Here is a 72,089-nt window from a genome sequence, read left to right on the forward strand (position 1 = left end):
GTCAGAAACCATACTTATCCAGTGACCCAAAAGGGCACAAGACGACGCACATTTCTGTCTGTCCTGCAGTGCTGACATACATACACTGAACCTTTACGAAGTGACTTTGGGTAAATGCCCCCAGAAAAAGCTTCAACTTATTTATATTCAAACTTATATTTTTGTGAGAATCACGCCTAGCCCTAGATGCAGGAGTGAAATGCTACCAATTCGGACCGGTTCGCCTGAACCGGTAGTAAAAAAAGTGCTACCGGTTCAGGCGAACCGGAATTTCCGACAATCAGCTGTGACACGTGATTTAAATTAGCTAGAATCGTCGGATTTCCTGCTTTCTAGCTAATCTAAATCATGTGGCACAGCGGATTCCACCCCTCCCCTTGCTGTTCTATTTACCTTTTCAGACTCGGAAGGCTTCAAAATGTTCCTTTTTTAGCACTGCACGGGTGCGCCTCAGGCATGCATGCATGCAAAGTGCACATGCATGCTCACTCACTGAACCGATAGCAGACTTCAGAGGATTTCTCTGCTGCCTAGATGTTAGTCTTTTCTGGTTTGATAATCAGGGAGTAAAATACGAAACTTTTTTCTGGTTCCTGAGAAAATCTCCTATTGATTCCCTTCCTCTCCACTTATAAAGAATCAAACAAAAAAGTAATGAGAAAGTGGAGATAAAAAGCTTAGATAACTATGGATGAATTACTATATTGTCAGGCTAAGAAGATATAGATATTTATGTAACATTTCATATTGATTGACCAATTATATATACAAGCTACCAACCAACCTGCCCCTCCCCCCCAAATAATGAGGCCTGCTTTTGAATACACACATATGACTACAGTGTTAAAGATTTTCGATATTGCTTGGTAAATTTGTCAGGGTGGCTGAGAAAATGAAATCAATTTACTTTACTGATAAGGTACCTATTATACCATAGTAGATGTCCTTAATTGCTTCTGAGAAATCATTGTCCTTATTATGGCCCATTTGGTTTTTTAGAAATGTTTGTTAATATTTCTTTGGTGTTAAAAGTTCCCTTCCTAAGAGTCTTTGAGAACTAACATTTCTGAATAGATTGATGGCAATGATGACTGCTGGTTATCTCTAGATCATGGGTGTCAAACTCGCATTGTCATGGCGGTGTCATATGACGTATCGGAACTTTCACCCTCCTGCGCTAAACCGGGTATGGGCATGGCCAATGCATGACACATCTGGCCCGTGGGCTGGGAGTTTGACAGCCCTGCTCTAGATTATACACACAGATGACCCCAAAGGCATAGTGCAGGACATTGGCTGCTATTTTAGAGATCCACACTTACAACTATGGAGTTTGTCATTCCTAACATGGTTTGAAGCTAACCAGGTTCAACTTGGAGACCTTCAGAAGTATTAGATTTAAGTACTCATCCTCACTGACATGAATACTAATTTTATTTGTTAGAAATAAAGTAAGTTGAGTTCAGGACATCTGGGGGATGTCAGGTTGAGGAAAAGTGCCCAAATCCACCATGTATTACAATGTGACTATTTTAAAATAATAAGAGGAAGATTTAGAATACGCTGCCTTCATGATAGCGTAAGGCAGACAGAGGCAGATGAGCACAATGCAGTAAAGCATTAGGTAGAAAAGAGGTTGTTACAATATCTCCAAAGCAGTGGTGGGTTTCAAAAAATTTTAGAACCTCTTCTGTAGGTGTAGCCTGCTTTGTGGGAGTGGCTTGCCAGCCATGTGAGTGGGTGGGAGTGGCTTGCCAGCCATGTGACTGGGTGGGCATGGCCAACTTGTAGAATGTGATGAAACTCACCTAAGAACGCTCTTGCTTAGCAACCCAAATGTTGACTCAGAAACTCTGGCATTTGACGCACGCAAGTCTTAAAGCTGTCAAGTTACAAGACCCTTGCACCCCTAACCCTTTAGAAAAAAACCCCAGGGGTGTTCAAACTTAACAGCTTTAAGACATGTGGACTTCAACTCCTAGAATTCCTCCTCCAGTCATGTTGGCTCAGGAACTCTGACACTGAAGTGTGCAAGTCTTAAAGCTGTCAAGTTACATGACCCTTGCACCTCTAACCCTTTAGGAAAAAAAACCCAGGGGTGTTCAAACTTGACAGCTTTAAGATTTGTGGACTTCAACTCCCAGAATTCCTCTTCTCGCTCTTCATCTTAATGATATGTGGACGGGCAGGGGGAAGGAACTGGAATTGGTTCTAAACGGCACTGTAGATTTGTGGAACCTCTTCTATAGAGGAACCCACCCCTGGTCCAAAGGGCAGAGGCAAATAGTTTGAGAAAGAAGTATGTCTCTTAATTCAGAGATACTATCATTAATAAAGGAAAGGAATCCCTGAATGGGCTGTGGGATATAAACTCTAATGCAGGTAGTCCTCGACTTAATTGAGGCCCACATTTATGCTGTTAAGTGAGAATAGGTTGAGTGTTGTCTCATTCTATGACCTTTCTTGCCACAGTTCTTAAGTGAATCACTTAAATTAAATTGTTAAATTAGTAACCTGGTTGTTAAGTGAATCTGACTTCCCCATTGATTTTGCTTGACAAAAGACTACAAAAAGTAATCACATGACCCTGGAACGCTGCAACAGTCACAAGTATGAACCAGTTGCCAAGCATCTGAATTTTGATGACGTGGCCGCAGGGATGCTGCAACAGCCGTAACTCTGAAAAATGATCATGTCACTTTTTTCAGTGCCGTTGTAACTTTGAACAGTCACTAAATGAACTGTTGTACATTGAGGACTACCTGTATAGACTCCATAGATAATGACTAACCTAAAAGACAAAACTTTAGTGGAGATGTGAGACGTAAAACTAATCAAGGATGTGATTCTCTCCAACAGACATGGGAAACATAAGGCTAGTCCAGCAATTCAGTAGTCCAGTATAGTAGAGCCAAGTTTGATGTGGTGATTAAGATGCTGGATTAAGAATGGAGAAACCACGTTCTAGTTCAGCCTTAGGTATGAAGGTCAGATGGGTGATCTTGGGCCAATCATTCTTTCTCAGCCGTAGGAAGAAGACAAGGCTGAACCCAGGGGTGGGCTGCTACGGGTTCGCCCGGATTTGGGAGAACCCGTAGCTAACAATATGGCCGGTTTGGAGAACCTCCAAATCCTACCCCGGCTGTCCCCACCTGCCCTGCCTCTTCCACCCCACCCTGCCCCACCCAGGAGTCTCCACGCGGCCCAGTTTGGATGTGAGGTAAGTGCAGGGCCCAAATGGAGGCTCAGGGAGGGGGGGAAACGGGCCTCCCAGAAGTTCCAGAAAGGCCAGAAATGGGCCGTTTCCAGCATCTGGAGAGCCTCTAGAGCCTGCAGGAAGCAGTTTTTGCCCTTCCAGAGGCTCGAGGAAAGCCTCTGGAGCCTGGTGAAGGCGAAACACCACCACCACCAACCCCGTTGTGGTGCAGGAAGCCAACTAGGCCATGCCCACCATAGCCACGCCCACCCCTGGGTGAACCCCTTCTGCTGCCTAGATACCCACATGGACATGTCCGGACAGTTGCCAGAAGTCAAGGCCGACTGAAGTGGTTTTTTGTTTTTAAAAAAAGCTACACCAAAAGTTAATAATATGAGTAAATGATGATCCTGAAGTCCCTTACTAGGAGGGAGCCTTAATGAACTTATGGGTTGAGACAGACAAGCTTGAACTGTCTGCTTGTCAGCATATTGCTATATTGTGTTATTTGTTACAGGGCTCCATGAGAAGGCTGCTACTTTAAGTACTAAAGAATGTCAGGGGGAAGAAAATGTCTCATCCAAATTTTGGGATGAAAGCACCGATATCCCTACAGAAGCAGAGGAGGAGCAAAGAAAGGTACAGTTGAACGAGACCAGCGACCAAATTAAAGAAGAAACACTCTTAAAAGACAGCGAGAGCCTAACAGAAGAAGACTGGGAAGGTGAAGATGATGAATTTCAACAGGAAACCAGCACGGCTTTTCATAAAAAAGGGCAAGAAAACCATAATACCCAAGGCCTTCCTACCAGTCCCAGCTGTGCCTCTCAGACTGAGAAATATGATGACCAGCCAGGGGCCCTGAAAAAAAATGATATCTCTCGGCACAGTTATTCTCGTTATAACACAATATCCTATCGGAAGATCCGGAGGGGAAACACTAAACAGAGAATCGATGAATTTGAGTCCATGATGCATTCATAAACTGAGGCAGAGAATCAAATAGGCTTGCTAGGACCCTTCCATCTATCTCCACTCTAGATGTTCCTCCATCTACAATATCAAGTTATTGTAAAGTCTTTGGTGGCTTCAATCCAACTAAATGTAGTAGTCCTGACTAATCGTGTAACAAGATGCTCCCTTGCCACTTGGGAGTTAGCCACATTGACCACATGAAGGTTTACTTCTAAAGATATACATAAGATCAGGATGCATGATTGCAATTCTATACACACTTAACTGGAAGAAGTCCCCCTCAATGTAATGTAACTTACGATGGCAAGTACCTACCTACATATCCTGCAACAAGCTTACGTTCTGACTTCAGGCTTACTGATTTCAGTGGACTTAGATGCAACTGATGGTAGCTGGATCGGGGCCCAGTATGTATTGTTTGATTATAGGCTTAAACAGTGTAACTACTTCTATTTTAAAATGACAGTTTTAGAGTTTAAGTCATAGTGTGATCAATTTACCCTAATTAGATTTTAAAGATACATTTCAAACAAAATGTTTCTGTCCATTTTTGGTACATCATTGACACTTTGTTCTGTTTTAACAAGATTGGGAGTTTTTTTTGCCAGTTTTTCTATAGCGCTACCTTGCATAAATTCACTCTAGCATTTCATGTCAGAATAAATTACTAATTCAGCCTAGGAGCATCTTTGTAAGTGAACGATCCACATCACTCTTATTTGGCAGCCAGAGTATTGAAAAATGGGCTGCTTTGAAAATAGGACTCATCGGAGTTCTATCAACTCCAGATCTATACACACGTACCATCAAGTACAATGGTTTTGAGGGCAGGACAAGAAGCAATGGATGGGGACTAATCAAGGAAGGAAACAACCATGAATTATCTTTGGAGAACTCGGGGCACCTTATATGGTTTCCCCAAAAATACAGATGACCACGAAATGGCTTTTCTAAGATAACCAAGCAAGTAGACAGTTTTATGTCTCTATTCCAACCATCTGAGAAATGAAGGGAAATTATGAATGCTAGTTTTCACGTCTATCTTCTGAAGGTATTCAACAGATTGACTAAGTTAACTGATCATAAGACACCATACGGTTAGTTTTTGATTTAGCAAAACGGATGTATCTCTCATTCAATACCCCAGGATTAAAATATCATGATTTAATGTGATCTGTGAACTGATTTCTTAACATTTGCAGTCATGGTGGGAGGAATGGGGAAGGGATTGCGTAGTTATTTTGTTGATTGTTTTATAAAGTTTTTGACAGGACATGTTACTTTAGTGACTCTTTATAAATTGGTGGATGAAATTGTGGAAGCAATCAGGGGAAGCAATCATTTATCTTCCCTACCAATTCTCAAATGTGAGCATACATGTGCATACACACATGCTTGCTTCACTCGAGCACCCCCCCCCATTCACTTTCTTTGCCCCCATTGTCTGCAATGTCTCTGATTGTCTGAGTTGTGGCTTCTGTTTTGATGCTGTGGAGGGCACCACTGCTCAGCAGCTGCCCCTGCCCAGTGGGGTCCTTATCATTTTTATTAAATTTCTTTTGCACTTGACTTAACTGAACATCAAGGATAATAAAAATAAACCAACAAAAGCGAAATGGTGCGGGGATGGAGCCGTTACAGCGCCATTGAAGTTTAGAAATGAAATAATGCTTTGGGTTTATTTTTCACATTTTGGAATTTCTTTTTGTTCATCATATAAATCACTTCTTCATTGTTTAAATGAATAAAATGACAGTATTGTACAAACTAAACACTAGCCTCATTGTACCAAGGCAAGTTGTTTATTCGCCCCATTAGTCTGTATGACCCCAGAGGATAGATTTGCAAATAGGCAGCTTCTGTTTATGATCCTTGTCTCCAGACAAATGCTAAGAATTCAATCAACATTTCATCTTCATTCTGAGAACACACACTTATTACTTTGTGTGAAATAAAAATGTTCATGCGCGTTCACAGATTTATTGAAATTAATATTTGGGAAGAAGTAAACTGAACGAAGAGTCTACTTTGCTCTCCAAACTAGTGAATTAAACATCTTCCTCTTTATATCCCAACTATATTCAACAGGTATACTTTCTATTTGTTGCCTAATGAAATAGCTGAATATATATATATGCAGTAATATACACACAACCCCCATTCGCACATACATAGATATAGCAGTAGCACATAGCAAGATTCTTAAAATCTGAATTTTGTTGAAGAGAGTTTCCTTCCAAGAAAGAATACCTTTCAAAATGGTCAAGATTGGTACAAATACTTCTTCTTCTGAAGTCTGGCAAGTAGTCCCCATCCTCCATGCCTGCAATCAAATTCTAATAAATTAAGCTTAGAGTAGCAGTCTTCTTGGTTACTTTCCATATATTCTAGTGCAGATATTTCAGTCTCAAATAAGCCTATAGACTTCAGCAGCTTTGGTGTGCTTTGACTTCAATAAATGGCCTTCGGAAATGTCTCATTATCAAGGCACGATTTTTTTTTTGGGGGGGGGGAGTGTTGTAAATTTGTGTGCAACAAAAACTTCGTTGAATGAATTAATAATCTGGATGACAACACCTCTAAGCTGCTTCAGTAGCTGTCCATGTGGATTCCACACACAAGGTTGGTAGTGTTACAGAACCAGATCCAAAAGAAGGGTCATTTGCTTTATATACAATTATTGGTCATTATTTTAATATGGGTTTTGTATTTCACTAAAGAAGAAAGCAGAAAAGAGACAAGGAACCAAGTGCACTGGTACTGAACAGGTAAACACCTGGCTCAACAGCAGTAACTGTTTGAGGGATATAGGAGTCTTACTGGACCCCCACTTAAGTATGAGCCAGCAGTGTTGCTTCAAATAACATGCAAACTATTTTAATTCCTCTTTTGCCCAAAACTTTTAGGGAACCAAACATTGCAAAGGTGTATAGCAGAGGTGGGTTGCTAATTCTTTTACTACCGGTTCAAGAGTGCTCCCTTGTGCATTCACGCGATGCTTCTGCACATGTCCAGGCCAAATTGGCAGCAATCCACCTCTGATGTATAGTATTCAAGAAAACCTCTTTGACCCAGCAGTTTCAAACTCTCTGTCATGCAATCACTGATGAGAAAAATACTACAGTTCAGATGCTGAGTTACAACTGAAAAACAACTAAATATCCATGGTGCTGCAAAATTAACAGATGGGGACACAGTAAGAACTTATTAAAACACAAAAACCATTTTTATATAGCAACAATTTTGGTATTTAATACAAGATTTCAAAATTAAAACTTCATGTCAAACATTATCAACAAACACCATCAAGGAAGGAACGTCTTATATAAATTATATGTGCTCAAATTTGAAAATGTAATCTTTTATAGTTATATATTCCGCACCTATTTCTAGTGGTGGGGGGTTAATGAAATTTATTCCAATGTAAGTCATAAGGGACTGCAGATTAAGGCACATCTTGTTAGTTCATATATATAAATCACTGATTGATTTACAAGGATTTACAAATCCTATTTGTAGATTTGAATAAATCTACCTAAGCATGAATAAGAATCAAATCCAGCAATGAAGCTATGATGGGAGGAGCCTAGCAGAATAGCTGTATCCATCAACACACCATTCAAAACTACTGCAGAGGATGTCTTGAATGGAATTTAAGGCACACCCAGTGATGAAAAGTCCCATTGCACCAGCCATAGTTATGTATACAAATTTGTATCCAAATCATTCCAATAATATATACTTAAATTCACCAAAGAAAAGAAAAGCTCTTCTCTGGATGCTAATTCAGCTAAAGCAAAACAAAACAGAACAAAACCAGGAACAGTTATTAACTGAAACAATTTTAACACTAGGAGCATAATATACAACCAGAACAAATTATATTTCATACAAAAATAATGACAAGAGTTCATACATTGATCCCATACATTGATCCCATACATTGATCCCTATAGCTTTTTGCTTTTCAGACACAGATCTGTTAAACAAAGCACAGAAGTCTGCTAAAAACATGAAGAAGTCACAATTGCTAGGTTCATACAGACATACATATGAAGATGAAACAAACAATATATTATTCAGATTAGTGTGAGGCATGAAGCCAACATATTAACATTTAAGGCTCCCTGAAATAGTTATTAGGATTCATTTTGAGTTCCTCAGATCAGAAAAAGAGAACAGTTGCATCAGTATCAGCACCTTCATTATCATGAGTAATAAACTTTAACAGAATGGTCCATATTTTCATTAAATGATCTTTTGATCTGAGTAATACATTAAAATGCAGTAATGCAACATGCTTTCTTATTACATAGATACTGTTCGTGTATCGATAACAGAAAACTAATTTTCCATGTACCACAAGGAATTTTTTTGGTGTTCTTAAGTAAAACCAAGATTAGCAAATAGCTATTGCTATTGCTAAAACCAAGATTGTGCTTTTAAGTACACAGATAGTCTTCAATGTAGACCATAACTGAGCCAATTTTTTTATTGCTCAGTGAGAAATTTGTTAAATGGGTTTTGTCTCGTTTTACGAATTTTCTCACCACATTTATTAAGTGAATCACTGCATTCTTAAATTAGTAACACGGTTGTTAAGTGAATCTGGTTTCCCCATTGATTTTGCTTGTTAGTAGGTTGCAAAAGGGGATCATAAGACTCTTGGACACTGCAACCGTCATAAAGGTGAGTCACTTATTAGGCGTCCAAATGTAAATCACATGACCATGGGGATGCTGCCACAATCATAACAATGGTCATAAGTCACTTTTCTCAGTGCTGTCGTAACTTTGAACAGTCACTAAATGAACTGTTGTAAATCGAGCACTACCTGTAGATTAAAAAAAATCTTTTAATGAACCTGTAATCCCTTACAGGGCGGAGTCAGGGCAACTGAATGGAGCTAAGTGTTTACTGGCTGGATGCTTTTCCTTTCCCAATGCAGAATTCGCAGCTGATTATGTAAATAATCATTGTGCCAGAGAGAGAGATATCTGCCTCTATCTACTACTTGTAGATAGCAAGGGAAATGAACTGCAGAGAATTTGCAATCATTTCAGTGAAGCTCAATTTAAGTTTTGGTTTATAGGTGCAATTTGAGATTATTCCTATTTCAGAGTTGACACCCACCTTGGAGAGTTAATAGCAATAGCACTAGACTTATATACCGCTTCACAGTGCTTTACAGCCCCCTCTAAGCAGTTAAAAGAGTCAGCCTACTGGCCCAACAATCTGGGTCCTCATTTTATCCACCTTGGATGGAAGGCTGAGTCAACCTTGAGCCTGTTGCAGAGGTTCTATTCTGCTGGTTTGCCATAGTTCAGGCGAACCGGTAGTGGCGGCGGCGACAGGCTCCGCCCACCTGCCCAGACGTCATCACGGATGCTGAACCAGTAGCAAAGGTAAGAGGATTTCATTCCTGGCATGGTGTGATTTGAATTGCCAAACTGCAGCTAGCAATCAGCTAAAGTAGCCTGCAGTACCTCACTTTAACCACTGAGCCACCTCGGCTCTTAAACATGTCCATGTTTGTCACGTGTTGTACAGATCAATATGGAAAAATCAGTTTTTCACCTGGGCTTGCTGCTGTTATGTTCTATCAATGCTGGGCCATATGCAGGGGTTATCCATGCAGACTGGATGGGCACCTAAGTCTTTTTCTGCTGTCAGTTTTCTGTCCTTATTGGGCATTTCATTCATAAATGCAAAAATCACCACAAGCACACAGTTCAGTTTCATTGGGCTTTGAAAGAAAGGGAAAAGGGATGGCAGGCTGCATTCACAGTGTATTAACATTATTAAACAAATTAACATAATTAACATGGCATCTATAGATATTTTTAGATGTTCGGTGCCAGGATTTTACATTACAGTGTACACGAGGCAATTTGCCATGCTATATGGATGGCTGGATCCCAGAGTCGGATATTTGTTCATTGAATTATTTTGTGCAAGGGAGAAAAAAAATAAGAAACATCAAAATTGCATCATATGCATTTTTTTAAAGAGCCAAGAAATGGATTGGATAAATTCAAGAATATATTCAATTTCATTGACACAAGTATCATCAGAGCAGTATTCAAATCTTTTTGCACAAAGCAGGTAGATTCACTTAGAAGCGTGGGCTGAGCCAAATCCTAAAGAACATCTATATCTTGGCTTGATTCTGAAAACAATTACACAAAGTGCTGCAGAACACAGAATCCAAAGAGGCAAAGTAAATGCTCAAGTAAGGATGAGGGGCTTATTTGTCTTTTATTAAGAATTCAGGAATCAGTGTTGGAGAATGAGGAAGATTCTTTCTGCCTTCTTCTACACTGGTTGGCAGGGACACCTGCTGGATTTGGCATCCTTTCCAAAAGCATGGCATCAAATTTCTAAGCCCGATTCGTTTTTGGAATGCATTTTGGTAAATCTTCACCAAAAAAAGACAACATATGTTTGCAAAATGTAGGGAAATATGTTAACACGACTGCTTGTTAAAGAACGAAAATAAGAAATCGTGATTGATTGCAAAGGGATATTTGTGCCATATTTTAAAAACTTGTGAATATTAATTTTATTAGATATTCTGCTTCGGAGTGAAGGAAATGTCACAGGTGCTCATGTTTAAATCCTGGGCTTCAAATTTTTATTCGGATATTGAGCCCAAGATATCTGTTTCTTGCAAGAAAAAATGGATATAGCATTGCACTTTTTATTGCTGCTATGTTCCCCACACTACAAAGAGAATACCCAATGATTTTTAAAGCCTAAACAGAACCATTAATGAAACAGACATTTTGGAAAATGAAGAGTCAAAATGCATTGGGACTGATGTGAAATACAATGTGACTGTTACATATGGCCTCTCTATGTTGGCCTAAATGAAGAATGATAGCATATCAGCACACAAAATGTAATGAAATTAATGTTTTTGATAAATCATGAGATCACAGACAACATCTGTGTAATTTTTTTGATAGCGCCCGCAGGGTAGCAATACTAAATGATATGCAAAGGAAATCAGAAAGACAGTTGGGAATGAAACTGTGATGTCTCTTAGGCAAATCAATATTTTGGCAACTTCGCTTTGCCAAGCGTTGTCAGCATTATGTGATATTATATACAAAGACCCTCTTAGACACCAAAGAATCTCATAACTGGCTGTAAATATGTTGGCTGATGAAAGCCTGGCTGCCTTCTAAGATACAATAATGTCAGCATGATGTTCTGAGACGCAAGATGTGAATTTCAAGTCTTTTGCTCCAGAGTAATTCACAATCATAAGAATTCTTATGCTGATGAGCTGTTTCAGCAAATTAATTCCAGAATTACCAGTGTTCGTTGCTCTTCAATAAATACCTTGAAGATTATTGTTAAATATTTTGGTCCTGTCAAACAGCTTTATTTAACAATGGGCACCACTCTCAAGCCACAACCAAGAACAATAGCACTAGCAACAGCACTTAGACTTCTATACTGCTTCATAGTGCTTTTACAGCTCTTTCTAAGTGGTTTACAGAGTCAGCCTATTGCCCCCAACAATCTGGCTCCTCATTTTACCCACCTCAGAAGGATGGAAACCTTGAGCCCGTGACATCTGAACTGCTAAATTGCAGCCAGCAGTCAGCTGAAGTAGCCTGCAGTACTGCACACTAACCTCCGTGCCACCTCAACATTTCCCTGCAAGAGAATGTAGGGAAGCAGGACCAGAATTCCCCAGGATCCCCCAATCCCTGAGAAACACACATTCTCGATAATAATGTGCTGTAAAGTCAGGCATCCATCTCTTGGGAAAGCCCATATTTTATTTATTTGTATCCCACCTTTTATTATTTTTACAAACAACTTAAGGTGGTGAGCACATCCAATACATCATCTTCTTCCTATTTCCCCTACAACAACATTGTGAGGTGAGTTGGGCTGAGAGTGAGTGACTGGCCCAAATTGCCCAGCTGGCTTTCATAGCTAAGGTGGGACTTGAACTCACGTTCTCCTGCTTTCTAACTTCGTACCTTAACCGCTAAACCAAACTAGCTCTAGGTCCTTCATTAGGAGTTTCTTTTCACATACAACTATCTAGAGATAGGGTGGTTGCAAGTCATGGCATAGTCCCCTTGTGCTATGCATAGGTGTGCTAAATACCTGGAAATATATGTTTATAGTGTACAATTGCATAGTGTACAAATAATTTCATTACACTCCGGGCAATGTGACTTCAGATAATGGGTGGATAACTCAATAGTGTTTCTCCCAACATCAAAAAAATATAAGTTCACATATTAGCAAAGTATGAAAAACACAAGTATTTGTTATTTTAGAAGATGACAAACTATTTCAAGATAGTGTGGGTATGTGGGAAATTTGACTTTGCTTTTGGAAACATTCAAGATTATTTTTTTCTTAAGTGCTAATCTGTTTTAGGGGAAACTGAGCTGAAAATGGTGAGGTCCATTCTTAAGTAGTATCTTATTTTTTTAGAGATGCTCATTCTGAATGTTACATCAGGAACATCCCACCCCTATGTTCTTGTAGATTGTAAAAATACACTAAAATCTAATAGAATATTAACTAATGAGGTGGCCAGTTCCAAAGTACAAACCAATCTTCTGAAACTGTTTCTGTGACCCAAAAACTTGCATGCATGTGGCAATGCTTGAAATCTATGTTTGGAGACTACACGCACCGGGCTCTTCATGCTGTCAGAATCATTACATGTAAGTTCCAAATTGGCAAGCAAGAGGTAAATGCCTCTATCCTGGAGTGCCTTATGATAGCAGTACGAACTGCTGGATGAACTACCCAATGTGAGTTTACATGGTTCTTTTAATTTCTCTTGCCTAGTGAGATGATGAATCACATCAATGACATATATGATGCTGCTGCTTTACATTCTGAAGAAATGCTGTTTCAATGAATACTATGTAAGTTCTACTTCATCAGTTCTATCATTTGCCCTCTCCTCCTGCCGAATACATGCTTGTCATCCTTCTGAAGGGATCACATCTTTATGTCGAGTTTCTAAAACAAGAAATGTGAATTCTTGTCAAAAGAGGGGAACAGACACAGAATATCCAGCCAAAGTTGTAAGTTATCTAAAAAGAAACTTCAAAGCAAAATCAAAATTTTTAAGGCTTGCGATCCTGTTTTCAATATATCTATTAGAGAGTCTCTTCTTTTTCCTTCCCATCTTGGATGATCTGACAGGTGTTGAAGTGGCTGTAATTCTAAGAGAAAGAGTCATCAAAAAAGTTACTTCTGATCTCTACAGCCAAGTGATTTCAGCCTGAGATTCTACCACATTTTCTTGGAGATGTCAGAAAGAAGACTTTTTCTGCTAGAATTGGAAGATATTCTCCACCTTTTGTACATGCTTTTGAAATGAAGGTTTTAGATATTTAAGACTATAAGATTTGCCAAATAGTTTTCTGATTGAGAGAGGAGGGGAGGAGAGAACACTAATGAAATGAAATATTCATAACGGGTCCCATTATAACATAGCATAATATTGTGTTGTTTACTTTTTGTCATGGAAAAAGATACTCAAAATATTTCCTTTTTGTTGAACTTTTTTTTCCCACCCGGCCAGATTTCTGCCCAGTCTCCTTTGAGGTAACAGGCCTGGTTGGAATGACACCAGTTAAACCAGCTGTGCTCTTTCTCCATCTGTTGATTTCCCTATACACTGCTTTTAAATTGTGGTTTTGAGAAACCGTGCTGATTTTTTACTTCCCATTTCTAGAGCTGTCATTCTTGAACTTATCAGCATACTAAGCAGCTCCTACATGTAGCTTGCTTGGCTTCTGTTTCACTCGGCATAATAATTTCCAAATTGCCACTTCTGATGATTATTGCTTGAAAAACAAATATTAGCCCTCAGGATTTTCTGCGACTGGTCTATTTCCAAACACGTGGCCCTTGAAAGATGTTCTAAAACAATGTGATCCATCTACAGAGAAGAGAGAAGATGGTGACAATGGGTTATAGGCACAAAGCTGAAAAGTAAGCCAATGCTTTTGTACTAGAAAAAATCTTGGCAAAGTAACTCTTGCCGTTTCCCAACATATTTCATTTAGAAGCAGAACAGGAAATATACCACATGTCTTTTGGACAAGAACAACAGGTCTATCTGTTCTTGGACTGGACTAGACTAGAGTCTCGATGTGGAACAGCTTGCTAATTCTATGAAAGTTCAAAGACAATTCCTCCCATCTAAATAGTAATTGTTATGCAAAGGAAGTTATACCATGCCTTTGCAATAATGGGTAATTTAATGGCAGGTGATTCTGCCCTTCAGATTGCAATATTACTCAGCTGATGAAATAGGGGACATATCACAACAAAAAGAGGGTTGGATAATTGGTTAATTGTCCAAATCAAATTATAAATTCCTGAAAAGTTTTGAATGAGTAAGAATCATATTCGCAGGTGCAACTAACTCTAGGTAGGTTTCCTAATAAGTAACGTAACTATTCTCAAAGAGCTTATTTAAGAAATGAGTTTGAAGAATCTTTGATAGAAATAGATATTTAAAAGCTGTAAAAGGTAAGGAAATGAAAAAACTGCATTGCCACAAATATTCAAAATCTAGAGATTCACAATGCAAGTAAATACCGATCATCATAATGAAGGGATTTTCAGCATTTAAGGTACAGCACTGGCAATAAAAACAAAGATCATTAGCATTTCACTCATTTCTTACTATTTGTAGGTAGTCCTCAACTTATGACCAAAATTGAGCCCAGAATTTCTGTTGCTAGGTGAAACATTTGCTAAGTGAATTTTGCCCCATTTTACAATTTTTCTTGCCAGAGTTATTCAGCAAATCACTGCAGTTGGTAAATTAGTAACATTGTTGTTAAGTGAAACCAGCTTTCCCATTGACTTTGCTTGTCAGAAGGTCGCAAAAGTGGAACACATCACCCTAGGACACTGCAACTCTCATACATATGAATCAGTTGCCAAGGGTCTGAATTTTGATCATGTGAGTCTGGAGATGCTGTGATGGTCGTAAGTATGAAAATGGTCATAAGTCACTTTTTTCAGTGATGTTGTAACTTTGAATGGTCACTATGTAAATTGTTGTAAGTCGAGGACTACCTGCACACTAAATCTGTGAAGGCATTGAAATAAACCACCCAGAGTTAACCCAAGGTAAGATAGGTGGCCAATACATTTTACAAATAAATTTAAAAATATCTTTTTAGCATTCCACTTCAGTGTCTCTGCAATCAGATTCGTATCTTGGATTTGATGTCTGGCAAAGTGTTCCTATCTGTGTCAAGTTGCATGTGTGTACATAGATGTAGGCACAATATTGATACTACCCTGTTTCCCTGAAAATAAGACCTCCCCAGATAATAAGTCCAATTGGGCTTTTGAGCGCATGTGTTAAAATAACCCCTCCCCCGAAAATAATCCCTCCCCAAAAATATTGCAACACAGCAGCCACCAAGAGATGACCACGCTCGCTGCTTCCTACACCTCAAAAATAATAAGACCACCCCAAAAATAAGGCCAAGTGCATATTTCAGGGGTTAAAAGAAAATAAGACCCCGTCTTATTTTCGGGGAAACATGGTAGAGGTTGTTCTTGACTTACAACCATTTGTTTAGTGACCGTGTGAAGTTACAACGGCATTGGCTTATAACTTGTTTTCACACTCATGATCATTGTAGCGTTCACATGATCAAAATTCAGATGCTGAGCAAACTGGCATGTATTTATGACAGTTTCAGTGTCCCAGGGTCATGTGAACACCATTTGTAACCTTCCTATCCGGCTTCTGACAAGCAAAGTCAATGGAAGAAACCAGATTCATGTAATAACTGTGGCAAAAAAGTCATAAAATGGGGCACAACTCATTCAACAACTGGAAACGTTCACCTCAATTATGTTTCTAAGTCAAAGACTCCCTCTACTATATCCAGAAAGATGGAAATAGGTATCTTTCAATATCTGGAAGCTGCCTACTGACTTATCTTTGGCAAAATGGGCAGCAGGCACATTTGATAAACAAATTCTTCCTCTTTGCCCTTCCATAAAAGGAAAAAATATGAAGAAAAAGTTTGTCATGACTACCCCCAAAGAACAGGCTGCTCTGCTGATTTTTCTTTATTTTTAAGAGAAACAGCCATAAAAGGCCCTTTGTAAATAACAGCTACCGTTCCCCCCGAAAATAAAGACAGGGTTTTATTTTCTTTTGACCCCTTAAATAAGTGCTTGGACTTATTTTGGGGGAGGTCTTATTATTTTTGAGGTGCAGGAGGCAGTGAACGTAGTCACCTCATGACTGCTGCTGTGTTGCAGTATTTTCGGGGAGGGCTTATTTTCAGGGGAGGGCTTATTTAAGCACATGCGCCCAAAAGCCCAATTGGACTTATTATCCAGGGAGGTCTTATTTTCAGGGAAGCAAGGTATTACTTTTGTATAAAAGAAATCCATAATTTGGTTTCCTGTGATAGAGATATCTTTAGGCTGCATTTGTCCCATAAGCATTACATTCTGTTGCTTTAACATCCAAAATTCCCATAAAAACTAATGTGATATTTTACCACAGCAGATAAAATTTGTGTAGGCTTCAGTTTGATGTTAATTCAATATTGAATGGGTGAAATAATATGTGTCCAATTGTGTTTAATTAATTTTTAGGTCTAGCTAGCTACTAAACACATAAATTAACAGAAATACTCATCCAAGTATCCATCTTCCATATAAAGGCAACTTAAATCAGGGATCCCCAAACGTGGCCACTTTAAGACTTGTGGACTTCAACTCCCAGAAGCTGGCTGGAGAATTCTTGGGCGTTGCAGTCCACAAGTCTTAAAGTGGCCACGTTTGAAGACCTCTGACTTAAATGGATATAAAATTTTCTTACGTTGTTAGGAAGCTTTTAGCTCAAGACAATACCTTTTCTTTCTATATGATGGAAGAATAAATGAAAGGCATCTCTATAACCAAGACTGGGTACATGATTACTGATGAGATATTCTAATTGCTGTAATTGACCTTCCACACAAAAATCAAAAGACTCTACCGGCATATTCTATCCCCATTCCAATTTTAGATGCAGAAAAATCATTCTAATTTACTTTGGCATTTTCTCAGCATTAAGATCAATTTCTAGGTCCTATAGCTATGGAGGGTAAAATAGAATTTATTTGTTCTTTTTTCTAAATACATTCATTAGATGATATTTTTTTCGGATCAGAACAGCTTGGTAAAAACTATTTTTGGATCTGAAGTCAGCAGTTTATGCTGTCATCTAAGGTAAATAAATCTTAATGGTTAAATCTATAGCTTTGACAAGTTTGTATCAAAGCAACAGAAAATCAAATGAGATTATTTTTCAATAACATCAATGACTCTTTAAAAGACTTTCTAGCACAGTCTAATACAAAATTAGATGCATATATTCCAACTGGAACAAGTAAGTTATTCACGGCTGTTGTTTTATATTCCACCCCCCTTATTTGCATTTATATTCTGCTTTTCCTATTAATAGCTAAAAGCAGATTATATGAGGTTCTCCCTAATCTTTCTCCGACAACACCAATCCTTTGAGGTAGAATGGACTGACAACATGTGATTGGTCTAACCCAGCCAGCTGGCTGAAGAATTCTGGGAGTTGAAGTCCACCAGGCTTAAAATCGCCAAGGTTGGAGAGCCCTGGTCTTCCATGATCAAGTGGGGGAAGGAGCACCTGGCTCTCCTTGTTCAACTCATTACTTCAACATACTGACATTTATCTCTATAATATAAGGAGCAATTTTTGCATTTCATCTAACCAATGTGGTTTTATCATGATGGGGAGAGTTACTCCATCTTGTCGAGAGGCATTTTCTTACAGCATGAGATTTTTCTTTTTTAAACTACAAGTACTGAATCTGGAACATATCCAACACAACAAATATTGTTTCACATTAAGACTGCTCTTTTGGCGCCCTATGTATCCATTGATATTTTGGATATGTATAGACATTATTTAGTGGGGTTTCTTCTTCCTGCTTCACTGTTTTTCACCACACTTTTGTGTCATTTGTTTAAAGTAACAGAGTAATGTATAGCAAATCCTAGCCAAATTTGTCCGATGTTAAAAAAACATCCATGCAGGTAGGGGTGAAATTCAGCAGGTTCTGGCAGGTTCTAGAGAACCGGTAGCGGAAATTTTGAGTAGTTCAGAGAACTGGCAAATGCCATCTCTGGCTGGCCCCAGAGTGGGGAGGGAATGGGGATTTTGCAGTCTCCTTCCCCTGGAGTGAGGAGGGAATGGGGATTTTGTAGTCTCCTTCCCCTGGAGTGAGGAGGGAATGGGGATTTTGCAGTCTCCTTCCCCTGGAATGAGGAGGGAATGGAGATTTTGCAGTCTCCTTCCCCTGGAGTGAGGAGGGAATGGGGATTTTGCAGTCTCTTTCCCCGGGAGTGGGGAGGGAATGGGGATTTTGCAGTCTCCTTCCCTTGGAGTGGGAAGGAAATGGGGATTTTGCAGTCTCCTTCCCCTGGAGTGAGGAGGGAATGGGGATTTTGCAGTCTCCTTCCCCTGGAGTGGGAAGGGAATGGGGATTTTGCAGTCTCTTTCCCCTGGAGTGAGGAGGGAATGGGGATTTTGCAGTCTCCTTCCCCTGGAGTGGGAAGGAAATGGGGATTTTGCAGTCTCCTTCCCCTGGAGTGAGGAGGGAATGGGGATTTTGCAGTCTCCTGCCCCTGGAGTGGGAAGGGAATGGGGAATTTGCAGTCTCTTTCCCCTGGAGTGGGGAGGGAATGGAGATTTTGCAGTATCCTTCCCCTACCACGCCCACCAACCCACGCCCACAGAACTGGTAGTAAAAAAAATTGAATTTCACCCCTGCATGCAGGGTTACTGACGAAATTACAGGGAACTTGGGAGAGGTGCCCACCGTTCAAGTGCTTTCATTAGAAGGGATGAATCATTCAGAATGATGAAAGCAGTGATTGCTCCACAAAAACACAAGCTGCATCCCTTTTGTACATGCCTACAACTTCGTAACTTATATGGAAAAAAAAGGTAGAGCTTGTTATCACCCACACACTCCCCTACCTAGGTTTGGGATTAAAAAAGAAGGAAATGACAAATTGTTTCCATATTGTTGACAAGAAAGCTGTCCCTAAAGTCAGTTAGTCATGAAAAAGACCTTCCTTTGGGGAAAGTTTTTTTTTTTTTTTGCAAAATGCATGAGTGCATCTTGTCTGTGTTTAATGTGAGCCACCAATGAATTATATCTGCATTAGATAAGTGTCTAAACCTGATGGTTGCCTATTAGATTTTTAGTGTTTATTAACTTGTGGAGGGTAAATTGTTCAGCAAATCCTAGCCAAATTTGTCCGATGTTAAAAAAACATCCATGCAGGTAGGGGTGAAATTCAGCAGGTTCTGGCAGGTTCTAGAGAACCGGTAGCGGAAATTTTGAGTAGTTCAGTGAACTGGCAAATGCCATCTCTGCCTGGCCCCAGAGTGGGGAGGGAATGGGGATTTTGCAGTCTCCTTCCCCTGGAGTGGGAAGGGAATGGGGATTTTGCAGTCTCTTTCCCCTGGAGTGAGGAGGGAATGGGGATTTTGTAGTCTCCTTCCCCTGGAGTGAGGAGGGAATGGGGATTTTGTAGTCTCCTTCCCCTGGAGTGAGGAGGGAATGGGGATTTTGCAGTCTCCTTCCCCTGGAGTGGGAAGGGAATGGAGATTTTGCAGTCTCTTTCCCCTGGAGTGAGGAGGGAATGGGGATTTTGCAGTCTCTTTCCCCTGGAGTGAGGAGGGAATGGGGATTTTGTAGTCTCCTTCCCCTGGAGTGAGGAGGGAATGGGGATTTTGCAGTCTCTTTCCCCGGGAGTGGGGAGGGAATGGGGATTTTGCAGTCTCCTTCCCTTGGAGTGGGAAGGAAATGGGGATTTTGCAGTCTCCTTCCCCTGGAGTGAGGAGGGAATGGGGATTTTGCAGTCTCCTTCCCCTGGAGTGGGAAGGGAATGGGGATTTTGCAGTCTCTTTCCCCTGGAGTGAGGAGGGAATGGGGATTTTGCAGTCTCCTTCCCCTGGAGTGGGAAGGAAATGGGGATTTTGCAGTCTCCTTCCCCTGGAGTGGGGAGGGAATGGAGATTTTGCAGTATCCTTCCCCTACCACGCCCACCAACCCACGCCCACAGAACTGGTAGTAAAAAAAATTGAATTTCACCCCTGCATGCAGGGTTACTGACGAAATTACAGGGAACTTGGGAGAGGTGCCCACCGTTCAAGTGCTTTCATTAGAAGGGATGAATCATTCAGAATGATGAAAGCAGTGATTGCTCCACAAAAACACAAGCTGCATCCCTTTTGTACATGCCTACAACTTCGTAACTTATATGGAAAAAAAGGTAGAGCTTGTTATCACCCACACACACCCCTACCTAGGTTTGGGATTAAAAAAGAAGGAAATGACAAATTGTTTCCATATTGTTGACAAGAAAGCTGTCCCTAAAGTCAGTTAGTCATGAAAAAGACCTTCCTTTGGGGAAAGTTTTTTTTTTTTTTTTTGCAAAATGCATGAGTGCATCTTGTCTGTGTTTAATGTGAGCCACCAATGAATTATATCTGCATTAGATAAGTGTCTAAACCTGATGGTTGCCTATTAGATTTTTAGTGTTTATTAACTTGTGGAGGGTAAATTGTTCAGCAATTTTGTTTTTTAATGACAGTTTCCCAATTTGGTTATCCTAAGGCCGTGATGGCGAACCTATGGCATGTGTGCCCAAAGTGGCACGTGGAGCCATGTCACCTGGCACATGTGGCATTGCCTGTTCCTCTTCTAAGTTTCTGGTGCGCATGCGCACATTACGATCAGCTGGCCCTTGTGCATGCGGCAGTGCCAGAAACTGGAAGAGTTGGTCTTCTGTTTTCTGGCGCAAGCATGCATGCTGGCCAGCTGATTGGTGCATGCGAGTGCATGGCAGTAACTGGAAGACTGGTTGGCCGGCATGCGCATGCGCTTACGGGAAACCAGAAGTCCATTTTCCAGTGCGCGCTTACCCTCTGGGCAGCTCGTCTTCCTTTTTGTGGCCCATATGAGCATGCGCTCTTTTTGGCACTTGATGCCTCGCCCGCATGCACGTGCTCCCTTTCCGGCACTCAGTGCCGAAAAGGTTCGCCATCCCTGTCCTAAGGAATGTATCCCTGTTCTTATAAATGGGAGATGATACAATGGAACAGCATTAAACAAAAGGCAATGTTTCCAAATTTATTTTGGCTGCTACACTTTTTCACTTAAAAATGGAGCCTGGAGAGAAATTCCATGGCTGGCAGATAATAAAATTTAGAACTTAAAATATCTGTCAGGTGTAGTTCCATCACCACCATCCCCTTTTTTTGGATAGTGTTTTTTTTTTTCCTTCCAAAATTTGGCACAAGTTTGGTAGCCCTTAAGACTTTCAGACAGACTTTATCCTTGTAATACTGGAGTTAAAAGTGTGAAGCTAGCAATAAAGTGACCCATGTGCAAATCCTGGCTAAGCAATTAAGATCCCTACTGGGTGACCCTGAACAAACACAATCTTCAGTCTAATCCCAAAAGTGCTTTTTCAAGAGCACAACTGGACATCAGAAAGTCCAGTTGCCTTTTGAAAAAGCACCTTTGGGATACCCGTGACTGAGAATCTCCAGAGACATTCTTCAGTCCAATGTTCAGATCAGGGATGTTGTGAAGAGTTAAGTGCAATGAGAATGATATGCACTGCTCTGGACCACTTGGAGGTAGCTGATGATAAATTAAATATTCACCGGTGTTACTTCTCTATCTACAAAAAAAAAAGAAGCTAAGATTAAACCTTGCACAAGTCTTTTCCTTACTTGAATAACAAATGTCTGCCTGTCTGTCATCGGCATACAAAGGGAAATGATGTAGCAAGCTGTCTTTGTTTTGAACCCGTTCCACTTTAGCCACAGTGAGATGGGTTGTTATTTGCTAAACAGCTGCACTTACGAGTTCTGGGTGAAAAGCTACCAGTGATTTATGCAACCATTTCTGGCTATTGTTTCTTTTATCGCAAGGGTGCAGACCCAGGGTCCCTTCAACATCAATAAGTGCCAGGCAGGAGTCTTCATGTTGGATTAGCCTCAGCCAAGTGTAGTTGAACTTTTGGTTCTGCACATAGAAAAGAATTGGCAAAGATAAAGATTCAATCAGGGTTTTCTGAATTACAGAGCTGATTCTCTGCCCTGGATCACTCTAAGACGCCCTTTCCAGGGGTTACTCAAGTACTGACCAAAGGTTCACTATAAATAATACAATTTCCTTTCTCAGTTATACCAATGCTAAAGGCACACATAAGATATATTTTCAAAACTTGTAACCCATAAATAAAAGACAGACTGACATTTTAATTGTCCCCTTCCCCCCTTTCTACAGACTTACCTTTTTGTTACTTTAAAAATGCATTAAACTATGTTTGGTGCATTAAATTGAAAACGTAGGTTACTCAAACTAAGTGTGCATTTATTTTTTTAATTCACTTTAACATGTTAATTTTTATTATAAATGGACTTAACAAGCTGCTTCATTTGTCCCTTCCTTTAATAAAGTTGTTATTGAAAACATAAGTGACTGTTAATTCACCAAAAACAAAGGAAGTTGCATATTCAGAACAGATATAAAAAAGATTAACTTTCAGAGGGAAAATTTTGAAGGGGGAACAATGAGATTCAAAATACACATATTGTTACTTGAAAAATGTTCTGGTCATGTTATTTTCTGCATCAGAGATACTATTGCACTCAGCGTTTCTGGTCTTTTAATTTTATTAAAAGTTTGCCTACATTGGGACAAATAGATATGTATTTCTAACTACTTCCGCTTAAAAATAAAATGTTAGAAAACAATTCATAATCCATTTTAAAAAAATTCTTGGGGCAAACACATTAAAAAAAGACTTCTTAAGCCTCTTCTCCATGACATTGCAACTATATCCACCACCCTCCATGTTTTTCCATTTTTTCCCCTTGTGGGTCCTCATGTCTATATCCCTGACAGAACTAATAGGGTATTCCTTTTGTTTGGTGAATGCAGAAAGCTAAGAAGCATGAGCAAACTTGAGAAAGGGCACAATCCTGCTTCGTCTGAATCCAAGGCTACTCAACCAGAATCAGGGTGCTCTTATCTAATCTCACCTTACTCCTATTCCAAGGTGAATCTCCTTAGACTTCTTCAGGAGGGGAGGGGGGATCACAAGCCTGTGTTCAGCTTTCTCTGATCAACCTTGACTGTTGCTTCCTTTTTGCTTCTTGTAGGGAAAGTGCCAGAGTGTTCAAGCAGAGGCCATCAAAAAATCCTATAGGATATATAGGATCTTCAGCCCCTCCCTGAAGAAGGAATTCTGGCTGTAATTCAATTTTGGGCATGAAAGCCAAATGAATCACTGTCACATTGCAATCCCCTTCTGTCAACACCACTGGATAGATCTGACCAGGAAATTAACTCTACAGGAAGGCTAAGAATATTATAATTGGGACTGGCAATAACAGAATCTTCCAAGTCTAATTGGGACGTACTTCCTCCTCCTATTCTTTACAGCTCAGTGATTTAGGGAAGTGTCTGAGTAGCTTCTAAATGTTACCTTGTTCTGCACATAAAAAATGCTTCAGCCCCTTTTGCCTATGTAATGGTTCTTGCAGGACTCTATCTATCTGCTTTACCCTGTACCCAGGTTTCTCAATCTTGGCAATTTTAAGATGTATGTTGGCTGAAGAATTCTGGGAATTGAAGCCCACACATCTTAAAGTTGCCAAGGTTGAGAAACACTGCAGTCTATACCGTCTGCTTAGATAAGATGACAACTGGGTTATCCAGAAAGAACTAGATTCCTTTTGACTGCAGGGTGGTTAAAGGTGCTTTAAAACTAAAAATAATACAAGCATCAGAGCTGGGCAGAGAACTTAATAGCATATACAGTATAGGACCAAACCATATGCAGTACTTTGAAGATGTTTTAAAGGGTTTAGCCTCTAAGCATAATAAATAAATAATTTCAGTCTTACCTTGTTATTAATATCACATGTTTCAAAGGTAAGATTATGCTGATTCACAGTGATGCACTTATCCAATGCTACATTAATAATCTAGAACAAATAAATGATTGAAAGACATATTCATAAAAAAAATAACTTTAAATTATACCAAAAAAGACAATGATTGACTGAAAATGTTGAAGCAATTACATTTTATAATCACTATTTAGCATTTGTAATCTGCATCTGATTGTATTTTATTTGTGGAAGAAAAATATTATGCACTGAGTGAGTACGCCAATTTATTACCAGCAAAATGTATTTGAATGCCTGATTCTCCCAGGACAGAAAAAGTACTACCAGAAGGCTGAAATGAAAAGAAACCTGAAAGGATCTTAAATAAATTTTATAAAGAACTAGAGGAAATGAGTGAACAGCTCCAGCAAATGTTCACTATAGATAGAAAAGTGGATGGAGAATTTTAAAATGAACTGATTGTTGATAGAGTGGTCCTTGACTTATGACCACAATTGAGCCCGAAATTTATGTTGCCAAGTGTTAGGTGAGTTTTGCCCCATCTTATGACCTTGCCACAGTTGTTGAGTGAATAATTGCAACTGTTAAATTAGCTATACTGTGGCTTCCCCATTGACTTTGCTTTTTAGACGATCGTAAAAGGGGATCACTCTATCAGCAATCAGTTCATTTTAAAATTCTCCATCCACTTTTCTGTCTCTAGTGAACATTTTCTGGAGCTGTTCACTCATTTACTCTAGTTCTTTATAACATTTATTTACAACCTGTAATAGTTCATTCCATTTTCCCTATCAAACATGGCAAAGGTAGGTTTATCTTTGATATGTTAAATTATATATGTTAATTTTCTACAAACTCCTGCATGTCCCACACTGCATCTTGCAATCTCACCTCAAATATTGTGTTCCCAGCCAATAACATGGCACCATCAGCATCCCAAAACACTTATGTCCTTAGCCAAAAAACCACAATGCCAACACATAAGCACTTGTTACATTTTTACCGCAAATAAACAACTATGGAAATGTTTCACATCCTTGTCTTATTCTATGCTCAATGCTGAATATTTCCCCAATCATTCCATTTGTTTCTCACAATTTGTTTACGTCAATCATAAAGAGCTGCAGTGGTGCAGTAGTTACAATGCAGTACTGCAGGCTACTTCTGCTGCCTGCTGGCAATCTGGCAGTTCCAATCTCACCAGGCTCAGGATTGACTCAGCCTTCCATCCTTCCGAGGTGGGTAAAATGAGGACCCAGATTGTTGGGGGCAATATGCTGACTCTGTAAACCGCTTAGAGAGGGCTGTAAAGCACTGTGAAGCGGTATGTAAATCTGAGTGCTATTGCTATAATCAGGTCTTATTACATGAAGCAATTAATCTCCAACTCCACACTTCCAAAAATGATTCTGCAATTTCTTCTATGTGGAAATGTGAAGCTGAGATAAGCACATACACAAAAATGACACTATCTCAGTCTTCACCTTGTAGACGTGAACCTAAGCTCTTACCAGTGTTCAGTCACCTCTACAACTATCTACCTCTCACTAAAGGCATCTTTTCTTCTGCTTCATTTCCCTCAGCTCTGCTCATATTATAAAAGTTTTGCTATGCACTATTTGCACAAAAAACACAGTTTGCATCATGCCTCCTTGATCAATTCTACCCCATCTCCAGTTTTAGGGGAACACACAAAAGCACTTTAATTTCTGTTGATCAAAGTTAATACACTTCCTGATTCTTGTCAACACTCCTTAATCCTTGGCTGTCCAAACTTAACTTTCCCTACTTCAGATGCTGTCATTTCATTTTTCAGAAGGGTGTCTCCAAGAGTTATTTCTATTTGTTGTTATATCGTATCAGCAACCCTAAGCAGGGACAGGTAAAAATGTAATTATCCACAGCTGACCTTTTGCAGTTAATTTGGTTGGCCAACCCATTGAAACAGCAATCTTCTATCTTAAAATTAGTTGGTCTAACCAAGACTAATTCATAGTTTTAAACAAACTCTTCCAGATTAATGAAGTGAGCTGTAATTTGTTATTTTAAAGGTCAAAAAAATAAATATAAATAAGTGGGTAAGCCCTCCTGCTGTTATAAGATCTCAGTTTGCTAATGGATTTGGAAGATGAGTGACTGGTTATATATAACATTTTTTTTCAGTACTATATCAAGAATCTCTTCTTTCCCCACTTCATATATCCAAATGTTTGTGATGCTTGAGTTAATGGATAATAGAACAAACTCTAACCCATTCCTTGTCCTTAGAGTAAGGAGATTTAGAAGGACTCCTACACAAATTCATAATTGTGCTGAAAAATGGAATCTCAGTAGATGTACTTATCTACTATCTATCCTAGAATTCCCTCTTTTATAAGCCGAGGTGGTGCAGCGGCTAGAATGCAGCATTGCAGGCTACTTCTGCTGCTAGCACTTCGGCAGTTAAATTCTCACCAGGCTCAAGGTTGACTCACCCTTCCATTGTTCCGAGATCGGTAAAATGAGGACCCATATTGTTTGGGGGCAATATGTTGATTCTGTAAACTGCTTAGAGAGGGCTGTAAAGCACTGTGAAGCGGTATATACATCTAAGTGCTATTGCTATTTACACAACTATTATAATGCAAGAGCTCCAAATTGTTTGATCAGGTCACCATTCAAGTTGTTCCGCAAAATTTGTCAAAATGAACATTATCAAAAGCAAGATCAGTTTTTTTCATACCATTATAGTTTATCATGAGATATATGCAAGGACTAGCCTGGGATAGCAGAAAAATGTTGATGTAATATGTAGAACAGAAGGTGGAAAGAATAGGGTTTCAATATGGCCCTGGTCTTGTGTTTTTATGATGTATGTTTTTCAGCATGCGAGGCAAGATACACTATGATCCTCCTTGTTGAGTTACCTTTTATCATACATAATTAATTCTACTCTTTTCCTAACATGGGATTTAGCAATTTTATTCTAATTTGCTTGATTTGTCCTGCCATGTTGTTGCTTTAATCCTAATATTTACACTTTGTAAACTACACTTACAAACACTTTGTAAGCTATACTTTGTTTACAGAGTCAGCATATTGTTCCCAACAATCTGGGTTCTCATTTTACCCACCTCGGAAGGAATGGAAGGCTGAGTCAACCTTGAGCAGGTCAGGATTGAACTCCTTGCAGTGGCAGAGTTTGCCTGCAATACTGCATTCTAACCACTGCGCCACTACGGTTCTTGGTACGAAATACAAAAAAGAGCCATGAGAAATGTACCTTCAAGATGTACAGAAAACTGTAACCATAAGAATTACAGTTCCATGTGATTGTTGCTATACAGGATGCTGATATCGCGGAATGAAATGTTTAATTATGCCTTATGTCTTACAAGAACAGTATGTTGCCCTATTGCTCCATGGATTCAAGGTATTGAAACAGCAAAATGAAGACCCAACAGATTCCTACATGCCTTCAACAGGCTTCTCAAACTGCCTTTAGGGATGCCAGGTAAAAAGTCAGCTGCAACAGGAAAACTGCATTTGATATGCAGTGTTTATATAAATGAAACACACACACACACTCACACGGAATTGTTTTATTTTATGTTAAAGTTATCAGAAGAAGCAATCGTAAAAAAGGAAGCCAAACAACTTCCTCTCATCTCCCATAGCTCATAAAAAACTTTATGGCTCCACTTTGTAGTTGCTGAGAATGCTATTCCAGAGGAACTCATGATACACTTTGTGTTACGATGCTATTATTTACAACTGCTAAATTATCTTTGGAACTGGAGAAGGGGGTATTAAAAGCTCCTTAAGATGCACCATAATACAGTTTTATAGAAAGTCTTGGCTTTGGGACCCTACAGAAACAATTCCTATTTTATTCCAGAAAGGAATAAAATGGATTTCTAGTGCACTCTAGTGGTTGCAAATTGAAAATATGAAATCCTGAAGGCTTTGAAGTGAACAGTTCTACAATTATGCCTGAAGCATCTGCTTGATATCAACTCATCTCATTTAGGTAATAGTTAAATAAATAAATGGTAACAACCTATATAGATTGTGGAAGGTAAGAATAGCAAAGCTTTATGTTTACTGAGGGAGGGTCAGTGTTTAAGGCTTACAAATTTTAAACATTTCCCCATTTTGTAATGTATGAATATTGTTCTGAGATCTATACCAGTTTCCTATATAAACTTCTGTCAGATGATTCTTGGGAAAGAAATTATAAAACATAGTTTTTTTCTTTTCTAGATCCCAATGTACTGCTCATAATGCATAACTTTTCACTGAGAAAACTACTATCCTTTGATTATAGTTAACGGATTTCAAATCAGAGATGTTGCACTGTAATAACATAAATATCCAGGAGTAGTAATAGAAAATATTGATAAAAGAAAAAGCAATGCTTAAGAAAAATGTAGATTTAGAGAAAAATGCATGAATTTTGCAGCATCTACTTCCAAGACTTCAGCTAAGTTTGCAACAGTAGGTTGTTCTTCCAAAAAACAAAAGTGGTAAGTGCCTGTCTATTGTGTGACACAAATATATATGTACAGGTTAGGTTCACTCATTAATCTAAACCATAAAAGAGTTTACTTTCACTGTAGTGTTGTGTGTTGTATAAACACATGTAATAGTGTCTTATTGAATATACCCATCACATTATTTCTTTTCAATGAACATAATATGCTACATGCAGCAAAGAAGCAAGAAACATTAACCAAATAAACAACAGACATTAATAATGGATACATGTGAAATAAGATTTAAAAAAACAGTTATATCTAGTTTAAGGCACATATGTGCTAATTCCCGACTCTAGGGGGCGATGCTCATCTCCGTTTCAAAGCTGAAGAGCCAGCACTGTCCGAAGACATCTCTGTGGTCATGTAGCGGCATGACTAAATGCCAAAGGCACATGGAATGCTATTACCTTCCCATCAAAGGCGGTCCCTATTTTTCTACTTGCATTTTTACGTGCTTTCGAACTGCTAGGTTGGCAGGACTGGGACAAGTAACGGGAGTTCACTCCGTTACACGGCACTAGGGATTCGAACCACCTAACTGCCGACCTTTCTGATCAACAAGCTCAGCGTCTTAGCCACTGAGCCACCATGTCCTTGTTATCTAATTTATCTAGTTTATATGAACACAATTCACTATTTCTCTCCATACTTTGCAAACTATCAGAAGTCTTTTATATACTTGCAAACTATCCTTGTTTCTACCAAATCCACATATTGATTTATACATTTATTGGGTTTGTTTTGTTTTTCTCAGCTACTTCTTTCTAAGATCTCATAAAGCATTCAAACATAATTTCTGGTATTTTCCTATAAATATATGGTTTTTTTTAATATAGAGATTTACTTAGAAATCCAATCCTCATTCACTTTCTTTGTATTGTATGACCAAACTATTGCAGTATACTTTTTTGAACTGGTCACACATTTCCATGTTCAATCCACCTGTATTCATTCTTGACCCTAGCACTTCATCTTACCACAGATTTCTTAACTTATTCCCACTGCATTTTACTTTTTCATTCGTTCAACATTTCCCATTATTATGTCAAAGAGAACAGAAACACCTTCTTGTAGACAGCCATTTTTGCTTCTTTTGACCGTTACAACGTACAACATACCACCTTCTACCCTTTTACTAGCCTTTGTAGGTCTTGAAATCTTGTCACCTTTGTTTCTATTTTTAGCAAATATTCTACAAAGATAGAAAAATTCATCTACATGTTGCACCTCTTCATCATTCATGTATAACTTACAACTATTCATTCATATTTCATAGTGAAATATATTTGCTTGATCTTTTGATACATTACTTTTATTCATACGTCATATCCTTTCTACATCCTACAATTATTATACATTCACTCAATATCATTCAGATATTCAACCGTTATCACAAGGAAACGAATACACACATATTTAAATCCTCATCCAAAAATCTCTAATAAGCATTTTGGCATTTATCCATAAATATATTAAACAACTCAGAAAATATCACACATATCACACTATTTGAGAGACCGCCTTCTGCCAATTACCTCCCTGCGTCCCATCAGATCGCACAGGGTAGGCCTCCTCCGAATCCCATCCGCCAGTCAGTGCCGACTGGCGACTACTCGGAGGAGAGCCTTCTCAGTTGCAGCTCCGACGCTATGGAACAATCTCCCCGTGGAGATTCGCACCCTCACCACCGCCCAGGCCTTCCGCACAGCCCTCAAGAACTGGCTAGCCCGTCAGGCCTGGGGATGAAAAATCTTAGTTTGTCCCCTCCCGAATGATGAATGAATGTTGTGCTCTATTTTTAATATCATGTATTGTCTTATGTCTTTTGTCTTTGTACCAGAGTATGCTACACAGTCACTCTTAAAAAGAAAAAGCCAGTAAGGTAAAGGAAAGTTACTATTTTCTATGTAAGCAGAACACAAACCAGAGTTTTGGTCACAGCTCCAAATATTAGCAGCCTTAATTCATTAGTTTTCATTTATCTCAAAATATTCATCTGCCAAAGACTATGCAGAGAATGTATGGAGCCCAGGGCAGCTATCCCCAGGGGAAGACTATAACTCAATATCACAATCTGAAGTAAAAAGGCCCTTAATTTGAAGTTGAAAATTGCTTAAATTCCCTCCGTTATGTAATCCCTAATCGCCCCAAAATTAGTTTTCACTCAGGACACTTTCAAATCAATTTGCATTCAATTAATGTATCCGTAACATGGAGATACCAGAAATATCCACCACACACTCACAGATTTGTTTTCAGTTAAACTAAATCTCTGGAGCGGTGGTTCTCAACCTTTTCTTCAACATGGAGCCCCCCCCCTTTTAAATACCTTTTGTGGCCACGAAACATGGCCTCAGACTTACCCCAAGATTCAAATCATAACATTTGTTCAAGCCTTCCCAGACTCCCTGTGATGACATTACAGGCCTCCAGGGATCCAGGGACCACAGGTTGAGAACCAGTTCTCTAGAATCCAGTTGGATTGAGGTGACATATAAGTTTCATAAATAAGTAGAACTTCATAATTCTATAAATCCTAATTGCCCCACTAAGACACTTCAATATTAACTGGTCATCAAGATCTTTTCAATAATTTTACTTCCAACATTATTTTACCTGAAACCAACTGAATCCATTTTTTTTAGCTATGTATTTAAAGAAGCTGAACTTGGACAAAAAAACAAGAGCAATATCTGTGGCTTACCAATACTATAACCAGTGGTGGGTTCCTACCAGTTCTGACCAGTTCGGCTGAACAGGTAGTGGTATGGCTGCCTGGGTCTCTGGAACTGGCAGTGACTCAGGCCTGCCATGCCCCCAAACAGGTTTCCCGGTCTCTTTTGCCGTCACTGGCAGTTTTCAGTCAACTGCACATGCACAGCAACATGCGAGCAAAATGCCCTCTCAGCAAACCAGTAGTAAACCGGTTAGGAACCCACCACTGGCTATAACAGTGGAAAAGACTATCGCAGACTAGCTGTGCTCTGTATGTATGCTAGCAACTATGTGATGTCAGCATATGACAAAGTAGAGCTGCACCCTCGTAGGCTAATGATGAACTCTATGTTTTTCTGTTTTACTTTAAATAAAGCATACTGACATTAGAATCTCAAGCTATGGTACTTTCATGGATTTGACAGTAAGAAAAACCCAGTAGCAATGTCCTTTGATTTTTTAATATTGTGGATATTGCCCTCAGGATAGTGATTCAGTATACAGAACTCCATAATAAAGTTTTTAAATTACCATGAATTATTAGAACAAAACTGTGTTATGGAACAAGGTGACATAAACCAACCAATTCACCCACCCATCTCCTTAGAACTTGATGGAAAATTCAACTAATGTAACAATACATTTTGCTGCTGCTAACACGAGATTTTTATAGTGCATCAGAAGAGAAGAAATTAAGCTAAAACCATCATTAACATAAGCAATAGCACAAACCCAAGTTGGTAAAATGAACATACCAGCCCATTAGCTTTTACGAGAGGGGCCTCCAAATCGGGATATACGTTTTCCAAATACCACTTGAAGTTCTTGCACTGAAGCTGCTCCCTCAGTTTCTTCTGTTGAGTCAAATCTCCAATGTCCAAGTTTTTTTGAATGAGGTGATAACCATGTCCATAGAAAAGATCAGTATATTCATCCAGCCAAACTTCTGCCACCCGGGCCAAATTCCGCTCTACTGTAGTGAGCCGATCTTTAGGGAAGGAGTAGGGGTTATCATTCCTAAAAATATGACCTACTCGGGAACACGGGATAATCTCAATTTCTCCTCCACACATCCAAACCTGATGGAATAAAATCAGGCCAACAATAGATACAATTTCTAGAAATTTTACTCCACAATCTGCAGTGTGTAGATGTCTTAATTTCTGCATATGTCTTACTTTGGGTTTTTTTAAATGAGAAATTCCATATCTACTAAGTTGAGAACATATAAAATTAACCATGTATTCACAGCACAAATAATAGCTTGGGGTTTCAAATTCTTGGATAAGTCATGGTTTATACAACACCCTCTCTAATTTCTACAACTCAGAATTGCTTTCTTGTTGAAACCTTCAGAAGTAAAACAATGGTCATAATGGTTGTTTAGCAATTCAAACATTACACCACTTATAATGAGCACAAATATTAGTTTGCACACTTTTTTTAAAAAAAATTCTTTTGACGCAAGCCAATGTTGAGGCCCCAATCATTTGGTGACTGAGACTTCATGCTGAATTATATTAAAACTTCATTGATCATTGCTTTCTAATGATTTAAATATAAGTGTAGATATTGAGGGATTGGCCACCATTTAAAGCTTTATATCTTGATTGAAAGGGAAGCTTAAGATTTTATAATGTAAGTTACATTTAGATAATACCATATATATTGCTTAGGAAACCTGACAGTTAAAATATTAATAGATTATTAGTTATAGAATTATAAATAATACTCTTATACAGGAAAAATTCAGTTTTCTTGACTTTGATGCACTGACTTTGCATACAATAGACACAAATGCAAAATGTTATTTTATTACATCTGCTGACTATCCTGCTTAGAGATTTGCATCATCTGTGCAGCCATAAAAAACATACTTTTGATTTACCAGGCATTGGGTATTAGGAATATCCCCTTCCATAGATACAAATATATCATAATGACATACTGTTTATTTTAATACACTTATTCCTAATCATCCATAGTTGAGAGAATTGGAAATGAATGCATATGATTTAGCTACTGACAAGAGAGCATTAATTTGACAATCAAGTACGAATCAAAAACAAAAATATGTTTAACATACCTTGAATGAGATCTCCATATTTTCACCTCCCCAAACATCAAGACCAGGATCATATGCCCCAAGCTCAAAAAAATACTTCTTATCAATAGAAAACAGCCCACCTGCCATCACAGGACACCTAATAATTGAACCAGACATTACATGCGCATTGTGGTTTGGGAGGGCAAATGAAAGTTTTGCTATTTTGAGACATGTGCTTTTGCACACAAACAACAATTGTATTAAATGCAAACATACCTGAAAGTTTACAACACTGGAAAACTAGTTTGGCAATAGTTTAATGGTTTTTTCCCCCAAAATCTTATAAAGTCTCTTGGTTTATGTTAGACAATAATTTAAAGTAGAAGCAGGGAACTTGTGGCCGCTTACTGCCAGGTTGCAAGTTCCATGAACCAGAATGGGCAGAGGTAATTTAATAATATCTAGAAAATCAAAAGTTCTTTACTCTGCTTTAAAGTAACATCTTTAGTTGAATAAACAAGTCATGTTTAGCATATTAGTTTCCATCCAGAAAGAAGAAATTTGTAAATCATAAATTATCGTGTCATTCTACCATGTCGAACATTTATTACTTGAAAAGCAATTCTGTTCACAAAACTTTAACTTCATATACTTACCTAATTATATCGGCTTCCTTAATCTTATTTTTTTTAATGAGATCTGAAGGAATTGGCTTCCACCCAAAATTCATTGGCCATGTAAAAACACCGCGTTGAAAACTATCCACAGTCATGTAACTAAATGATGGAGAACATGCAAAGAATTAATTTAAGAAGCAAATGCTGAATCAGAAGCTACAATAAACTGAATGACATTTTTGAGGTTTGGGTTAACAAAATCAGACTAAAAACAATAGCCCACAAAATTATGAACTGATTAGCAATAGCAATAGCACTTAAACTTATATACTGCTTTACAGTGTTTTAGATCCCTCTCTAAAGGATTTAGAGTCAGCCTATTGCCCCCAACAATCGGGGTCCTCATGGGGGGATGGAAGGCTAAGTCAACCTTCAGCCTGGTGAGATTTGAACTACTAAATTGCAATCAGTCACCAGTCAGCAGAAGTAGCCTGCAGTACTGCACTCTAACCACTGCACCACCAAGGCTCATTAACTTTATGATGTTTGTGTTTTCTTACTTTATTTTGAATTAAACTTTATAGCAAACACGAAATAATCTCAAGGAAATATGTTCTATCAAGGTAGAACTGTGTTTTGCCCAAAGGAGGGCAGTAATCTGTGTTAGAGTTCCAAGGCTTCTCTTGTTGTCGCTTATACTTCATAAATGTTTTTAAAGTGTTTTGAAGGAACATGACTATAAGAGCTTGATGGATCATATCAGAGGTGGGTTCCTACCAGTTCGCACCAGTTCGGTAGAACCGGTTCGTCAAATCTACCGAACCGGTTAGAAGAGGTTCTACCAGAAAGCAGGCCACACACCTACAGAAGAGGTTCCAAAAATTTTTGAAACCCACCACTGACACACACACACACACACACACACACACACACAGACTCACACAGAGAGAGAAAGAGAAAAAAAGGAAGAAAGAAAAAAAGAAAAAAGAAAAAAGAAAAGAAAGAAAAAAGAAAGAAAGAAAAAGTGAGAGAGAGATGAAAGAAAAAAAGGAAAAAGGGACAGAGAGACAAAAGGAAGGAGAGAGAGAGAGAGAGAGAACTCATGGCCGGCAAGCCACTCCCACCAGGTCACATGGCCAGCAAGCCACTCCCACAAAGGAGGCCACACCCACAGAGTAGGTTCGAAAAAATTTTGAAACCCACCACTGGATCATATCCTTCCAAGATAGAAAAGCTGAATATTAAAGAGGACAGAGGTCAGAGTACATGAGATTACGAAGGTGTGACCAATTCAGTTATCAGTGTGCTTCCTTCTCAGAAGACCTAATTCAGGCTACAGTCCTGAACTGTGCTAAATTTCCTCTCTGTCCATGGATTCCTGCCCCACCTCACCCCCGGCCCCAATAGTTTCAAGGGAAACATGGAAGAATAAAACCCACCTCATATCTTTGTCACTGATCACTTCAATGACAGGGCAAGCAACTTTTTTTCTATTTAAATGAATTCTGTCCAGTAGCGGTTCCAACCACCCCACGTTGCATTCCACATGAGAATCTAAGAAGGTCAGGACATCACCTAGAGGAACAAGTAAATTTGCCATTATAACAAGGAACAGGAAAAACGTGGAAAGGTTTACAGTATTTATTGGCCTCTTGGAAAAAAAATGTATTTGCTTCCTACTGTGGATAGATATTTAACGTATAATCCATACATAACAAAGAAGTTTACAGGAGACATTGCTTAAGCAATTTTTTTTCTCAGATTATATCTCTTCATTATTTATTCAAAAACTTCCACCTTGCCACGATATAATGTTGTTTTTTACTGTTCACTTTGTCAAGAATCATAAAAAGATTCCGCACTAAAAAGTAACTTGGAAATGCTAATTCTTAACTGTATCTTAATCATACCATATATTCTTTCCAACACACAATTTTTATATACCACTGGGAAAAATGTCCTTTATGGCATTTCACTAATTGATAAGAATGCCTTCGCTGGTCAGCACCATATTCACCTAATTAGAAATTTCTCTAGAGTAGTGAAATTGTGAGGTGCTTTAAAGCTTCATTAATATATATGACATATGAGTTGGAAAATGTGTTAATAAAGTTTTTCATTTTATTAACAAAGACTTGCAAACACGGCAATGGTGTAATAATAAAAAGGTATACCTACGGAAGGACAAATTTTATTTCATGCAGAACAATCTTGAAGGTGCTTATTAGCTCTATGTGAGCAATAACTGGTCCTATCACCCGCTAATGTCTCCATCACTGCTGCATATCGGGCAAACTCAAAATGGAGTTGTTATATGCATACTAATATACTAATACTGAAGTCTTTTATAATGTAATAGATTCTTTCCTGCCTGGAGGGGATCTCTGCACATAAGCAAGTCCCTTATGGTCATAAAACATATGTCTAGTGGTTACATGACTTGGGTGCATAATGGTAGGATTAGCCTCCACAAATTTGCAAGACTTTTATTTTGTTTTTAAACATATAAGGGTGGCTGCTGAACTCCCAGATATGAAAATCAATCATTAACCAATTGATTGATTATTATCTAAAGGGAGGAAGATGAAGAAAGAAGTCAAAGAGCTTCTCCTCCTTTTGATGATTTTTGGTATTACCTGTGAAAATATTCACCTCTCTCAAAATTTACTTTCCCTCAGTGAGTCTGCATAATTAAACCTTATTGACTGTGTAATGTAATTACCTCATTTGCTCTGGCTACAATTAACCCAACCAACTCATTAAAGAAGCATCGGGTTAATTCACATTTCATTTTGATGGTCATCAGCTCTCAAAACTTGGAGATTTTATTAATTTATTTACATTATTCTATTCATGACACGATTTCCAATAGACCAAGCTTGTGTGTAAAAATTATCCAGGAGTCTGAAGGGAAATATGGTGATAGAATGTACAGAAAAATGCATCAAGGATACCAAAATAGAACTCCCCTTTTATGATTCTGTAATCCTTTAATTTGGGGAACACAGATAATTATTTTCATATAAAATAGAAAAAAAAGGAATTTTTCAGAAAGTATTTCTATCACACATCTCCAGAAAACTATTTGAATCCAAAAATCAAAGCAAAAACATATCTTCCTATCCATTCCTATTCATAAAATGTCCAAGAGCTGATAACAGAAGAAAATTCAGAAGAAAAACAATTCCAAATATACAAGTATTCTGAAAATTGGTAAAGTATTGGTAAGAGCATTTGTTGCAATAGCTATTAAAGTAGATGAGATCTTCACACTGGAGTATGAGCAGAGCTGGCCTGAAAGCCATTAACTTGCTACTAAATTTCTATCTTTAGTGGACAGAAAGTTTTAACATTTTAAAACTTTTAAATATATGTGTAACACTTTCTGCTAAAAACACCAAGGTACTGCATAGCAAATAAAACAATGTAAAATTCATAAAATACTACAAGAAAAATATTTAAAAATTAAAAACATTACCATTAAATTCTATTAAAAAGGCCAGATTAGAAAGACATTTTGGAGTGCAGGTGGATTAATGCTAAATATGCTGCACAGCGTAATTTTAAAAATATCTCGATTTCAATAAATTTATTATATAGTTGTTGGAATACTACATTATGCTATGTTGTATTACAGCTTATTTATGGCTTAGCATCAGCATAGTGATTTTTACACCGTTTAATTCTTAATGTCATGTGTAAACAGCCATTGTCGCTAAATCAACAAATTCTTCGTTATCACCTTTATGGTGGGGATACTGGAAGTTGTTTTTAGTTTTATCTCTAACATTAATTTGAAGAATGAATTGGGTTTAATTAAACAATTGAATCCTTTTATGGAGTGGTGTTGATAGTCTCAAGTTCTTAGATTCTTATTTATTCCAAAAGTAGAAAATATATGTGTTCTTGGAGCTTACAGGGATGTCCTTGGTATTAACAGTAATTAAGAAGTGTGATGTCATGTCATTGCACCACTTAACAACAGTATTTCTGGCAGTCCCCAGTTACTGTTGTTAAGCGAGGACTTCAGATGATTGCAACTTCTGATTTCCTACCAGCTTCCCCACTGACATTACTTGTGGGAATCCAAAACTGCAAATCATGTCCACCTGACAATGAGACACAGCATCAACTGGCCATCCAGGCCAGTTGTTAAGCATTCAGATCACAATCCTGTGACCGTGGGAAATTGTGCCATATGGAACTCTGAGGACCGGTTTATTTTATTCATTTATTTTAGAAAATTTATATTGCCGCTTACTTGCTCACACCGACTAGGTGGCTTACCAGCAATAAAAACACAAAATAGGAAAATAAAAAAACAAGTACAAGTTGTAGTTGTAAGTACAACTCGGTTACTGCTGTCAGAAGTCAGAACTGTCATTAAATGAGGACTGCCTATATTTTATTGTTATTTTTTTAAGTGTAAACTGCTTAGAATAATGAGAGGATAAAGCAAGCCATTGTGACTTGACACAATGTGCAAACTCATTTGAATACAGTGTGTTAGCATCTGTTCCCAGCTAACCAAACCAAGGAACATACTACTTAGCTCCCTTTATTCTAATGAAATTTAAATGAACAAATTTCATTTAACAAACTAGATTGTTCTAATTATTTCTGTACCTTGTAGGGCAACTGCAATTAATCAATCAATGCCAGTCTGCTTACCTTTGGCAATCTCTGCTCCAGCTAGTCTTGCTCGTATTAAACCATGCCTTTCTTTCAGATGAAGGATACGGACCTTTGAAAACTGTGCCATGTATTTGTCTAATTTGTCCTTCAGGTAAGCTAAATTAGAACAGAGGAGAATCATGTATGTGGACTACAGATTGCACCTATTTCAAACTTAACTAATAAAATGGGTCCTCCGTTCCCAAACACTGCCTCCGATACTTGTAAAGGATATTGAAAAATACCAAAAAGTTATTTTCTACCGAGAGTTATTATAGGGGGTAGAAACTGTATATTACTATTACCTCTTAATCAACTGATTATACATCACCCTTACTAAGAAGAATTGATCCAGTAAAATGTTCACAAAGATACACACATAAAAAATACCTGTGATTTATATCAACTGGTCTATCCAGAAATCTACAATATTCTTGAGCTGAAGAAGCTTCTTGGATGAGAAGCAAAACGTCTCAAAAAAAAAAAAAACCCTAGAAAATCCAGTTGCCACTTGAAATAAAAGCACCTTTGGGACTATAATATTCTTGCAATCTGAAAAAAATAAACATACCACCTTCTACCTGTCAAGCTGCTTAAAAGTGTCATGGCTGACCGTTTTAAATAATAAAAATCAAGGCTCCTCTAAATGAAACAAGGATTTGGTTAACAGCTATCTCCAAGTTTGCAGTATTCTTTATGTCCCCACAAAAAGGAGGGAATAAAATAGCACTTTTGGGATGAAGAAGCTGCAGAGAATTATTTTTCTTGAAGAGAAAAAAAAAGGTGAGTTGCCAACCTTTGAAGCAGTCATGAAAATGTTCCTGTCATCAATCAGCTGCTTCTGCCTTACAAAATGGCCCAATGATATTTTCTTGGAAATTATTATTAAAGGAAAAAAGAATTATCTGCACTATCTACAATTGACCAAGTATTGCCAAATCTCCCCCCCGCCCGCCCTATAAGGATTTCACAATCTAAAAGTGTTTTTGTCATAACATTTATGCAATTTCCCTCTCTCTATAGGTCAAAAGCAAATTCTTTCTACTAGGCTTCAGCGGCATACTTAGCTGATCTTCCATACCTTGCACACAAGCATCCAATGATCCCAAAATATTCTGCATGCTTTTAAGTCAAATGCATATGTATGGCACATTTGTTTCTAAATTGTAAGGGGAGGAAAAAATATGATATAATTTAGGAGAAAGGATGGCAGAATCTGGAGACGGAGTGAAAAGAGGGATCAGACTAGAATCCCTACATAGCCACAAAGAACTAACTGCTGTTGACTCTTATCCAAGCAGGTGCCAATCATTAGTTGAGGAGATTCCTGTGCATAGGCATGAGAAGCAAGTACTGGACCTTCATGGATGGACTTGACATATGGGGGCCCACTGAAGCAAAATAAGGCCATTTTGACATTTCAGAGAAATGTATGGGATGCATTGGAGAACCTCAGTAACTTCTCTCATGATGAAAAAAAAATGTTTTGTTTTCAAACAGTAAATTATCAAATGGCATGTTGATTCTAAGATGCTGACTTACCTCTTGTGCTAAAATCATCCACCAAAATAATTTCTTTAATCAATTCAGGGGGGGACCGGTTGAGGATACTATGGACAGAACGCAGGAGAGTCGACCATACTTCATCGACAAAGCACATGATAACGCTAGTGGTGGGAAGGTCATTGTGGACAAGAAGATCTGAACATCTGGAGCAAAAGAAATTAATAGCATAGCATAATATAACATAAATAAACACTAGATACAAGCTTACTGGTAGAAGTGAACATTAACTTATAAAAACTTATTTTACTGATATTTTCTTTTGAGGACGAGAGTTGAGCACTAAAAAATAAATTCTAGTTACTATATTTTTCAGAGTGTAAGACGCATCGGAGTATAAGACGCACCAAGATTTTGAAGAGGTAAATTTTTTAAAAAAGTTTTTGCACTCTGCAGGCCTCCCAAATCCTCTGCACATTCATTTTTGTGAAGGGTGCATGGTTTTGGGAGGCCAAAAATGCTATATTCAGTGTATAAGACACACCCAGATTTTCACCCTCTTTTTTTGGGGGGGAAGTGCATCTTATACTCCGAAAAATATGGCAAATAATACCTCTCAAAATGCAAACACTTCCTCTCTGGCAATTAAAAGTTGTGGAAAAGAAATCTGAGCGTAAAGAAAGGAAAGCTATCACTTGAGTACCTGAATCCAATACAGCTAACAGCATCAGCTGTTAAGCATTGCTAGGCATCTGCTTAATGGAAATTGAGAAATAGTTATGACATAATCCTATAATACATCTCAATGTAGTGGGGAGCATTGTGAACAGTTATGCCTGCTCAGTTGCTGTCCATATACTCTCTAGTTAGGGAATTTGAAGGTTACTCTTAACTCTTCTGATAATTTTTTTAAGCTCAAAATTAAAGTTAGATTGTTCGATTTCAAATATAAACTGTTTCTTCCATGATCAGACAGTGACAGGTGCATATCTGTCATATCTTCTTCTGCATAGCCAACCAGGTGAAGACAACAAGTAAATGAGCATCAGGGAGGAAGAGGATTTGTTCAAGTGAAAAGGCCTAGTTTAGGATTACAAACGGAATGCTTTGGCACCAATTCCATCGGCTGACCTTGACTGCAACTGCACAAATACTATTGTAACTAAACAGTGACTGAGTTTCTGACAAAAATATCACAGTGAGAAATCCTTCCATTTACAAAAAGGCCACTTTTGGGGACTATGAGCTGGTTTTCACTGAAATTCACATAATTTTTGCCCGAACCTGGGCCAGAAGTGGAAGCATCTCAATAAGACATGGTCCCCAGTCTTTAGCACTGTCAATTTCGGTGCCTACAGTGTGCCTATGTGCTAGATACAAACCATAAATTACCATTGCGTCTTCATGCCACACAAGATCCAATTTACATTACATCAAAAGAACAGAACCCGCTGGTGCAGAATTTTTTACACATTCTAAATTTAAAAACCAAGCTTTTTCTGGCCCCTTTTAGTAAGAGCATTTTTCAAGCCCTTAACTCAGACACTCACAATATCTCATTCCTGAGTGAAAATTTCAGATCCTCATTAATTTCTAGATGGGCCCAGACAGATTTGCCTGGTTCTCTTCAACTGTCAAAAGAATATTGAAAATAGAGGGATTAGGAGAAAGAGAAAGCTTAGTATACCAAAGAGCAGATGTAGAACTTTTAAAGTTCAAATTAAAATCCAGATTTGTGGCCTGGTTTGACTGCTTCAGTTTTGAGAGACATAATGTTGCTGTTCAGTCACTAAGCCATATCCTATTCTTTAGAACCGCATGGATCATAACACACCATGCCCACCCTGTCTTCCACTGTCTACCTGAGTTTGCCCAAACATCAATGATAATATCTGCCCATCTCATCCTTTGTCGTCCCCTTCTCCTTTTGCCTTCAATCTTTCCCAAATTTTTTACCAATGAGTCTTTCTTCTAATTCTCCTCATTGGTGGCCAAAGTATTTGAGCTTCGAGATACATATTGCCAGCTACAAAATGGGCTTTTCAGGCACATCGACATTACATTATCTTAAAATACGTCTTTCTCTTCCTTCCATACCCAGTTCTGAGATTGACTAGAAGATTTTTTTTCAAGAAAGCCATGGAGCTTATTGCCATTAGATAGGATGATGAAAAAAACAAGGGGTGAAAAATTCTGCAAATGCCATGAAGTTACTACCCAAAGAAAACAACAAATTCTGTAATGAGATTTTAAAAAATAGAAAGACCCTTGCCAAAAATTTGTGATTGGGGATATGTTTTCCAGTTTCCTCTAAGGGTTGATCAAGAAATGAGAAGACTGCAAAGTGAAAACTATAATGAGGCGTGGTGTTTTCTAAGTAAGGAGGCAGGGTTATTATTTACTTTATAATGTTATTCTTAATTTAATAATAACATTACTACTGGTATCCTCAGATAGCTGGGAAGCCTTGGAATAGCACTCTTCCATATTCCACCCCCACGTAAAATGTAACATTTGTCTGATCTAACATTGCATGAAGAAACATGTGACTGGAGATAAATACTCTTATAAATTTGTCACAATATTCCAAGCTGGACAAGGTCAACCAAAGCACTTGAGTAAATTAAAAGAAGCTAGATGCAGCCATTCAATGCTACTCTGACCATAAATATCATAGTGATATTATTACTATTAGTCTTCTCATCGTTCCTTCTACTTATGACTGCAGCACTGTAACTTTGCTGCGTGTATCCTTACGATTTATATTGATATTGTTTCCTGATTGCTTATTTGTACCCTATGACTATCATTAAGTGCTGTACCTTATGACAGTGTTTCTCAACCTTGGCAACTTGAAGATGTCCGGACTTCAACTCCCAGAATTCCCCAGCCAGCGAATGCTGGCTGGGGAATTCTGGGAGTTGAAGTCCGGACATCTTCAAGTTGCCAAGGTTGAGAAACACTGCCTTATGATTCCTGATGAATGTATCTTGTCTTTTTATGTACATTGAGAGCATATGCACCAAAGACAAATTCCTTGTGTGTCCAATCACACTTGGCCAATAAGAATTCTATTCTATTCTATTCTATTCTATTCTAACAGAGAAGGGACCCCCATAAAGGACTTCCAACTTAAGTGCTTTCCTGAACAAGAGTTAAGTTCAACCACAAAGATTCTATGTTAGGTTTAATTGAGAAATATCCCATACGTGGCACTAACTGTTGATAGAATTTCTGTTTGTATTAATACATCCTTGTCGCTGGCAAAGAATAGTCCCTAGTGGATGATAAAAATAAAAGATCCAGGCTGCAGCCTGGATTTTTATTAGCCAGTTTCTGGTTTAAAATAGCACCCGCCTCCTGTGATCACGCAGGGTGGCCAAAATAGTCTTCAAATCCCAAGGCACCTACATTATTTTTCCAGAGGAAAATCTTTGTTTAAAAAAAAAAAACAGGGTTGGCAATCACAATGTATTATAAGGAAATAGAAGTCAAGAGAAACGAAATAATTTATGAAGAGCAAATACTGTGGATTTTGTGGTACAAGGAAACTAAATGCAAAGCAAATGTAAACTGTGTGTAAACTGGAAGCATGTAATACCTAATGTTTTCCAACTGCCCAGAGATTACAGCGTCCAGAAGTCTCAGCCAACATTGCCCCGGATCTCCTGGGAGTTGTAATCCTGATTTAATAAAAACCCAACCATTCTCAACTCCATTTTGTCAGCTGTCCATGAATCACATGTGGTTGGTGGTTCTGCTTCATCAATAAGGGGAACTTTTCTTTCTAATCAGTCCCCAGCTCCATTTTATTTTCAGTGCCTTTCTCCTGGCTTGGAATTGAACCAGATGGATTTTTCTTTCAACAATGGGAATCGGTTTGGAAAAGGCTGTATTAAGAAAGGGCAGAGTAAATCACTGAATCTACCTCTCTATAAATGTGTTCCACTACTACGATTACCTAACACTACAGATTGATCACTGAAAATTCCTTAGCAGAAAACTGCAATGTGAGTTTATGGAAGTTATTTTTTATTCTTAACACAATTCTTACACAAGCAAACCTAGTTTTATTTCAGCTAGGAGAGGAAAAAAACAACAACTTGATTTCCAGTGCACTCTAGTGGCTGCCGGTTGGAAATGTGAGATTTCAGAATGAATTAGTTTTGGTACTCAGAAGAAGATAAGAATGTCAGGAAGATAGCAAGAACCTTTTAGCTATAAAGCTCCAGTGATAGTGACAAAACCCTAAAACATTCTGCATCAGTATCTGAGTGTCATGTGACACACTGTTCTTACAAAGAATTAGTAAAAAGGCTACCCTATGATACTTTGCTGCCATGTATGCCCCAGGTTATGAGCGCAGATCGCACACACTTTTAACTAGGCCAAGGTACTTTCAAAAACTTTCATTTTAATATAGTTTTAATACAATGTAAAATAACAATTCACAATTGTCCTTGAAACTGTCCTCCAGAGTCTCTACCAGATGAATGGGGAAGGACAGAAATGTTCAAATTATTTTCTCCTTATTGTTTATTATTGCATTTTTTTAATGTGTGGCAAAGACTTTATTTTAAGCCAAATGTTTAAAAACATTGCTACATCTTGTGCTCCTTCCAACATATTTTTTCTACTTACATTTTTACACGCTTTCAAACTGCTAAGTTGGCAGAAGCTGGGACAAGTAATGGGAGCTCAGTCCATTACGCGGTGCTAGGAATTTGAACCACCTTTCAACTGCCTACCTTTCTGATCGGCAAGCTCAGCATCTTAGCCACTGAGCTATTGCGTCCCTATTATTATTTTCCTAGCTACTTTCCAACAAATGGGGAAGCTTGATTGGCTTAATGATATGATTCACTTCATATGTTCATTCGTTCATTCATTCATATTTATTTGCTGTCCATCTTGTATCCAAAGACTCTGGGATGCTTACAAACATTGAAAAAACATTAAAATCATCCATTATAAAAATAAAACAAATAAAAAATAACTGTGGCAAAAATGATTACAAAAAATTGGGTCTGGTCACATGATGACTGTCTTTACAACAGCCCCAATTTACTATGGAAATTGGAGTCCCAATTGCGTCCATAAATCAAGGACTTATCTATATCATATTGCTTTTTTAAACAATTGTTTTATTATCTATTTATCTATTTTATTAATTGTGAGATACTCTGGAATGGGAACAAATTGAAAAGAAAGATATAAACGTCTCAAAAAAATAATAATTGCAATTCTTGCAATATGACTACCAGACCTATATAAAGCAAAGAGTACTACTGCACAAATAGACTACTATTCTAAGAGGAAGGCCTCAGTGTTATTTTTAATGTTGTTAAGGATGTTACAATAATCCATGGGTAATGTTATATCCATTCCAGATCACAAAATGTTGAACTACAGATAGTTCTGGATTTACAACCACAATTGAGCCCAAAATTTCTGTTGCTAAGTGAAACATTTGTAAAGTGAGCTTTGCCTCATTTTACGACCTTTCTTTCCACAGTTGTTGTTAAGTTAGTAACATGGTTGTTAAATGAATCTGGCTTCCCCATTGACTTTGATTGTCAGAAGGTCACAGAAGTTGATCACATGGCCTCCGGACACTGCAACTGGCATAAATATGAATCAGTTGCCAAGTGCCTAAATTTTAATCACGTGACTGCAATGGTCATAAGTAACTTTTTCCAGTGCCACTGTAACTTTGAACAGTCACTAAATGACCTGTTGTAAATTGAGGACTACCTTTAGTAGCTATCAAGTCAAGGGCTAAAGATATTCCAGAAAGAGAGCCTCATAGAAGTGACAGCTACAGAAATAGGAAATACATGCAGTTGAGAATTTTGCTTAATTTTGTTTATTTTTTTTTTAATTTAATGCTGTCCATCTCCCCTATAAGGTGAATGGAAAGCAGATGTTTGCATGACAAATATACATCCACTTCAAAAATCACAAATAAAGGGTACAGATTCTTCAGTCCCTAGAAACGCATTAATATCCCTGCAAACCTAGAGCCAGTCTTCTTTAAGTGCTCAGTTTTTAAAGAATAAACACGGATGAAGTGTGGTGGGAGTAGACTTGCCTGAAATGTATATAAATGCAAAAAGGTGAAGGAACATAGCAAGTTGCCTTATACTGAGTCAGACCATTGTTCCCAAGAATGCTTTCAACAGTAGAAAATGGGCGCATTTAAAGTGCTCCAGTATGTATATTGTTTTGTTTTGTTTTGGCAATTCCAGGCATTATATCCCTCTTCATATAGCCAAACAAAGTAAAATGCAGCAATGTCAAAAGAAAACAAAATTCACTTATATCCAGACAAGACTTTAATTTCTAGGAATACCAGTATTACTAACGATGTTCAAGTGTTTTGTTTGCATATACTTAGTAGAATAAATTGATTTGTTTGGAGAACTGGCGCCCTTTAGAAAAAAGAAGGGGAAAAAAAACTACTTGCAAGACTGTTTTTCCAGTCATGTTGTCCAAATAAAAGCTTTTCCTCCTCCCCCCACAACACAGTCAGCAAACACCGACAGCCTCAAAGTAAGCAACGTTTCAATGTGACCCACTAAACCTATCAAAGAAGTACCGCAGAAAATCTGTAGATCTCTAGCCGGTGATAAAGATTTCTCTCATTTCATTGACTTTGTCATTTTACATCCTGCTGGTTTAGAAAAAAAAAATAGAAGAGTCAAAGGTTTTGGTCAGGTCTTCTCTGCATGAACAAAAGGCTGAAGGGAAAGCATTTTTCTCTATTTCTATTTGCAATTCAGCTAAGGGTTTGATGGATGCCTTAAGGGAATCTTTACCCCTTAGGCTAATATATCTTCCAGCAGATCTTGAGAAGGCCAGGGCAACTTACCAAAGAACTCCTCCCACAGAGAATCAGTTCCTCTGATCATTTTTCACCAATGTTTGATAGGGTGGTTGATCCTATCCTCCCAACCTAGATGGAAAACTATTTTTTTTTGTTCTGTTGGGAAAATAGTGGATTGTAGCTCAATGCAGCATGTCTGTTTTACATGACAAGGCTCTTAGTTCAATGACTGGCATCTCTGATTAAAACCCAGATCAAATAGCAGTTGATGGGAAACATTATTCTCTGCCCTTTGCCATTCTGGGCTTCATAGTCTATTCAGGTAATCCTGTTGCATTTGAAAGCCTTCACTCTGTTAAGGTGGCCCTGAAGGCTGCCCAAATATTGCCATAATGCACCACTATCTCTGCCTAAACCCAAGGATATCAAGTACTAGTCACAATACGGCAACAGCCCATTGTACAAATAATCTGATTTATAAAGTGAATGCCAAACTCCAGTTTCTGCAGGCAATATACCAACATGTATCTATGACAACATTCAAGACAGATTATTTGAAGGCTCTCTGGTGCCTTTATTAATGTCCCCATGCTTCAAGATGTTAAAGACAACATTTGTTGGCCTATCTACTTTAAAGTTCAGTTAGACTGTCAGGCAAAAGGGGAAATGGGAAACAGCTTTTAGGTAGAAGAATTTAACCCAAATATGAAGGGCTAATTACCTTCCTCAAAGGCCTCTGGAAACTCACATGCTTTGCATGGCTTTAATGGAGGGGTCAAATTTATCTATCATAATATTTCTGTACTGCTCAAACATTTTACAGTTTTTAAAAAGAGAGCATCCTTGCAAAAAAATTACAACTGGAGCTCAAGTCAAAAAGTTCAGGCCAAAATCTTGATGGAAAAGTTGGTTCCCATCGGAATGGGGCCTTTCGTCTCCTAGCATTGGCTGCCCCTCCTTCTCCGCCAGCATTTCTCCTCGGGCAATTCTCCTCGGATGGCACACCCTCACCCCTTTGCCCTCGGCAATGGGCCACTGCCCCTCCATCCCACAAGCTTCAGTGCTGCCCATTCACCATACAGGAGGTTTTGTTCTGGGTTTTTCACCGCCTGGGACAGTTAGTCGCCATAGCTTTACAAACCACATTTACCGTTCCCATAGCTTTACAAACACAAGTAAGATGAGGGCTCTCCCACCACCCCCTCAGAGCCCCAAGTCTTCCCTAATGAAGATGCTCTGCAAGAGCCCCTTAAACTCAAGTAGGGTGAGCAGTCTTCTTAAGGAGATTGATTCTGCAACTCAACAGTTACTAAGTCATGTGTGCTTTTTAGGTTAAAACAGCACCAGGTATTTTCTATATTAGGTACCAGAAACCTACTGTTTAAGACACATAAATGCTGTTTTAAATATATGCAATTCCCAAATCAGTGCACTTCTCTCTATAAGCCGATTATCATGCATGGGTAATACTGTTTTCCACGTCTCTGAAAGCCTGTGTTAAAATGAAATAATGACAGTTCGCCACTGATTTGATTCTGTGGCTGAGTTCACACATCACAGGAAGCTATATTACGATTGTACTGGTTTGAGGGGATGGTGGCTTATATTGTCTGAACTAAGTCACCAAGATTTGTAAACTATAGCTTTCAGCTTAGTACTATACAATTCTTTCTCCCTACAACACCTAATTGAACTTTTTTAATAAAAAGTAATAATAACAGAATTATAACCGAAAAAAATGACATTTAAACAAAGGAAAGGATGCTAAATACAGAAGCAGGATGAGGACTGGAGAACTATGTAATGCATTCATGCCTGGGAACAATATTTGGAGAAAACTAATTAAGGTTAACTTCAGACCAACAATCAACTAAGCAATACTCCAATCAAGAAAATGCCAAAGAGCCATCAGTAAACAGGCCAACCAAAGAATCCCTAAAACCAACCCCACCCACACAGACTGGCAAGCCAACAGAATATAAACTGACAGCAAACAGCACTCCTTACTAGCACTGATGATGTTACCTAGTTAAGGTAAAGAATCGTCTGCAAGAAAACAAGCAGGCTTAGAGAGCACCAAGGACCCCTATAAAAGAAATTCATTTATAAAATTTAAATACTGCCTATCTCACTCAAAGTGACTCTGGGCAGTTTACAGAAAACTATGTGTTTCCTGTAACTGGATGTCTCTGACCCTTTACTGGTTTAGCATCAGGGGCAGTGATGGATACTCCTGAAACTGGTTTCAAACTTCTGTTTTCTGTTTGAGATGATAGCTGCGAAAGCAAAGTTCTTCTTGCAGGAAAATTGCTCCTCCAAGGGCCAACTTTGTTCTTTGAAATAAGCAGAAAGGAAATCCTTGTGTTCTATATTCAAGGCTACACAAATAGTTTATATGTGTGTATGTCTGGGTGTGTTTACACAATTCAGCACATCACTCAGTGTTAACTTTTTTGGTAGTGATGATATCTAATCTGATGGGCCAGTTTCCAGTTTCCATGCACATCTTAGTATCAGCATGAATATTCTAGTTGTACAGTTCCACTAACAAGATTCCAGATATAAAAATCCATAGCTATGTTTCAACTGTGACACACCATTTTAAATGCACTCATCTCACAAAATTATGTACACTCACCAGAAAATTGGATAAAGCAAATATCCTACGACTAATTTCTAAACAAACTTTAAAAGGATTACATTGTTCACTTGCCCAATGTACTTCTACTAAAATACTAAAAAAATACTAAATTCAAAGTACTCAAAGCACTCTAAGTCCTTAAACAATTTGAGATGTTGCTATTTGAGCTTCAAGGTTAACATCTGATATTCTGTATTTTTTTAAGTATTGGGGGAGGCCTTTTCTAGATCATGGCCTCACATTGTTTGGATGCCCCCCCCCCGAAAAGCATGAATATTATTGACTTTGAGGAAAATTTTAAAGATGAATTCCACTCTACATCTTGCTAATTATGCTTATTACTAATTTGCTGATATAAATGTATGTAATATATATTTAGTGAAGTACTTTTGTGAATATTGTATATTTAAAATAGTATCTCTTTCTGAAGGACTACATCTGAACCAGGGATCTTTACCCTTTTATCTTATTTTAGATTTTATCCTGTCTTTATTTTTCTAAATAATTCAAGGCTGTGAAGATACCTAATACTACTCCACTTTTCCCCACAACAAACACCCTGTGAAGGGAGTTGGGTTGAGAGGCAATGATTGGCCCAAAGTCATCCAGCCGACAGGAGGGACTAGAACTCAAGAGATTTTTGGTTTCTAATCTGTTGATTTAATCACTAGACCAAACTGTCTTTTGTTTGTTTGTTTGTTTGTTTCAGAGAGTCCCTACACACCTTTTTGGAGGGGGGAGGGAAGGGTATTTTCCACTCATCTCACACAAAATGACAGGGTGGAATGTAATACTTAAATGCATGTTACATATTTAAATGCATACAAATGTTATTACAAAGCAAATCAATTATGCTCAATGCAGTTATCAAATACTGTATGAAAAAATAACTGTATAGTATAATAATATTTATATAATATATCCAAATTCATGGACTCCATGAAATCTATCCTCAGGCCTCCAAGAATTCCTGCTCTAGACAAGCATTTGATAAATCAGTAATTGAACTAGCCCAAATGGATACTATGCAGCATAAGTAATTGCAGCTTACCCAGCAGGCCTTGTGTCATCAATGGCACGATCAACTGGGATTAAGTCACTGAGGTAGACATTGAAATTCCCTTCATTCCATCTCTTTTTGGCTTCTTCCTCCTTCTCACCAGGGACTTCAGCAGGGCGCCCAAATTGACCAGGTGCTCTGGGGTCTCTTGGGGTCAGGGTCCTATCAATCGTTAACACTTTGTGCATCCTAGTATTTTCTGCGAAATCCACATTACTCCTATTAGGTTTGGGGAATTGCCCTTTGCCCGCTAAATGGCCTTTATCAACCTTCCCCAATGCTCCTCCTCTGGCAAGGATCCCTTCTGCAGACACAGCTTTAATAAGGCCTTCTATTTGGGTTGCATTGGTGGCTTTCCCCTTATTGCCTGGCAACTTAATATACTTTCCCATCGATTTAAATCCTTTGGTGCTGGCTTGGAGATGCTGAATTGCTGGGAAAACCATAGGGACCAGCTCCTTGGTTATAAAGACCTGTTGCTTTTCTGATAGAATATCCTTTGCATTCTTCCTCCTTGGCAGGTTTCCTGGAGCTTTTTTATTCAGGGAGACTTCATTCTTCTCTGATGTTGAGGTATTTAGCTTGCCTGCAGGTAAATCCCACCTTTTTGTGACCTCAGGAACCTCTATCACTCTTACTAGCCCCCCAGTCCTGTTGGCTTTGAGAACACCAGGATTGGCCTGCCATTCCTCAGGCATGTTTCCAGGTGGGACACCACGTTTAAACTCAGCCAAAGCCCCTTTATCTGTCAACTCCGCGAGCACTAACAGCTCCATTCCTCCGGCGCTCTTCTGAGCTGGCACCTTCTGCAGGGCTCCGTTTGGAAGAGTTAGGTTGACAGGGGCTCCCCCTCCAGCCACTATTAAGTGGGACTCCTGCTCACGTAGAGCCAGAGCCGTCTTTGCCTGCCGTGGGTCGCCGCCGGTGGCTGCCACCCCATTGACTTTCTTCTCCGGGGCATGGGGCACGGGTTGAGCGGGCGGTCCCGGCCGTTTCAGCGGGAGTATGTCACGCAGGCCGGGTATTTTCCCGGGCGCTGCTTTGGCCGGAGTCGCGCCGGGGGATAAGCGCTGCCCTCTCCCTTCCGCGTCCCGGCCAGCATCTTCGCTGTTCCTAGAAAGCTTCTCCCCGTCTTGTCCCGGGAACGGCGGGGAAGCTTCGGGCGCCTCTCGGGACCACCGCCCCGGGCCATGCTCGGAGTTGCGCCAAACTCGCCCTGCTGGCCCCTTTTCTTCTCCCCTCATCTCTCCTCGCAGCACTTTGGTGCCGCTCTCGCCGAAGGACAACTTGAGGGCTGCCATGTCAAAGATCAGCCAAACCACCGAAGCTGCGAAGATCAAAGCCAGGGCTCTCCCGCTGCCTCGGCAAACCTTCCGGAATTTATTCATTTCGGAGAAAGTTTGCCTCGCTTCTGGAAAACGCTTTTCTTCCGGCCGACCCCGGGCCTCCTTAACCTACAGAGGCAGCAAGAGGAGCGCCACGCGGAGCCCCCTCGCCCTGGAGTTCTCCCGCATCTCGAGCTAGGAGAAGTCGCCTGTTGCGCTTTGCCTGCGTGGCATATTTATAGCGCGGCATCCACGTCTCCTCGGCTTCGCGTGGCGGGCCTTGCAGCCGCATGTCCTCAGCCAGCCAGTCAGCCTGCAACCAGGGCCCGAGCGGCCGGAGGTGCAGATTGCAGTCTCTTCTTAGGAGTCCCTTTCCTTTTTCTCTCGGCTGCCTGGGGGAATTCTCCAGTCTACTTGCTTGGGGGGGGGGGGGGCGGGGGAGAGATATTAACAGGAGGCTGCAGGATCAGCTGGAGAAACTGATCCCAGCCACCGCCCCCACCGCCCCTGCCCAAGCTGGTTTTCTTTCTCTGTAATTCGACACCAGAGAGAAAACAAACTGCAAACTTCTTACCGCTTTGGCGTGGCCTCTGCTACCACCTTCCGAGATCTCAGATAACTTTGGAAAATCATGCCCAAACGCCAGAAACCAGCCTGGTGCCTGCCCGTGTCTGTGTGTATGGGGCTCACCATGGAAGTCAGGGGGGAAATTTTCTTCAGAAGATCCCTTGCACGATCTTGAATGATTCTTATGTTTAATCATTAACCGCCCACCCTTTTCCTCTTCTTTGGCAAGCCACGGTTTGTTTCATCGTGGTTTATCGAATACATGTGCTGAGTTCAGAGGTTACGCTAAGGCGCGCAAGGTTCACCCATCACAGCTCGGTGATTTAGCTGACATGCTAAAGCCAGGAGTAAGTAGACCGCGTTTCAGCTCAGCATGTTACTCCAGGCGGCCATGGATCAAAAAGATGGGGGTGGGGAGGTTTAAGGGGAAGGGGAGAAAGCGCAGTTTATTCTTACTACTTTCTGATATTTGGAATAGGCGCAACCAATGAGAATGTGTTCGAATTGTGCTTACTTTTAAGTAGGCTTTCAGGGAGGACTCAAACTTAACAATTAAAAATCACCTGGCCATAAGAGAGACTAGACTAAAAATATTAATGCAATAATAAAATAGGTCAGAAATTTAAAAAACATACAATTCCCTCATGAGGGAACATTTTTAAATGTAGGTGCAAAGCAAATGACCCTCCCTAGGTAGAGGCCTACAGAGATGATGTTCCACTGAAAAAGCTCCTTTTCCAGTGTGATCTGGTTACCATACTTCCCATCAGTCAGAGAAGATTGTATGGGTCTTACTCTCTACTGGGGAGCAGTGTTCTTCCTCATGTCTATGCTCCCAAAAATTACAGTATACCAGCATGGGATTTGCAGTCTGTTGCTGGCCCCAATCCTTCTCTCTGTTAAGTTACTGTAACATAATTCATAGCTGCTCTCGGAGAGACTCAGAAAAGGGGGGGGGGAGATATCTCAGTCATGGATTGACAATGAGATGAAGGGAATATCGTGGAGCTATGCAGAAACAGATGAATCCAAATCATAAAAAGCCTTTACAAGCGAGCCAAAAGTTAGCCAAAGCTAACATTACTTGGTAGAACTGAATTTAAAACTGCATAGTTATCGGATACAGCCTTTGCTTCTTACTTATTTATCTTGGCTGCTCTGAATGGTGCATGAACAAGAATGCAACATGGGTTCCAAGTGCATGAAAGCAGATACTTGGTAGTTAGTGAGATGTGGCTCAGGAAAGATCTCACTCTAATCTTACATCACAGGTTTAGAACATCTGAAGCTGCAATCCTACATCTATTTTATCTGGATTGGAAGTAGTTTCCATTGAAATCCATGTGACATATCGGAGTATAAAAAAATGTTGGTTTTAAAATTTAGTAATTTTTTGTGTAGTTTCAGGTGGTATAAAAAGTGATAAAGAAAAGTAGAAATGCATATGTAGTAGTTATCCTGGACGTGGAAGAGCCTTCTACCCAGCACATTAAATAAAAACACAAGGTTCAGTGAAGCTATCCAAGACAGCTGCAGTAGAGTGGATTATAGGTTGTCTATAGGTTGTCTATTCTTGCTGTAAATGATAGCAGCCTTTATGGACTTAGTTCACATGTACTGCTAACCCCAACACATTTTGGCCTGGCAGTATGAATTTAGCCATCATAGAACTAAGCACATGAAAGATTGTTGCTGTACCTTTGGTGCAGTACAAGGAAATAAATTTTAAGTTGCCATGCTGTGGTTTCAAACATCTCTGTGATGCCCTATTTGAATACTAGCTTCTCACACCATCAGCTAGCCACAAATTGCTAAGAATAGTTCAACAACATAAAATAGGGTGTTTTTAGCAGTTTCTCCTGCCTTTCACCCCGTGAATGAATTATTGAAAATAAATAAAGAAGTATGCCCTCACTTTTAAACTATGCTTGCACATGATGAATCATGAAACATTTTAGAGCTGGAAATGACATGATCAAATAGTGCTACCATAAACTTTGCAATGTGGCTTTACCACTCAGCAAATACAAATGTGTGGTTTCTGTTTGTTCAACATAAAATAACAGCTTTTAATTTACTCCAGAACACGAACATTAAAATAATACTGAGGGCCAACCTCACATGGATGTGAAATGTAACATGTAATAAAGGTTTTCCCTTCTTTTCAGTCTCTTTTTGAAACAAAAACTCAAAACTCAAAATGGAGATCATGGATTGGTGCTTTGTAATAAAAAAAATCAAGCCACACCTCACCTATCTACAACAAATATTTAAGATATAGTGTTACAGGATAATGGAGTAGAATATCTGCTTTGCATGTAAAGGAAGTTGAAATCCACCCCTCTGCTAGAAAAATGAAATATCCTGGGAAATATTAAGAAGGCAGAATATTATATTTCCCTGGATAAGAAATGGAGAAACATGTTTTTAGGCAGGAAACAGACTCACTCTTAATAGCCCCCACCTTTGTCAATGGGCCATTTAAAAAGCCTGGGCCTCTCTATCCTATATAACAAAGATCTCCCCCTTCAGCTCCAGAGTGATGGGATTAAGGCATGGCAGTATCAGCCCTTTTACCCATCTCACCACAGGGAATTTGGGAAGAAGCAATACTCAATCAAACTTGGACTCACAACCTAGAGAGTTGCCCCTGCATGGCTCCATGGGAGTCTGACAACCAATCAGAATACAAGTTCAAGATCAAGGGCCAGAGAGGGCATAAAACCAGGGACTTTCAGCATCTTGCTCTCTTTTCTTCTTCACCCAACATCTGGAAGCATGTGATCCCCCTTTTCGATTCAGGAGCTCAAGCCATGTGAAGCTGTCCACCATTAAACCATCTTTCCAAGCAGCCTCCATGTTTCTAGTGTCTTTTTCCCTACTTGGAACTGAACCCAGAAGGACATTCTTCCAACATATGAAATACTGTGCAAATTTGACAATGAGGATCGCAGTAGTAGCACATACTTAACTATACTTTAAAGGAATTATTAACACATTTTAAATTTGAAAGCGAACTGCTAATAAAGCTGGGATTTGATTCCTCTCATCAATGAGGTAATAGTAATGAAATATGAGTATCTACATTTGCCAGTTTGCTTTCAGCTCTGTTAGTTTGTAATCATATAGGCTCCAAACAAAACCTAAACCTTATTTTCTTCCTATACAAAATTACATATATGAAAAATTGTAATTTAATTTCTGTGCTGGATGATGTTTCTTTCCTCAAGTTAGCAGGAAACCTTTTCAGATATAAGAGAGCAGTCAAGTAACCAATCTAGTATTGACAGTTATTACCACTTCATATTAATATATTTTTATTGTTCTTAAATATTTGATTTTCTGTTGTTGGTTTTCTATTTATTTCTAATGTGCTAGTTTCTTTGCAGAATCTTTTAAAAATGGTATATAAATGACCATCAGAAAATATACATATGATATGCTATTTTCTGAGAAACGGTTATGTCATAATAGGGATAATTATGAGTAGTCTCCTGCAGTTCTTGATCAAGATTTCATACTATTTATGAATACTTTATTGTACATCTGGAGTTTTAAAAGTTTTATCTTTCCATTCCTATTTTGAAACTATTTTTGGCATATCTGAAGTTTGTGTTTGGTGTGGATTTTTTCCCCTGAATGTTATTTTCACATTGTTTCAATTACACTTAATATCTGATTCAATCATCTACCTTGGTTTACTTTTATTAAACTGTAAACAGAACAAAGGTAAACTGTACAGCTTTGCCTCTGATTGCCTTGTAATCCCCATTTGTACTTCCTTGTTCAAATGCCAAAATGTTGTGTCAGTATTATTGCTGAATTGTCAAATTTATAAAATATTACACAAGGAATTATGGAAAGCCTATATTACTTCCAACCCCCCCCCAAAGCAAAAAGAATTAGAGATTTTGTGCTTGCCCCTTTAAGAGGTATCAACAAGTGGTTATCTAACTTCCTGCAACTTTTGAAGGTGTGCCCTAATTAGGCATTAGGCAAGGAAGCTTTCATAATTTAAATAAAACTGATGTAGCTTTTTCCCTAGGCCAGGGGTCAGCAAACTGCAGCTCTGGAGCCGCATGTGGCTCTTTCCTCCCTCTGCTGAGGCTCCGTCACTGGTCGGTGCCACAATTTTGAGAGGAGTTGCCAGTGTGGAGGGGAGAAAAGCACAGTGCGCCAAAAGACTCTATGGCAAGGGGAGAGTTTTCCAGTTGTCTCCACAATTGATAGGGTTTTTGGTTATGACAGGTAGAGGAAAAAGTATGTCGTGCTAGGAGGAGATTCTATAGTGGGAGAACTGAACTTCTGGTTAGGACCTTTGTGGCTCCTGGTGTTTTCTTTTCTGTGGGAAACGATTCATTAAGTATGTTTTCCTAATGGATGCAAAAATAAAAATGATAGTGGATTTTTTTCTTTAAAAAATCTAACAACTGATTCCACTTTTTTTTTTAAAAGGAGGTGGGTTTTGAAGAACCATAAATTAAATTGGAGAGCATAGCCAGACAAAGAAAACAGTTTAAATGCAATGTATTTGTATAAAAGATCACCTAGAAAATACGAGATTTCTGGTAAAGTTTCCAAGGAAGTTGTATGTATCTGAACAATATAATTATGATCAAACAGTATTCCTGTAAACTGGAATATTACATAGATTATTGTCAGAATAAAATTTAGTAAAAAGGTAAAGGTTCCTCCGCACATGCGTGCTAGTCAGCTAGTCATTCTCGACTGTAGAGGGTGATGTTTCAAAGCTGAAGAGCCAGCGCTGTCCGAAGAGGTCTTTGTGGTCATTAGGCCGGCATGACTAAACACCGAAGGTGCACAGAACACTGTTACCTTCCCACCAAAGTGGTTCCTATTTTTCTACTTGCATTTTTTACATGCTTTCGAAATGCTAGTTGGCAGAAGCTAGTACAAGTAATGGGAGCTCACTCTGTTATGTGGCGCTAGGGATTTGAACTGCCAAACTGCTGACCTTTCTGATCGACAAGCTCAGTGCCTTAGTCACTGAGCCACCGCGTCCCTATTTAGTAACATTTAATAAAACATTAAAAATCTGCTTTATAAAATCTGACTGGTTGAAACAATTTTAAACAGACCAAGAGGCTAGGAATTCCTACGTTGTATTTATAGCACCTAGCTGATATTGTATTGGCTATTCTTAAAAACTGTAGTTAAGAAAACGTAAATTAAGCCTCATTGGCACTTGGAGAACTATATATTTACTGGGATTTTTTTTAATCCTTTGAGAAGCATTTATTTCTATGGCGTAGTAAAACCAAACCAAGCCAAAGGCGTATTGATAAAGTCAAGCCTAAAACTATATCTGCTTGAAGTTTGCTCTCCCCTTTGTGATCTCTGTATCCCCTTTTATTGCCTCTGTTCCCAGTCACTGTCAGTTACTGGCCTCCCTTACAAGACAATAGATGACATAGCCTGACAGATTACATCAGTAGTGGGTTTCTAAATTTTTTAGAACCTCTTCTATAGGTGTGGTCTGCTTTGTGGGAGTGGCTTGCCGACCATGTGACCAGGTGAGAGTGGCTTGCCAGCCATGTGACCAAGTGGGAGTGGCCAACTTGTAAAATGCGGTGAAACTCACTTAACAATGCTGTTGCTTAGCAACCAAAATGTTGGTTCAAAAACTCTGGCATTGAAGCGCGCAAGTCTTAAAGCTGTCAAGTTACAAGGCCCTTGCACCCCTAACCCTTTAGAAAAAAAAACCCAAGGGTGTTCAAACTTGATAGCTTTAAGACTTGTGGACTTCAACTCCCAGAATTCCTCATCCAGTCATGTTGGCTCAGGAACTCTGGCATTGAAGTGTGCAGGTCTTAAAGCTGTCAAGTTACAAGAACCTTGCACCCCTAACCCTTTAGGAAAAAAAACCCAGGGATGTTCAAATTTGACAGCCTCAAGGCTTTAAGGTTTAGATAGGACTCAGAGGCAGGCGGGGCGATTGGTGAGCCAGCCAATTAGTAAGTGGTGGGCGGGGCAAGTGTGGTGCAGACGGGCAGGGGAAGGGAGCTGGAACCGGTTCTAAATGGCATGGTAGATTTGTGGAACCTCTTCTATAGAAGAGGTTAGAACTGGCAGGAACCCACCCCTGGATTACATGCACCTAGAGCAGTGATTCCCAACCTTTTTTTGGCCATGCTTCCACCTAAGCATCTCTAAAATCCTGATCCCCCCATGACATATAATTCTTACTTTACTGAAAAAATGAACTCTACTCATGCAGAGGAAGCCTAAAAGCCACTAATTGGTTTAAACAAGGTTCAAATTGCCCCTCATTAAAAATCAAATTGTCCCCCTGTGGGGCATGGGCCCCACGCTGGGAACCACTGACCTAGAAGTTCCTCTTGTTTAATGTCAGAGTGAGGGTAACTAAAACCTCTCATCTCCAACTCATGTTTGGGCAGTGATTAGTTATAAGTGAGGGAACTAACTAACCTCGCTGTAAAAGTATCTTAAAGTGTGGCACAGATTGAATCTAATCTGCCTAAGTTATGTTCTAAATCTATCATGATTTAGAACATAATTTAGAAATTTTCTAACCATTTGGATTGCAATATGCAAAAGAGAAAAATCCTTGCTGGATTGGTCCATCCATCATTATCTATTATTGTGTTTTTAAGAGTAGCAAAAACAGTTGTCTTGAAAAGGCCTATGACAGGATGTGACAGCAACAGCCTGCTTCAGCATCTGATTTCCAGGAAAATATGTCACGTCTGATACATTGCTTACATAGGGATTACATTACAGGTAGTCCTCATTTAACAATTATCTCATACTGCAAATATTCACAGTAATGAAAAAGGAACTTTGTGACCAATCCTCATATTTATTTATTTAGTTTATGGCATAACATGAACGGATTAGCAATATATGTTAATATTTCATTTAGACTAGTAGAATCCTCATATTTATGGCTTTCATAGGTCTGTGAAGCAAAGGAAAGGTGAAATAATATTATAAACACTGTGAGGGTTTAACTGCTTCGCTTAATAACCAAGTTGCCAGTCCCAGTTGGGGGTGACTAAACAAGGACTATCTGTATTAACTGTGTATATTGTAAACCAAGCATCTCCCTCAGAAGACATGACACACACAGTCACACACGTGCACACACACTTGTGCCTTAAAGTCATCTTGACTCCTGGCAACTCCCTGGACAAGTGCCTGAAGTTTTCATGGCAACATTTTTAGAAATTTGCCCTTGCCTTCTTCCTCAGCTGAGGGAGAATGACTTGTACACAGTCACCCAGGTGGCTCTGTGCCTAAGGCAGGACTAGAAGACACAGTATCCTGGTGTCTTAATCACTGCACTAAGCTGACTATATGAGTTACCCAGTTGGCTTCAAGGCTTTAATTCAAGATGCCAATTATTACCTATAAAACCTGCCTGTTTCCTACTATATATGCCCATCCGGTTACTCTAACAGAATTGGCTTGCTTCCGGTCTCTTCAACTAAGCAAAGCGATCTTTTGTGAGGAAGGCACAGAAGAGGCTGTACTTCCTGAGAATGCCCAGGAAGATAAATCTATCTCAGCATCTACTTCTGTCCTACTCTTGCAGCACCATTGAGAGTGTCCTGACATATGGCATTCTTGCATGGTATGGGAGCAGCTCTGCAGCGGACAAAAAAGCTCAACAGAGAACCATTAAAACTGCCCAGAATATCATCGGGCTCCAGCTACCAGCCCTTCGCATCTCGCTGTTTGAGGAAGTTGCACAACATTCTCAGAGACTCTTCCCATCCTGGTTACAATCTTTTTGGATTGTTGCCTTCTGGCAGAAGATACAGAACAATTAAAACTAGGCATGTGTGTTGGGCCTGGTCTCTGGGTGTTATGTGAATTTCGTTGTATGTGTATACTGTGTATATACGTACAATAACAATAAAGTAAATCTAAATCTTGTGGGGCCTTCTATGTCCATTGGAATAGCATCCCACCTGACATCTTTATGGCCCTTGCACGTCCACCTTCAAGTGATCTTTAAAAAACCTTTTTTTAAATAAAACAATCCAGTACCAAATGCTGATTTGGTACTTCAAGGAGGAGAAAAGAATCTGAAAAGTGAATGGAAGAAGGAACAAAGAAAGGTTTGTTGAAGAGAAAAGTGGATTCAGATATAACTTTAGTACTAGTAGTCGAAGAAACTTGATCAATGCAACTGATTTGTACTCTCATTTTTTTTCCAAATAAAAAGCACTGTAGCTAAAAACTAATAATTGAGCATAAGGCAATTTAAATGTATGTTTTTGTGAATCCAGGGGCCAGAAAAAGGTTTCCTCACAGGAATATTTGGCCTCACAGAATTTTATGGTGAATCCAAAAATTGTCATCTTCTATTGTGGGCACCAAGTCTGCCTAGCACTGCTTGTTCAGACTTTCTTCTTACAGCCAGCAAGAAGAAAACTAGAACGAGTGTACAACTGGCAATGTTAGAAGCCATTCTTCTAAAAGCAACTTCACTCAATTAAGGTAGAAGTCAAAAATCCTGGGCATCTCCATTAAGTCATCCAGCTACAGATTCTGAATCTCACATCTTCTTTTGCCCCTGTTAGATGGGGTGAACGGACGAGACAGACTCAGGCTTGTGACAAACAGCAGCTCTTTATTAAGACAACTATGTACAATCCACCACCGCTCCGTTGGACAGCTAGCCCTTTTATAGGGAGCTGTCAAATGGCTTGGCCAATCGGCTTTAAGTATTTTCCCGCCAGATCGGAGGACCTTGGTGGAACCTACCATACTGGCTGTCAGTATGTAACAGCCCCTGTTTAAAATCACACAGAAATCCAATGTAAAATGAAATAATGAAGCTTCATATGATTATGGAATTAGGCCCCTTGGTCTGAGATTTAGAATAGAACTGTAATAAAATGAATTAATGTAAAATAAGTGAATGTGCTTGTTATTTTACTTACAGATTTACATTTATGTACATATCAATTTTGAGGATAATTCCTTGCAAAGTGACTCTCAAACATTGATTTATTTTTTCACTGTACAGATTACTACTATACAATGTAAAGGAGCTAAGCCTTCTTTGTCTACAGGTAAAAATGCCCCAGAATAGCAAAAGTAGCCGAGCCTTAAATCTACTCAAAAATTAATTCAGCTGCTACCATAGCAAGTCCATAGATAGTTTTTCTTTCCTAGTGTAGTTTCCCTCTCACGCTACGCTTGTTGGAGTCATTAAGTAACCGCTTTGATAATAAGCTACAGAAACAAGTCTTCTGGACAAAGGATATACTGATGCATCAGTGAATATTAGGATTGTTTTGAATATTCATGCAAATTTTGTTAAGTATTTCATGCTCACAATTTCATAATTGAACTCCAAAGCTTAGATGTGTACTATTCACGTGGAAAATTTGTCACTTTGCAACTTCACACTTTACCACTTTGCCAACATTTGCCACTTTACTAATGTTTTGTTAGCAATCACATAAGCGGTAATTAGATGTTAACATTCTTGTATGACTAAAGACTTGTTCCGTGACACAGAGCAGCTAATTATAAGAAAAGCTCTATCTTTCCTGCTTCCTGAGGAATCCTTGAGAAGCAAATAAGAATGGTTCATTTTTTGGGTAGAGAGCATAGACCTCAGCCTGAATATTTATGCAGCTTTTAAAATTCCAGTCTTGAAAGCAATTTGGACTATCTCTTCCAATGACACACTGATGGAAAGAGATTTGGAAAGATCTCCAGAGGCAGGCTTTTAGATGGAGGGCAATATCAGCCTGATGGACAAATATCCATATTTTTTCACTAAATAAGTTAGGGAACTATTACTTCTGTCATTTCAACTGTTTTCTATCATTTTTTTAAACTTCTGCTGCATTTGAGTTTTTTAAAAATCCATTCAGATAGCCATCCTAAAATAGTTCATTAACAAATAAGCACCAACAAACTGTAATAAGGATCCATTTATATAAGAATATTTTAGGATTGCTTCTCCTGGTAGCTCCTCCTTTATTGGCAACAAAAAGTACTTTTACTAGGCGGTATTCACTTTCAGGAAGAAAATATTATTAAATACCTATCAAAGAACTGCTTAGAAGAAGATATTGATAACTGAGGCTACTCAATTAACCATGAAATTTTATTGCAGCTTTGGTGACAATACAATAACTTCTGCTGCATTTCTCCAAGGCCAGCAGAACTGTTGAAATTATTATAAGGCATATTACATGCCTATAATTTTTGCATTTTGCATGGTGCCTATCTGAGGCCATTGCCTCATTCTGTCTAATGACAGGATCTGTGTTGCAAAATCTCACTAGAGAACTGAAACAGTGGGTTCTTTGATCAATGCTTACAAATTTTTTAAATCATTTTCCTATTAAGGAGTAGGAGCACACAAAAAAAAATAGAGTGTAAAAATAATTGTCCTCTAAAAATGTCTTCATTATAACAGATGAAAAAGTCATAAAGAACTATTCAAGCTTTCTCTTAAAGCTGGGCTTTAAGCAAAAAAGGAGGGCAGAGGAGAGAAAGGAAATTCTTCCTGATCATTGTAATGCCAGTGGTGGGTTGCCAATTTTTAAACTACTGGTTTGGGTGTGCTCACACACCCGCTCACACGATGCTTCTTTTCATGTGCCGAAGCTTCTGAGCATGCACAGAGGCATCTGGGCGGGTGGGCGGAGCCTCCTGCTGCTGCTACTACTGTTCACCCGATCAGGGCCGAACAGAGAGTAACTCACCTCTGTGTAATGTGTGTGCTGCAAAAACTTACTATTCGTATGAAATACCAGAGATTACTGGAGGGAAAAAATTATATACAGTAGGTGTCCTTCCTTTGAAAATATAAATGCCAACAGTATTTTAGATTTGCCACTAGAAATGCAGGGATTCCTTGCAATACAGATAACCAGTGGTGGGTTGTAGGCGGTACGCCCCAGTACGGGCATACCAGAGCTTTCCCGGAGCACCGGGTACCGTTGCGGTACTGTGCTCCGGAGGGCCCACCCCCCACCCGCGCTCCTTATCTGTCTTTAAACTCTTCCAGTCAATCAGCTGGAGCATTGCAGAGGCTTGTGGAGGCATCGCTAGACAGTAAGACGCATGCACGTGCTGTGCATGTTCATGTGGAGGATGCTTGGCCCCGTTGCAACCGTACCGATTGCAATGGGATCCGGAATCCACCACTGCAGGTAACCCTAGCTTAACAACCGGTTGCTTAGCAACTGGTCAAAGTTATAATGGACGTCCCCAGGGCTACTTAAAATCTGGTTCTGGAGTTCCTACAGCAGCCTCCCCAGTGGTCACATGATTACATTTAGTACTTGGCAACCTGCTCACATTTACGGCCATTTGCTTTATCCCATGGTCATGTGATAGCAATTTTTGACCTTTTTTTGCCAGTTTCTGGCACTTACCAGTTTCGAGTAACAACAAAAAAAGCCTATTGAATAAAACATATCTGCTTAACAATTGCTAGGTCTGCTTAATGGCTACTGCATCCGCTTAACAACCCCTGCAAAAAAAGTTTGTAAAATCAGGTACAATCATGCGACGACCCACTTAATGACTGCTATGACTTAAAACTGTAACTCAAAGCTCAATTATGGATGTAAGTCAAGCACTACCTATTGTCAGCTGCGACTTCATTTAGTAATCAGGAAAGAAGCCACTCAACTCCATTTGTTTGAAATCAAGTGTACTTTTACTAATTATAAACGAACAGTAGCAAAGCTAAACTGAATCTGGTTAATTAGGCACGAAAGCGAATAATATCATGTATAATTCAATCCCCTCCCCTTGGCACCCCAGTCCATAGTCCAATTATAATGCACCCAACTGTCAGGTGGGAGATAACTTCAAAAGTCATCACCAGGATGGAATGCTGGACAGTTAACCTTGGCGGGAAACTCCCTTCCTCTACATGCGCAGTAAGATGGTCAGGTCAGTGTCTAGAATCTTCCTCCAGCACATCATGATTCCCCTCCCAAATACCATGCCCCCCCTCCCCGTTTCAATGGCAGCCGAAGCAGCAGCAAAGCAGAGGCTGACACCTATAGAATTTTTGCTCTCTGTTGTTCTTGGTGCCATTCCTCTTATGCGGTTTTCTTACAGAGAATTCCTCTTTTGGGATCCCAGGGAAGGGTTCTTTGCAAGAGAGGCATCATGATACAATCTTTCAGGAAGAATATAATTTTCTTGGCTCTACCGACTGGCCTAGGCCATGATGGGGACATTCCATGTTGATGGTGATTATTGAACTAGGAAGAAGATTCCACCTCATAGTATTCTGCATTTTTCAATTTATTTAATCTCTCCTTACTTAATAGTTAATGTTTTAATATTTTGAATTTTGGGGAGGTTTTTTTAATGTTTATAAGCTGTCCAGTCATTGACAGTAAGATGGGCAGAATATAAATTTAATAAATAAAATTTAGTTAAAGCAAAATAATTATTTGGGGAGGGGAAGTAGGTCAAAATACATTTGCTTAATATATTCACAAATACTCAAAATGAAACCATCAGGCCTTCTGCGGTGTGTTTTAAATAAACAATGATAAAAACTGACCTGATAGTGCTTTTTAAATTACTAATTATGCATAAAGTGTTCGTGAAATTAATTAGGGGTTTCATTATGAGGAAAGTAAAGCATCTACAATAGTTAGAAAAAAGCAACATTCAGGAACGTGAGGTATTTTCTATGCTTGCTAAATATAATCTGTCTCATAAAATGATTCTTTGTTGAATTACTGCTGCATATAATTCATGTATCATATTAACATTGCCATTAATTACTATTAGAGTAGAGAAGCCCTGAAAATCTGGTACACATACAAACAAATGCTGAAGCAGATGGTTGAAATTAACGAAACATGATCCACTGCTGAACTTGTTACCTAATTATATTGTTACATCAAAACAGTTAAACCAAATTTGTGAAGTTGTCAGTAGTGAGCTGGGGATTTGTAAAATCTACAAAACAATGCAACAACACAGTTGAATGATTTAAATGTTTTGTTTCATTCCTCTACCCATTTATTGGATTAATGGTTTAAAAAGCAGTTCTGGATTGGGACTAAAATTTATGAAGTGTGTTTCCTCTAACTGTAATCTTATATGCATATCATTACACTAACTATACAGTAGAAATAATATTGACTTTTATTTCTGCCTGTATTTCTTGGTAAGTGAGAATAAGAAATAATAAGGAAGAAGACCCAGTGGGAAGTGTCTTAGACCTAGACCTGGGATGGCAAAGCTATGGCACGCGTGCCACAAATGGCACACGGAGCCATTTGTCAGGGCATGCGAGGTGTTGCCCTGTCAGCTGATAAGCGCTCATGTGCGCACTGGCCAGCTGAGTTCAGCTTTTTTAAAGCCATTTTTCGCCCTCTCCAGGCTCCAGAGGCTTTATAGGAGCTTGGTGAGGGCGAAAAGAGCCTCCCCCGCCCCCCCTGGAGGCCCCCGGAGGCTTCAGGAGCTTCCCTGAAGCCTCCGGAGTGCAAAAAAACCGGCCCTATGAGCAAACCGGAAGTTTGGGAACGGACTTCCGGTTTGCTCATATGGTCAGTTTAAGCCCTCCGGAGGCTTCAGGGATCTTCAGGAGGCTTCCCTGAAGGGTCATTTTTAGTCCTCCGAAGTCTTCAGGGAAACCTCCTGAAGGTCCCTGAAGCCTCCGGAGGGCCTCCGGGGGGCGGGGAGGCTGTTTTCGCCCTCCCCAGGCTCCTATAAAGCCTCTGGAGCCTGAGGAGGGTGAAAAAAGCATGCAAAAATGGGGGGGGGGTCGTGCCACTCATACGCACATACGCACTGGGGGGGGGTTGCGCGTTGCATTATGGGTACGGCACATCAAGACATCAAATTGCAGAGGTCCATAATCTTTCTGGCCTTGGAACCTTAGTGGCGCAGTGGTTAGAATGCAGTATTGCAGGCAAACTCTACCCACAGCCTGCAGTTTGATCCTAATGGGGCTCAAGGTTGACTCAGCCTTCCATCCTTCTGAGGTCGGTGAAGTGAGGACCCAGATGGTTGTGGGCAATAGGCTGACATTTTAAACAGCTCAGAGGAGGCTGTAAAGCACTATGGAGCAGTATATAAGTCTAAATGCTATTGCATATAATTCTGGAGGTCATTATCAGATATTAGATTACTGCTTTTTGGATTGACTGGGGCTCCCGTATTTGAAGTACAGAAATCTTGATGATCACTTGCTATCAGCCCCCAAATGCACAAAGTCAAATTTTTGCTACCTCCTAGTGGTCATCTGGATTTTTATACCTAGATACTATACAGTATGCTGGTCCTGGGGTTGCACCTTTGGAAAATGATTCAGTGAATTTCTGTCCTTTTTCAACTCAGGGTCTTAGATGCCAATTCTCATGTGAAGGAAAATATAAGATAATCAGAAAGATGTCACAGGAGGGAGACTAGTGACATATTTGCATGCACAAGCTTCAGCCTTTCTGGTCAAATTGTATGTTCTGGTGAATCCATAAGTGAAGAGAAGCAAACATTACCTCTGCATGGGAGAGAATTATCCTCAACACCTTTCTGAAAAATTGAAGGCATGTTACTTATTTATTTTAATACTATTCTTGAATTCCATTGTATGAACCTTTCTTCTATTTTTAGTTCTAGACTTCTCCTTTTTCTGTGCCATCCTAGGAGTCTGTGTGCAAAAAATGTCATTAGAAATGTAACATGCATATATGGGCATATATACATACTTGGTCATGCTCTCTCCCATATATATCTGTAAGTTCAAATGTTTTCCTATAGCAGGATTTCCTATACCAGTGATGGCTAATCTTTTTGTCCTCGCATGCCGAAAGTGTATGCATGCACGCGACAGTGCATGCGCATTTGCCACATCCATAATGCAATGCATGCACAACACCTCCTGCGCTTCCCCACCCCTGTGCATGCGCACGCAACCCCACCCCCTGCTGCTTGTTTTGGGTCTAGCACACCTCCCTGAAGCCTCCTGGGACCAAAAACAGGCCCGGGGGGGAGCATCACCCCCATGCTCCCCCCCCCATGCATGTGCAACCAAAAATCAGCTGGCTGGTGAAGCTGAGCTGGGCGATGACTTGCGTGCCCGCAGAGAGGGCTCCATGTGCCACCTGTGCCACGTATGTCATAGGTTCACCATCACGGTCCTATACTATTAGCATTCTCAGAAACATACTGCCTGCCATTTATACTTTCATTTAGCTAATGCTTGAAAGAATCAAGAAATTAGTTTGAAGCCTCCTTGGTATAGTTATAATTGTATAGTTTTTATAAGGATAGCCACTCACTGAATGAACTATGCTGCATAATTTGAAAGTACTTACCAGTATTTCATGTCTCACTCACTATTTTTTTGCTGGCAGCTATTTCATCAAATCTACTAAGATGCCTTATTCTGACCAAAGGTAATGCTGACCCTGTGGGACATTACCTATCCCTCTTTTCCAATATATCCTAATGTACTGATAGAATAATTTGAGAAGTATTCTCATTAGACCCCCTTGTTAGGCTAAGAGGCATTGATGCTACAGTCCAGAAAATAATGAAGATATTGGGAGTACCAAATAGTGAGAAAGACAATAAGCACTGGTTGATAATAAAGGAAGGCCAGAAGTATTAGATTGGAGCCAAATAATATTAAAAACAACAACACACAATGGCACGATAGAGTCATTCTTGCTTGTCATGAACATAATTCAATTTTCTGACTCCTTGGTCCAGCAGATATTGAAAGTTTTGAGTCAATATGCCAAATGTATTTGATGGAGTTAAGGGAAAATAAAGAGTACAGACTATTATAATTTTATGATATCTTTTAAAATTATTGAGCGTCTCTGTCATTTATTAGTTGCTTCCATGTCGGACTCCCTAATCTGTGATCTTAAGGGAATTGTGTTATACTCTGTTGCCTGTTTAGAAGCATATATTCTTCGTGCTGACTCAAAGCTCTTTCAGGTGGGCTAACTATTGGAAACTTCCCAAAGGTTATTTTCACAATGACAAAATTATTGGAAAGCCATAAAATTTCTTTCACTAAAGTTATTTAAGGAAAACTTAGTGATTTTGACTGGTCTTGATCCCAATTGTGATCATAAATCAAGGACTACTTGTAAAAACAAAGTTTTGTGATTTTTTTTTTTTAGTTCTCATTGGTAGTCCAAAAGAAAAATCTTTCATTTCAGTTGTTTTTTAACCTTTAAGATCATCTGAATTAATGCATGCATTTATATCCACAATGCTTTGTCTTTTTTACTTGTCCATCAAATATAAAATGTCTTCCCATGCTGTTCACATTTCCAGCAAAGATTCAAAATACATTCTAGATATTTTTTCTGGTGACTTACATCAACGATACATCATTTTATAAAAATTCTCTTTAAGGCGGGAACATAATGTAAATTTCAATCCTTTCAATCACGTCTGTATAACAGAGCCAAATTTTAGCCCATTTTATGTTACATTCTTTCACTTCTTTTTCTTCTGTCTCATATTTCAATAAAAGTTGATACATCTTAGCAATAATATGTTCATCATTAATACATAATTCTATTTCAAATTCAGTCTTATTTGTTCAAAATCATAATATCTTTTATCCACTTTAAACCTTCCTATTAAATGTGAATTTAAAAAACATTGCTAAGAATATCCTGTTATCAAACTTTCTCTTGATTTCACTTTACAATCCCCATCAGAAAATTTTTCTTGCCATTGGTCAGTTAACCATTTATGTATACTTATTATTTTTCATCTGTAAAATGCTGATAAAGCCTATAGATTTCATAAGGAAGAGAGAATTTAGTTGCCATGTGAAGAGTCAGCTATTTTCTTATGCTTTCTTGAAGGCAGTCTTAAAAGATATCGTGGATTTTGTTTCAGTGGTTTTAAAATTTGTAATATTTAATATTTCCCATTACAAGTTTATGTATTTATGTATTCAATTTATATGCCGCTCATCTCCTGCAAAGTGATTCTGTATGATGTACAAATAAAATAAATGTAGAAATATTAAAACATTAAATACAGAAACAAGCAGCAAGAGGCAAGTTCAATTGCCACAACATCTGTTATCCACCAGCCATTGACAACATTGTGTGTCCCCATTGGGCTCCCAAGCTAATTAGCAGAGCCGTGTTTTAATGCCCTTCTGGAAGGCGAGAAGGAAAGGGATAGATCTTAAGGTAAAGGTTCCCCTTGTACATCTGTGCTAGTTGTTCCCAACTCTAGGGGGCGGTGCTCATTTCATTTCAAAGTCGAAGAGCCAGCGCTGTCCAAAGATGACTCCGTGGTCATGTGTCCAGCATGACTAAATGCTGAAGGCACACAGAATGCTATTACCTTCCCACCAAAGATGCCCATATTTTTCTACTTGCATTTTTACATGCTTTACATGGATAGATCTTACCTCAGGCAATAAGATATTTCAAGGAGTGGGGGCTTATGAGATAGAAACCAAGTTTATGCTGATTTTATATATTCTTTCTAAGCTGTTTGAACAATAAGATTGTACAATTTCTGAAATAAATCACATGTATTACACACACCCAAAGGCCAGTGAAAATCCTTGGGATACATGAATACTATACAATATTATACTATAGTGAAAAATGGGTGTTGCAAAAACACCTTGACTTGGATCCAGGCTAGATAATCATACCTTAATCCTCTTGAAGTAAATGGGAATCATGATTCACTTAAGTGTGACCGAATTTTCAAATGCCTTCAATTTCATGCAAACTATACGGCTTTAAAACCAATTTTCTATACGCTTAAATATATGCATGAAACATTTGTAGATTCACTCCCCCAATGTTCTTGCCGAGAAACTTATTTGGCAGACTGTGAAGCTCAAGTGTTGCAAGCAGAACTAAGAATCAGTTACAAAACAGAAATGAATATTCATATTAGAGACTTAACAGTTATGTGAATTGCAGAAATATGGGAAGCTTTGCACATCTATTTTCCTTCCTTGTCTTTGCTTTGACAAATGCATTGACATTGCTTAGTTTGAACTTTATAAATAATATCAAACAAATTTCAGTGAAGAAAATAGTGATTAACCTGTGGTTTAGAACTGCATAAGAAAATACAGAAGAACAGAGATGGACTTTTCTATATCTCCCATTGATTGCACTCCGTTGTTTACACACGCATATAGAGGAGACACAGAACTGCAGGGATTGGGCAGAAGGTCCTTCTGTGTTCCAGAACTGAGATTGGACAGCATTCAAAGGAAGATGACACTTGAATGTGGGAATCTGTCTTATATAAGATCAAGCCATTAATCCATATAACTCGGAGTACTCTTCATCAGGCATATGCGGTGTCGTTGTCCATATTTGGTTTGCAGTCCAAAAGAAGTGGCTGGAAAAGTAAGAACTTAAATTGATGAAATGTGTAATTCAATTCAAATCAAATGAATTAAGTAGATGGTTGAATGTAATTTGTAATTTTTTTTCTTTATATATGCCCTCATTAATGAATTAAGTAGATGGTTAAATTTAATTTGTGAATGTATTTATTTTTTCTTTATATATATATATTTGTAATATATATATATATATATATATATATATTTGTAATATATATATATATATATATATATATATATATATATATATATATATATATATATATATATATGTCCTCATTTGCCTTGTCACATTAGAAAATACAGATGGAGTGACACACACAATCCTGAAGTTTTAATTAGATTTATGATTCATGATTAGGATTAAACCTGGGATCTGCTGAATGAAAGATCCGTATTCTATTAATGTGCAATGGCTTCTTTCATTGCATGACAGGAAGTACACCTCAGAGATGGACATTAAACATAAATAAAGAAATATATGAATAAAGAAATAAATTCTTCCCAGGAGAACTGTGGCCTTCAGTACCCATCAAACATGGTAAACTGATCCAGTTGATACCACTTGTTTATTTAAGAACACAGATGATTTCCTGACGGCTCCTGTACTAGAATTTTGGAGGAAGAAGAGAGGTTGTGGAATATCTCCCTCCTGTACAGTAGTCCTTTTTACAAGCTCATTTTAGGAGCCAGGCTGATCTTAATTGCTACAGTCAGGTTCATAGTGCTAAAAGAAAAATGCCCTGCATGATTTCCCCTGCTTGATTTCCCCTGCTTATAGTAATGCGCATGTAACAGCATCCCACAAGTGAATTTGATAATACTGTAATTTGACAACACATACTTCACAGCATATGGAGACCACAACTGCCGAAATGATTGTCTTGAAATTGAATGGCATGCATGTGTGCATATTTTTGAGTGAAAGTTAGCATTGACGGAGAGATATCATTTGGACCAATGGAGATGAACTTTTCGGCAGGTCAGGTGTGGTCTAATTATTTGGTATCCTATTTTGTCAGCAACGTTAGCGAAATGAATAACCAAGGTATGCACTATAGTAGAA

General features: G+C 38.8%; 2 protein-coding genes across 2 annotated transcripts in view; one reads left to right on the forward strand and one right to left on the reverse strand.

Moving 5' to 3' along the window:
* The window catches only part of ERMN (ermin), a 9,944-nt gene extending 5,764 nt beyond the window's left edge, over positions 1 to 4,180 (forward strand). The window contains exon 3 of the mRNA XM_032214852.1: positions 3,714 to 4,180. Coding sequence (XP_032070743.1) covers positions 3,714 to 4,180 — 467 coding nt within the window. The remainder of the gene's footprint in view (positions 1 to 3,713) is intronic.
* An 8,929-nt stretch (positions 4,181 to 13,109) lies between these two features.
* Positions 13,110 to 52,443, reverse strand: GALNT5 (polypeptide N-acetylgalactosaminyltransferase 5). Its single transcript, XM_032210526.1, has 10 exons — positions 50,768 to 52,443; positions 40,289 to 40,455; positions 38,744 to 38,863; positions 35,512 to 35,647; positions 34,112 to 34,231; positions 33,495 to 33,612; positions 32,164 to 32,487; positions 24,171 to 24,251; positions 22,120 to 22,281; positions 13,110 to 14,105 (listed from the first exon to the last, which is right to left on the reverse strand). Exons 1-10 carry the CDS (start codon positions 52,162 to 52,164, stop codon positions 13,965 to 13,967), a joined length of 2,766 nt encoding a protein of 921 aa, XP_032066417.1. The 5' UTR covers positions 52,165 to 52,443; the 3' UTR covers positions 13,110 to 13,964.
* Positions 52,444 to 72,089: the final 19,646 nt, after the last annotated feature.

The sequence above is a fragment of the Thamnophis elegans genome, chromosome 1 (genome assembly GCF_009769535.1).
Source record: "Thamnophis elegans isolate rThaEle1 chromosome 1, rThaEle1.pri, whole genome shotgun sequence".
NCBI classification, from domain to species: Eukaryota; Metazoa; Chordata; class Lepidosauria; order Squamata; family Colubridae; genus Thamnophis; species Thamnophis elegans.

Bases quoted from the DNA above. Each gene is read 5' to 3' on its own strand.
- GALNT5 (XM_032210526.1), bottom strand. From the start codon at position 52,164: ATGAATAAATTCCGGAAGGTTTGCCGAGGCAGCGGGAGAGCCCTGGCT. The intron at 40,456-50,767 runs GTAAGCTGCAAT...CTTTTGCTCCAG, and splicing joins GATGACACAAGGCCTGCTGG to ATGTTCAGATCTTCTTGTCC. The intron at 24,252-32,163 runs GTATGTTCATTT...TATTTGTTCTAG, and splicing joins TCGTAAAAGCTAATGGGCTG to ATTATTAATGTAGCATTGGA.